The sequence below is a fragment of the Eleutherodactylus coqui genome, chromosome 7 (genome assembly GCF_035609145.1).
Source record: "Eleutherodactylus coqui strain aEleCoq1 chromosome 7, aEleCoq1.hap1, whole genome shotgun sequence".
NCBI classification, from domain to species: domain Eukaryota; kingdom Metazoa; phylum Chordata; class Amphibia; order Anura; family Eleutherodactylidae; genus Eleutherodactylus; species Eleutherodactylus coqui.
In genome coordinates, this window is record NC_089843.1 from 218,291,877 (window position 1) to 218,347,516 (window position 55,640).

Consider the following 55,640-nt stretch of genomic DNA (forward strand, 5'->3'; position numbering starts at 1 on the left):
GCCGAAAAATGTTCTTTCCGGTAATTATACACTGCGGACGTGCGAACGTAAAAACGCCGACGCTCGTGTGACCGCGCCCTGAGATAGATAGATAGATAGATATGAGAGACAGATATGAGATATATATGAAATAGATAGATATGAGATAGACAGATATGAGATAGATATGAAATAGATAGATAGATAGATATGAGATAGATAGATAGATAGATAGGAGATAGATAGATAGATAGATAGATAGATAGATAGATAGATAGATAGATAGATAGATAGATAGATAGATAGATAGATAGATAGATAGATAGATAGATAAATATGAGATAGATCGATATGGAATAGACAGACAGATATGAGATAGATAGATAGATAGATAGATAGAAATGAAATAGATATGAGATAGACAGATAGATATGAGATAGATAGATAGATAGATAGATATGATATTAGAAGGATATGAGAGATAGATAGATAGATATGAAATAGATTGATATGGAATAGACAGACAGATATGAGATAGATAGATATGAAATAGATCGATATGGAATAGACAGACAGATATGAGATAGATAGATAGACAGATATGAGATATAGGTAGACAGATTTGAGATAGATAGATAGATTAATAGATATGAGATAGATAGATAGATAGATGGATATGACATAGATAGATATGAGATAGATATGAGATAGATAGATATGAAATAGATAAATATGAGATATATAGGTAGACAGATTTGAGATAGATAGATAGATAGATAGATAGATAGATAGATAGATAGATAGATATGAGATAGGTAGAGAGATAGATATGAGACAGATATGAGATAGATAGATAGATAGATAGATAGATAGATAGATAGATAGATAGATAGATAGATAGATATGAGATAGATGAGAAGTTTCGTTACTTACATGAAATACCTGCTTTCGTTAATGCGAGAGGAAAATCTGCAGTTTGAGTTTCAGACACCTGTGATATCCCCATTATATATCCCCACTGTTGTGAATGGATTATTGCACAATAGGTTTTACAGTTCTGATAGGACAGAATATTTAACACCTTATATTTAGTGAGTTACATTAAGCCATAGTGATGGATGCAATTACCAGTATATATTTCATCTTCTTTGCTTTAGAGCTTAGGCGGGGCTCACACAAGCGCAGCATTTTACCGCTGTTTGAGCCGGCACATCAACGGGTATGGCAGCAATTTTTGACTGCGCATGACAGCGTATCTCACACACCGTCATGCGCAGTCTTCCTTGTTTCATTTTTTTCTAACATTTCCCGCTCTGTCGCTTAGCGACGTTGCGTAAAAACACAGAACATACGTAATGCACGAGGCCTTAGGAAGACTGGTTCGCTAACGGATATTGAGGACACAGAGCCAGCCAACCCTTCTAGTTTACACCCCTGTCTGCAAACTTCATAACTTACTTATGTGGAGGTCCTCTTGCTATACTGCTCATCATGGGGGGCCCTGATCGTAATTATGTCATCATTGTTTTTTGATGGAAAACCCCTTTAATTTCCGTGTGATTTTGGAACATACCTTTATAAGGACTGGAGCCCTGTTAGTCACATACTGAGCTTCAAATCCTGTCCTTTCCTTCACAAATCTAATATAAATGGGCCGCCATGCTTTTTCTTGCACCACACTTTGCCCCCTTTGCTGTAAGTTTGGCGTATGATGTTGGTGTCATTAGATGACACACACGCTCACTGCTGCCGTAAAATCATCAAATGTGAGTTTAATACATTCAGGGACCTGTCAGGCGGGGTGAAAGTTACAATGTTAAGTCCATGAGTGGCGCTGCTGTGCTTTAGGCATGCGCTGGAATGAGTGAAGCGTTGCTAAGCAACACAGCATACACTGCTAAACTGCACCATACACTGCCTAACCAAGAGTGATAGAGAGACAGAGAGAGACAGCGATAGAGAGACAGACTGAGAGAGCGATAGAGACAGAGACAGTGATAGAGAGAGACAGCGATAGAGAGAGCAATAGAGACAGAGAGAGAGACAGTGAGAGAAAGAGCGATAAAGAGACAGAGTGAGAGAGTGATAGAGAGAGAGAGAGACAGAAAGAGAATGAAAGAGACAGACAGAGAGACAGAGCGATACCGAGACAGAAAGAGACAGAGAGAGAGAGAGATAGACAGAAACAGACAAAGAGGGAGACAGACAATGAAAGAGACAGATAGAGAGACAGATAGAGAAAGAGAGGCAGACAGAGAGACAGATAATGAGAGAGAAAGACAAACAGAGAGAGAGAGCCAGACAGAGTGAGAGACAGACAGGCAGAGAGAGACAGACAGGCATAGAGAAAGACAGACAAACAGAGAGACCTGTAGGTTTTTTTTATATTAGATATCTGCTCCAAATACAAAGTGAGACTCTAAATAATCACCTAACCAAGTAGATTTAGAAGTTCACAACCACCACTTTTGAAACATTTTATGCTTGTGTATCGAACACCGGATCAATCTAGTAGATTTAAATGAGGAAACCCTTGCTGCCTGCAGCCGCCACTAGAAGGCGCTCAATTCATATGGTTTTTACACAGTTTTACACTCATTGTCAAAATTGAATGAAACTTTCTCTGTGTGATTGTAACGTTGATATAAGTAACTGATTACAATATCAGAGCAAAAGGAGAATTTATTTCGGAAAACTGATCCCTTGAAGGGAGGCTCTAGTACCCTGTTGTACTGCCTCTATCTTGGATACAAGATGTGAGAAGGGCGGGCATGGAGGCTCTAGTACCCTGTTGTACCTCCTCTAGCTTGGATACAAGATATGATATGGGGGCATGGAGGCTCTAGTACCCTGCTGTACTGCCTCTAGCTTGGATACAAGATGTGATATGGGCAGGCATGGAGGCTCTAGTACCTTGTCGTACCACCTCTATCTTGGATACAAGATGTGAGAAGGGCGGGCATGGAGGCTCTAGTACCCTGTTGTACCACCTCTTGCTTGAAAACAAGATATGATACAGGCAGGCATGGAGGCTATACTATCCTGTTTGGCCACCTGTAGTTTGATTACAAGATGTGATACGGGCAGGCATGGAGGTATACAGGTTCCATATGGTATACTGCAGCATGTCGCTCCACATTTGCTGTTACTGAGCCTCTAGATCGTGCAAACTCGTAGGTTGTTGAAGTTGGTGTCCAAGATGGTCCCATACATGTTCTATTGGTGATAAATCTGGCAACCATGGGGAGCCATGGAACTGTGACAATGTTGTGGAGGCATTCCTGTGACCCCCTTGAGTGTGCGGCTGAGCATTATCCTGCTGCCTCTTGGAAGACGCCATGAGAGGAACACATGGGGCTGCAGGATGTCCTGAACATATCGCTGAGCGGTCATTGTCCCTCATACTACTACTGGGGAGTGTGCCACTCCACAGCAAAGGCAGGACTGAGGCGCTCATCCTTAGGCCTCCAGACCCAAACACGACCAACGTCGGTACTAAAACTAAACCTGCATTCCATTCTGTAGCAGTACAGCTTTGTCGTTCATGACGCCACTGCAAGCAGAGGCAACGATGGGTGTCAAAAGCAGTACATGTAATAAGCACCATGAGACTAAATGTCCTTCAGCCAAGTGCCTGTAAATTGTTCCAATAGACACAGGTTCCTGTTTCTGGATGATGGACAACAAAACAGTTGGAGCTGCTCATGCTTGTCAGATCATCAGATGATCCTCTCTACTGTTGGTCTGTCGAGGGCGTCCTGGGCCTTGTCACCTTGTGTGCCCTCACACATCCACTGGTCCCAACATCTCCCTAACAGTCTGGTCAGATGCTACTCTCTACTAGTGGTCTGTAGGGTGCGTCCTGAGCCCCGTCACCTTGTGTGCCCTCACACATCCACTGGTCCCAACACCTTCTAACAGTCTGATCAGACTCTCCTCTCTACTGGTGGTCTGTAGGGTGCGTCCTGAGCCCCGTCACTTTGTGTGCCCTCATGCACCCACTGGACCCAACACCTTCCAACAGTCTGGTCAATTCAATCCACGTGGTGGCCAATTCACCGATATGACCATCTAGCTTCTTGCATGGGCAGATGTCTCTGAATAGTAGATGAGTGTACTTGGGTTCCTCTGGTTTCTGCCAGTATGGAGCTGCTGGACATCTTCTAATTTCGAAGGGAACTAAGCATGATGTGTTTTCTTGGCCAATGTGTTTACGGTCCTCAACATTGCTTGTTTTTTTGTGCTTCCTCAAAAAAAATTGGAGCATCACACCTTGAAATCCCAGTCTGCTTTAAAATTTTTGCCTGGTGAGACCATGCTGACACAATAAAACTACCTTGTGTGTAGTTGCTGTACTCAGTCTTGCCATGATGTATGACCTGTGACGCAGTGGCATAGCAAGGTCAGGTGGTATCCGGTGCGGAAATTTTTTTGTCACCCCAGCCCCCCCAATTTTGAAATTACTAAAAGAAGGAAAGACAAGATACTTACATTTGCAAGTGTAATTTTCTGGTTCACATACTTACCATTGTAAATCATAAACACTTAAATCCTTTGTCTCCTAACTTTGTTCTCTAAAAATTTTAAAATCGCATCATCAAAATCAATCCCTTTCACTACTTTGTTTTCAGTTGACAAGATGGCTAAGCCAGAGAGCCGAGCCGGACTCACGGTGGACCTAAGAGCTCTTCTTTATTTTTATTTTTGCAAAACTCCTCCCACACGATACTACTTTAACACATAACATTAACAAGAATCTTAAGGCTAAAGTGATAGTCACAGCTCACCTCCTCCCCCTCCCTGCACAGGTCACAGTGCATGCTGGAAAAGTCTCCCATAGAAATTATTAGGTCAGCTTCTGTCTACTGTGTAAAAGGCCCATGAGTTCTGCAGTAAAGCATCTCTCTAAGTGCTGTGAACTGCAGTAAAGACAAGATGGCCGCCCCGTAGTCGTGTACAGACCATAGAATAAAATGAAAATCTATAATGAGAAAATAAAAATATTAAAATTGAATATGTTTCACTATCTGGTTTTCCTTAGTGAAAAGAATACAGATGATACATTTCATTTAGGGCTTCCCTGAGCCATTAAGGTTTGGGTTATTCCCCCCCAACCCCCAAAAAATGTATTTAAAAATGTTAACTCTTTTCTAACCAGCGTAAGAGTTTTTCACGGGTGTTTTTTGGTGGTGATTATTTGTTTACTTTTGTTTAGTATCCATTTTTTACTGCCATTATTCACGGAGAAGTCTAAGCAAAAACATTAAAAAAAAGACAAAAAATTGGCACTGACCCAAAAAACGCAAGTGAAAAATGCGCTATTTGTATCGTGTTAATCGTTTCCCTGATGACTTGCAGTTAACCTCTCGATCCTCTGCCGCGCCTGTGACAGCTGCGGTGGGGATTCCCTTCATTCCCGCAGTGATGCGAGGCTCAAAACTCCTCGCATCCACGGGGCTTTCACATGGTAGGGAGCTAAATATCTGCCCGTGTTTCACAAACCGATATTGCGCTCGCGCGTGTGAAGGAGCTCTAATCTGGGTATCTCCTGTATATTATTATGTATGTACAACTGCTATATAAAGTGATATACCAGGTTATACCAGCATGCTCCATATCACTATATATAGCAGGTATACATCCCCTGCATAGAGTGATGCTCATGTAACCTGGATATGTCCTGTACATAATTATATGTACAGCTGGTATGACGTATACCACCTAAACATACAAGATTACATGCAGTACATGGTACATACCTCGTTGTACCGCATTTACTGCTCCTCTACTCTCATCCTCGGGTCCCCACACTGTCACTGCAGGGCCGGCTGGACATCCATCCTGACCCCCACACATCATCCACAGCTCTGCTACATCCATCTTGATCCCCAGACATCACACACACATCTCTGCTACATCCATCCTGATCCACAGACATCACACACACAGCTCTACTACATCCATCCCGATCCCCAGACATCACACACATAGCTCTGCTGCATCCTTACTGATGCCCAGATATCACACACACAGCTCTGCTACATCTATCCTGATCCCCAGACATCACAGACATAGCTCCGCTACATCCATCCTGATCCCCAGACATCACACACAGCTCCACTCCATCCATCCTGACCCCCACAGCTCTGCTCCATCCATCCATCTTGACCCCCACAGCCCTGCTCCATCCATCCATCCTGACCCCACAGCTCCACTCCATCCATCCAGACCCACACAGCTCTACTACACACAACACACACACAGCAAAGTCCTACATCCACTGATCTCCCCCATGGTCATGTGATCCCTGACTCCTCCCACATGGGGGATCACATGACAGTGACATCACCACAGGTCCTGGAAGCTGCTGGTTCTGTAGGTCTGTGTGTCCCCCTCATGTCAGGATCGGGGGAGGTTTAATCAGCAATAGGGGGACAGTGCAGGCTTTGTGAGGGGCTTCTGGCAGCCCGGGCTCTACGGGTAAGCTCCTCTGTGGTCAGGCAGTCACACATGACCCTGGTTAGAGCACACACAGGGTGGCTGGCAGGCACTGGATCTCCTGCAGCAGCTCCATAGCGCAAAGCTCCAGTATTAGCTCCTTCACCCACTGTTGCTCTCTGCAGTGCTGCTGCCAAGTTGTCACCCCCCTCACTGATAGCACCTGGGGCGTCCCGCACCTCCTGCACCCGGCTTTCTACGCCACTGCTGTTACGTCTTCCACAACCTCACCTTTGTAGCAGAGTTTGGCTATTCTTCGCCAAGTTTTAAGCCTCCTTCACAGCTGTTTCAGTTTCAGCTAATGACTGTTTCAACCTACATATAAAAAGGATACAACTTGATGATTATTATGTTATAATTGCTTCGCCATACCCCTGACTATAATCCTACAAATTCCCTGACTTTGTGCAAGTGTACCTAGAGCTGATGCTGTTTTGAAGACAAAGGGCGGTCACACCAAATATTGATGTGATTTAGATTTCTCTTTTGTTCATTCACCTTGCATTTTATTTTTTGACAAAAATAAAGTATTAAAGGGGTTGTCTCGCGGCACCAAGTGGGGTTAAGCACTTCTGTATGGCCATATTAATGCACTTTGTAATATACATCGTGCATTAAATATTGGCCATACAGAAGTTATACACTTACCCCCTCCGGTGTTGGCGTCCCCGTCTCCATGGCGCCAACCAAAGCCGCCTTCTGCCTGGATTAGACGCGCTTGCGCAGTCTGCCCTCTTCTGTCCGGCTCCGGCGTGCTCAGGCCGCAGAGGTCTTCTGTGCATGCGCAGAAGACCTGTGCGGCGCGAGCACGCCAGAGCAACCCCTTCAGCGCAAGCGCATCTAATCCAGGGAGAAGGCAGCTTTGGTCGGCGCCATGGAGACAGGGACGCCAACACCGGAGGGGGTAAGTGTATAACTTCTGTATGGCTCATAATTAATGCACGATGTATATTACAAAGTGCATTAATATGGCCATACAGAAGTGCTGAACCCCACTTGCTGCCGCGGGACAACCCCTTTAACACTTCTCAAAATATCAGGAAAAAAAGGAAAAAGATGTAGCTCACCACAACTGAACATTATCCTCAGCACAATCCCAGACATCCAGAGCCGATAAGTGAAGGGCACGGCGGCCACCAAGCGGGGCAAATATGATAAAAAGAGGTATATGCTCCAGCACTTCGCTTCTTAGATCACGCCGTTAAAACCTAGGTTTCCCCATCGACTCAATCTTTGTACCAATCTTATGTTCGTGTATTAACGTGCAGTTCTGAAGCTCTCAGTACAGCCAAGGAGGTTAGTACGTGGCAACCAGTGGTTGAATGGGGCAAGGTTAAACATGCAAGGGAGCTCACCAGCTTGGAATGGTGCAACTTTGTGTAATGGCACAGTCGTTAGATTCAGGGTCTTGTTGGAATGAGCACATTTTTGCCGTGACGGTGATGTCTGTGGCGTGATTCAAAGTTATAACCCACAATTGAGATTTTAGTAGACTTGTGATTACCTGGTGTAGGAATACAGGTATCCTCGAATTATAACAAAAGACACACTCTAACATACTAGGAATAAGAACTCTGTTCGAAACATGTAAGCACAAAAAGAAAACAATTGTTTGGAAGATCTTTTTGTCCATGAAGTCAAAATAAATACTGTTCTTTATCCTGGTATCCACGGAAGTGACAGAAGTGTTCGTCTTCTAAAAGACACGCCTGCCTTTTCCTAACAAATTCAGTTTTTGATATTCTCATGTGTTTTTGATGGAAACCCTGTACTACGCTAAGAAGGTAATCGCCCATCATTGACTGGCTAATTGCCTATCCATTCTCTGAATAGGTAACGGCAGTGAATAAGCCGCCACATAAAAACGGTTGTATCAGCATAGGAAATGTCCCAGCAAATATGCTAAAATTTGGGATAGATTTCCCTATGATGGAAGGACCTCCTCAAAATCAGTTGTTTGGCTTCCCGCCATCCACCTGAATGCTGCATTGCTTTGACGTAGACCTGGCCTTAGTACAGGACATATTCCCTGGCTTTCATTACTCATACTTTCAGTGTTTTATCTCTGCCTGTGGATCCTAGTCTTGCTTAGGATTCTTTTACAATGTATATGCCGGCAGCGACTGTTCATCATTCAGTTTCTGCAGGCATGAAAATCAAATGATGATCGGCCGTGTGAGCAGGCAGTCATTCTACAGCTATGAACAACTGCCTGTTTACTGTGAATGGAGGCTGGTGGAAGCGATCTCTGTCCCGCTCGTCTTCTATTCACAGGAGCAGTTGTGTAGTGTAAAAGGGCACTTGAGCCGGGCTCACACGAACAAATTCTGGCAGCGTACAGTCTGCAAAATATACGCACATGGCGCACAGCCACTACACAATGATATTATATACTAGCTCCATGCTGCTCATAGCCATGTGCTATTTTGCATAATATGCATCAAGATAGAACATGCTGTAATTTTTCATATGCGTTTTTGCGCAAGTCAAGTGAGCGGTGTCAGAGCTGCCTATGGCAGATTGGTTCAGCGTATTACTCGTACAAGACCTGCGTGTGGAATATGCTGTACCGACACGGTTGCGAGACCCAGGCCTTATTCTATATAATGGTTTAGGGCTTATTCACACTAGTGTATATCGGCCGGCGTTTTCACGTGCTTTAATGCCGGGCAGGAAGGATAGTCCTGGAACTATCTTACTGGCCCGACTACAGCCGCTGCCATAGACTCCTATAGGAGCCAATGACAGCAGCTGGAGAAGGGAGATGGGAGGGAGTTTAGCAGCTGTTTGCAATGGGAGGGTGCAGGAGGGGTGGAGCTAAGCCCCGCCCTTTCCCATCTCCCATTGCTGGCTGCGGACAAGCTTAGTTCCGCCCCATCCCACCCCCTCGCATAGCAAACAACCGGAGGGGAAGAGCGAGGAGGTTAGCTGCCGAGGAAGGGGGGGAGCAGGAGACAGCCTGCTTGCCAAATGAGGGAGCCAATTACACCTGTGGAGGACACCGATGAGACAGACACTCACACAACCTCCCATGACAGTACATTGATTGTCATTTATCTATTCACATTGGCGTGTAAACATTGCATGTAGAAACATGCATGAAAAAAATCGCAGCATGCTCTATTTCACCGTGTATCACGCAGTAACAGGCATGTTCTTCTCTATGGGTAGCGTATGGAACACTGTTCATGCACAATACATTGCGTATGTGTGGCGTTGCATACACAACACCGCTATGAGAGCGGGGAATAAAAAAAAAAATGATACAAGTCACATTGCGTTTGACTGTGTGCATGAGATACAATGTCATGCACAGTGATAGCCAGCTGATCGCCGGCTCCGCAGGCCGGTGAAATGCTGTGTGAGCATTGCAAAAACATTGAAAGTTTCAAAATCAAAATAATTTGTAGTCAACGCGTACAATGGCAGTGTTAACCCCTTAGTGACCAAGCTTTTTTCCGTTTTTTCCTCCGCCCTTTTACAAAAACGTAACACCTTTATTTATCCATCGACGTCGCTGTATGAGGGCTTGTTTTTTTGCGGAACGAGTTGTATTTTTGAATGGTGCTATTTAATGTACCTTATGGTGTACTGAAAACGTAAAAAATGGAGAGAAATGGAAAAAAAAATGAAATTCCGCCATCTTCTGGTGCGCCCTGTTTCTACGGGGCACAAACTGCAACAAAAATGACATGATAACTTTATTCTATGGGTCGGTACGATTACTACAAAACCAAACGTATACAGTTTTTTTTTCTTGCTCTACTACTTATATATTTTTTTGAAGATATTTGATTTTTTTAAATTATTTTCTGCCGCCATCTTCTGCGCGCAATAGCTTTTTTATTTTTCCGTCGACATAGTTGTGCGAGGGCTCCATTTTTTACGGGACGTCCTGTAGTTTACGTTGGTTTCATTTTGGGATACATATGACTTTTTGATCGCTTTTTATAGCATTTTTTGTTGGAGACAGAGTGACCAAAAAAGTGCATTTCTGGCGTTCTGCATTTATTTTTTTCTGAAGAAGATCATCGTGCGGGGTAAATAATGTGTTACTTTGAAAGATTGGACTTTTGCGGACGCAGTGATACCAGATATGTATTTTTGTTTTATTATTTTATTATAAATATGCCAAAAGGGTTTTTTTATGAACTTTTATTACTTTTTTTACTTATTAGTAAAACTTTATTCATCTTATTTTTACTTTTTTTTTAGACAACTTGCGATGCTTTGATTGCTCCTGCAGTATGATGTAATGCCATAGCATCAGGAAGGCAGTCTATCAAGCCACCCTATGGGCATTAAAACACAATAGGCTGCTCACTAAGGGGCTAAATATCTCATTGTAAAGTGGAAAGACCATTGTGCATAGTCTGACCTTGGTATAAAATTATTGGGTGGTGCAATAGCGCCACCAACTTGAGATACAAAAAATTGCCATTGCGTGGGGCTAAAAATTGTGTAGCTCTGGACTCTGGTGTGCTATCATGTGGTGTGAGCTGTTGTTTGATTTGTCTCAAATGACTTCTACAAGTATATGGTGAAAAAAAGCAAAAGGTGAACATTTGGGAAAATTGTGCGAAGAAGTGCAAAAAATTTATTTCGTAAAATGTTCCGACAAATGGCTAATAAATGGCTTCGAAATTGTCGAAACACATTCGAGAAAATAGAGCGGCTCAAGAGCTTTACAAAAAGTCTAAAATCACTAGAACTGATCATCAAAAGGCGTAGCGGGAGTGTCTCAAAGTAAAGGTGGCCGAACGTTGTGAGGTATTTGGAAATGTTGCTGTTCTGAGAAATGATGGCTTCCACTGAGACTACTAAGATGACACAGTGAAAACGTGATAGTCGATAGACAAGTGCCCATCGTAATGCCGTGTTTCACAGAAAATAAGACACTGTCTTGTATTAATTTTTGCCCCAAAAGAGGCAGAGTGTCTTATTTTCAGGCGGTGTCTTATACTCACCTAGCCGGTGGCGTCTGGGTCCCTCGTGCTGGTCTCTGGTGCTGCAGCAGGCTACGGTATAATCCTCAGCGTTGACATAGCACTCTCTTCCTCGTAATGGGACTCTAAATACCCCGCCTCCAGCAAGCGAGTGCTGTAATTGGATCGCGAGCGCTGTTGCTCGGCCAATCAGAGCCAGCGCTCGATAAACCAATCACAGCCATTCAATGTCATTCTATATCGAATACAGTCTGCCTACGATATTCTCATTTGCATATCCGTATACAGTTGTCTACAGCTCTCATCTGTTTGACGGATTTTTTTCTTCTTACAACGAAATGAATATATTTTATTTTAACGAGGGAAACTTGAAGTGTGCGAACACAACCCCTACATGACTTCCATGATATAAAAACATATACAATGGTTAGTTCTGTCACTGTGTCTTTAATATAAACGGGATTATGTTATTGTATCTATGTAATAAGCTCAGTTCATTTACATATTTATGTAGTCATCTTGCTTCTGGTATTGTATCTATGCAGTAAGCTTGGTTCTGGTATTGTATCTATGCAGTAAGCTACATATAAACCCTTCACAGAAAAGATTTATATTAAAATATTAAACTTTATTAAATATCTCTTAAAAAAACATTCACACAACGGGCACAGCAGCCACAGTAACAGATATCGTGTGATTAATCCTAAACTGGGCTAGGACCAATATGACATACCACACGCGTACCAGACCATACCGAATTATCGGACAAAAGAATAGTGTGTCAACGATGAATATCTTGACTATATCTTAGATAAATCTCTGGTATATGAAGAGAAGGTAGTGTCTCATGGCATGTGGTATGGGGTCATTAATAGTGTATATTAGCCTATATGCTCTGATAAATTCACCATTCAGAGGCTCATCTATAGTCGGGTTTGCGTATTGATGCGATCAGAGAGAAACTAATGCTCTTCCTGCTTATTCTGGGGGATAATGGGTATTTTCCATCTTGGCTTATCGGCAGGTTATAACTTTGTCTGATTGTAGGAGGTATGAACTACTCAGATAGTGCGTAACTCATAGACCTGCAGCAGCTCAAGATTGTTCTCCCCGCTAGTACGTGCTCATGTACACCAAACCACAGCTCCGTTGTGTATTATACTGTCTGCAATGTACTGGTTGGCTAGAAAGTAAGTGTACGCTAACCCAAATGGTGTAAGACTATGCACATATGCGCACCACAAAAAAGCTCAAGCTCGCATACAACATACTGAAGCCCAAAGTGAAATTACTTCTACGCGCTTCACCGCTTTAATTTAGCGGATCATCAGGGAGGGAGTTGAGCTTGATTAGAGCGTAATTCTTATAGATACGCGCAAGTCATATAGATAGAGGTTTTATGCACTAATATGCCGTGCCGCTCGTCGGAACTGTTAACACTTTAAATACCGCTCTGACAGCGGTAAGAACAGCCGGCACCTGACATTGTATGGAGCGGGATCCACCCGCAATCCCCTCCATACAAACATTAGTTCGGACTTACGAACAAATGTACCTGTGAACAGGCTCCTGGAACGGAACCTGTTTGGTTTAGTGCTAGAGAGCACCAGGTGTGGCGGAAAATAATGAGATGCGTCCGGCCTTGATGGTAGGTCAGGGCCTTTGTTGAGCTACTGACAAAGCCCAGTCTATATAGGCAAGTATTAGTCCGCCTCCGGGGTGTGGACCAAAATCACATGTACCACACTGGCCAATAACAAGATCCAGATATATGTAAACATCTATAGCCACAGTCATCTATTGTGGTTTATAACGATCTAACTATGATATAAACAAATACTCATCCTACATGGCGACATTGGGAGTTCCTATCAATACAGAGACTGATAGATGGCAGAACTGGGCATCAGCCGATGGATCCAGAGCCTAATTACCCATATAAAGTTTGTCCCCGTTGCCATGGAGAGTACACACCTCTCCTACACCCCCTATCGCAGCTGTGATGACAAGCCACCTTCTAAACCAATCAGAAAGCCAATGCGTCATAGGGGGCGGTTGCATCACCCGACACATGTGCAGTACATAGCAGAGCATGTCGGTGCCATCTTGGAAAAGGGCATAGTTGTAAATTAGCTTAAAAGGGGTTCTGTCAGTAAAATTAAAAAAAAATGCATGCTCACCCACATCCTGCCCTTTATCCCTTAAGAGTTAAACCTGTAAAAAGAAAAGACTTGAAAAAAATAACTCACCTAATCCTATTGTTGTTCTCCCTTCGCTGTTTACCTGCCGCGTGCAGAGTCAGCTCCAGCAGGTCCTGTGCGCTCTCACCGTCCTGGCCGCGTTTCACCTCTGCAATCCACGGAGAGTTGATGGCGAGTTCGCATGCACGCCGGGAAGGGGGACGCATGTGCAGTCGCTGTTGACTCTCCGCGGATGGCAGAAGTTAAATGCGGCCAGGCCAATCAGTGAGTGACGCGCCAACCACTGACCCGGGCGGCAGTACTTGATCAAGACCTGAGAAGGTTGAAACGCGTCCTCAGGACGTCTGTATTTTTCTTGTTATGATGGGCACATACTGAATAAATGGAAGAAAGCTTTTATTTCTATGCATCCAAGCTCCTATCATTTAAATGCACATGTGTCTTGGTCAACAGATGATTTAACATGGCTTTTTACCAAGTGGTCCCTTATATTATGGCCACGCCTATAGGTGATACGAGGACAATCTTAAGAGTGTAGTTGCCAAGTCTTTATCGTTTGGCAGAATGTCCCAATATTTGGTCAAAATCTCCTTGACTTGTTTATGTCCTATGATTCTTAAATCTCTGGATTGTTCACTTTGTCTCAGGACTAACACTTCACCTCTCTCTTTACTCTGGGCAAAATCCTAAGCCTCTTTCAGTACCTCAGATGGATAGTGTCTCTGCTCAAACCTCTTAGTTAGTTTTACGCATTCTACCTCAAAAGAGGAGTCATCCGAGCAGTTATGTCATGTACGTAAGTATTGGCCTTTTGGGATTCCCTTTTTAAGGGCATATGGATGAAAGCTAACTCAGGTGAGCAGATTGTTTGTTGCCATGGGCTTACAAAAAAGGTCAGAGGAGATTGTCCCATCTGATCGTAGAGTTAGTGTAATGTCCAGAAATTCCACGAACTCCGTACTTACCGACGAGGTGAACTTCAAATTGAGGTCCTTATGGTTAAGTGTGTCAGCAAACTCCATGAATTCTGATTTGGTTCCCATCCACAGTATAAGGATATCATCAATATATCTGATCCACTGAAGGATCTTGGTGGACCAGACCTCATTAGCCTCAGAACACACGTACTTTTCCTCCCACCAGCCCAGGTAGAGGTTGGCATATGATGGAGCACATGGTGTCCCCATCGCAGTACCCCATAGCTGGTGGAAGTACTTAGTGTCAAAGAGAAAGAAATTGTATGTTAATACAAAGTGTAGGAAATTGACTACGAAGGTATTATGTTCTCTATAATGTGCCCCTTTTTGAGATAGAAAATATTCAACTGCCTTCAGGCCACCCTGGTGTGGAATGGAATTATAAAGTGCCTCCACATCCAGGGTGGCCAAAAGGTTCTCCTGGAAGACACTAATGCCCTCTACTTGCCTCAGGTGGTCCATGGTATCGCTGGCGTAACTCAGAAGAGCTGATACAAAAGTCTTAGGATTTTATCGATGTATATACTCGAGTTTTGTGTTAAGTTATTCACACCAGAGATAATGGGTCTGCCTTTCAGGGGGTTTAGGGCTTTATGGACCTTGGGCAGCGCATAAAAGGTTGCCACACGAGGAACACTACTGCTCATATATCGGTGTTCTGTTTCGTCAATTAGACCTCTATCCTTGGCCGTGGAGAGTAAGTCTCTCAATTCAGATTAGTCTTTTTTCAGTTTAGTATAAGTATCGGAGTCACTCAAAATCTGATCACACATTTGGACATATAAACTCTTATCAAGGACCACAATATTTCCGCCCTTATCTGAGGGTTTAATAATCAAAGCCTCATTTTTTTTCGAGTCTCTTTAGGGCTGATAACTCTGCTTCGATCATATGGGAGGAACCTTTCCGAAGGCGCAGCATTTTAAGATCACGAGTCACCAATTTTTTACCAACTCTGGACAGTGGACTGCTGGTGGAGTAAATCTATTGGGCAATTTCAGATTAGTGCATGGGCCCTGTAAGGAGAATTTATGTGTTTATCAAAGAGAAGATGATCCCAGATCCCGTGCAGAAGTCTGGGCCCAGGAGAAATACACATCACACCAGCCTGTGCTGTATCAGATGATTTCTAATTTATTCTAAGGTGGTCAAAGATTATATACTATAAATGACATCACAGCAAAAGTATATACCTCCAAGGTGAATAAGGATACAAAATAGGCTAAAATAAAAGTGATTAACATAAGTTACACCTCCTTAAGTGTATCTATTACATACAATAAGACCATCATAAATTCAGGAGAAAGGAAGGCCTGGGAAGGCGCCATACAGTCTATTCTGCTTCTCCCTGTATATGTTATTCTATAAACATACATGAGTGATTTAGTAGACTGTCTTATCTTCTAATCTTTCTTCCTCAGAAGACATGCAGGCCTATAGAAGGGTTTGGTTTAACTCCTTCACTACTCATACCAGTATCATGCTCTACAATGCAATATAGAGTAATTAACTGATACATTGATCTACAATTTTCTTAACAGGCCCAAACCTGGTTCTTCATTTTCTAAAGCCGGAAGCATTCTCTTCCCCGGAATATCCTCTGGTGATAGACCTAATTCCTGGGTCAGGTTTTTGTCTTTTAAGGCAAAATATTTTCTCCATCGCGGTGAAACACGAACTGACACTTTAGATATCAGTGTAAAATCTGTATCTATAAGAATTACGCTCTAATCAAGCTCAACTCCCTCCCTGATGATCAGCTAAATTAAAGCGGTGAAACGCGTAGAAGTAATATCACCTTTGGGCTTCAGTACGATGTATGCGAGCGTGTGAAGAAACAACCTTGAGCTTTTTTGTGGTGCACATATGTGCATAGTCTTACACCATTTGGGTTAGCGTACACTTATTTACTAGCCATCCAGTACATGGCAGACAGTATAATACACAACGGAGCTGTGGTTTGGTGTACATGAGCACGTACTAGCGGGGAGAACAATCTTGAGCTGCTGCAGGTCTATGAGTTACGCACTATCTGAGTAGTTCATACCTCCTACAATCAGACAAAGTTATAACCTGGCGATTAGCCAAGATAGGAAATACCCATTATCCCCCAGAATAAGCAGGAAGAGCATTAGTTTCTGTCTGATCGCATCAATACGCAAACCCGACTATAGATGAGCCTCTGAATGGTGAATTTATCAGAGCATATAGGCTAATATACACTATTAATGACCCCATACCACATGCCATGAGACGCTACCTTCTCTTCATATACCAGAGATTTATCTAAGATATAATCAAGATGTTCATCGTTGACACACTATTGTCCGATAATTCGGTATGGTCTGGTACGCGTGTAATATACAGACTGTGTCCCAGCCTTATGGCAATAGGAGTGCTGCTTCTGTGCATATACTTGTCCTAATATACAGCCCAATGATGTGCCAAGTTTCATTTGTTTAAACTGTGTTAAAGTTGAGTGTATATGTGTTTCTGTGATTCTGGTCAGCAGCCCCTGCAATGGGAATGTGATGCTGGAGGGACACACCCCTATGAGGTCAGCCTGACAGTATGAGAAGGAAGCAGGATGTGACGACACACAGAGAGCAGCAGCCATCTTTGCAGAGAGAGAACCAAGTGTCTGTGCTGCATTGAGAGTGTGTGGAGATCTTAGAGGACTTTCCTGTGCAGCTAACCTGTGTGTAATTCAGTCCAGAGGCAGACAGAGTGTAAAGAGACAGTATGTTCAGTGGAGCCATGCTGAAAGGACTGTGCCCAGTGGCTAACCAGTAATACTGACATTGTGGCTGTGGACATTGCCACCAAAGCTAAAGACTGGCAGTGCTGTTGAGTACCGGACGGTAACTGCACAACCCCTGGCTTATATCACACCGCGGTGTATGGATTCTGCAGGACTGTCAGTGTGCTGAGCTACTGGCTGTTGGATCCCATTTCATCCATTTTGTTTTCCTGCCTGCTGAGAAGAATCTTATTGCCTCGGATATTGTGATAACCGTGAGGAGAGGACACTTCGCTATACAAGAAAGGGACGACATTGGGCCCCAACGCGCGCTTCTACAAACTGTAAGCAGTCCACCCGGACCACTGGTAAGAGGGGTGCGCACCCAAATGTGAAGTTAGGGTCAGTTAGGGATAGTTTTGGGACTATTGTTCTTTCAGTGTCTGTGCTGTGGAGGTGGACATAGTAAACGTGGAATAGATTGTGAAATCTAACTTGAATTGTTCCAACTATACTGTGTATTGTGCTTGTCCTTATTCCTGTTCTTTTACCATTAACTTGCCTTTATTAACCTGTAGTAAATACATTTTTCTTAACTTGACCACCCCGTGTGCGTCCTTTCTGGTTGCGGAGACCAAACCACCTGCCTTGCTCTCGGTTCACACGCGTGTGGTATGTCGTATTGGTCCTAGCCCAGTTTAGGATTAATCACACGATATCCGTTACTGTGGCTGCTGTGCCCGTTGTGTGAATGTATTTAAGAGATATTTAATAAAATTTAAAGGGGTTGTCCCGCGCCGAAACGGGTTTTTTTTTTTCAACAGCCCCCCCGTTCGGCGCGAGACAAACCCGATGCAGGGGTTAAAAAAGAAAACCGGATAGTACTTACCTGAATCCCCGCGCTCCGGTGACTTCTTACTTACCTGGTGAAGATGGCCGCCGGGATCTTCACCCTCGGTGGACTGCAGGTCTTCTGTGCGGTCCATTGCCGATTCCAGCCTCCTGATTGGCTGGAATTGGCACGTGACGGGGCGGAGCTACGAGGAGCCGCTCTCCGGCACGAGCGGCCCCATTCAGAAAAGAAGAAGACCGGACTGCGCAAGCGCGTCTAATCCGGCGATTAGACGCTGAAAATTAGACAGCACCATGGAGACGGGGACGCTAGCAACGGAACAGGTAAGTGAATATCTTCTGTATGGCTTATAATTAATGCACAATGTACATTACAAAGTGCATTAATATGGCCATACAGAAGTGTATACCCCCACTTGCTTTCGCGGGACAACCCCTTTAATATAAGTCTTTTCTGTGAAGGGCTTTTATATATATATAAGGACTTTTTATGCCACTGCGATTTTCCTTGTTATCATATACTGTATATGCAGTAAGCTAGTGTGGATTTCATATTATATCTATGTAGTAACCTTGGTTGTGGTATAATTTCTATGTAGTAGACTGGGTTCTAGTATGTTATGTATGTAATAAACTTGGCTATGATTCTGTATACATGAAGTAAGCATGGTTCTGGTATTGTATCTATGTAGTAAGTTGGTGCAGAAACTCTATCTATGCAGTAAAGTTGGTTCTCTATACTGCATATATCTATAGAAACATGCTATTATTGTGCAAAAGCAGAAAAACATACAAACTATGCATATTTACTGCCACATATGACAATAAAGGGGCCCGAATAGTCTCTGTCACCCAAAGGCCCACATGAAGCGTGACCCGGCTCTGCAATAATTTGACAAAGTATTTTGGGAGAGGGGACATGGGGGTTCATTGTACATAGGAGAAATGGACACAGAGGGTTATAGTATATAAGAGGAGGGGCACAGGAGTTCACAATACATAAAAGGAGGGAGACATAGGTTCATATTATATAGGAGTGGGGGTACAGGGAGCTCATAGTACTGTGTATAAATAGAAGAGGGGACATAGGAGTTCACAATACTTAGGAATGGGGACACAAGGGGAGGGTCATAGTATATAGGAGAAAATGCAGGGAGTGTATATGTAGGGTATATGAGCTGTAAATATGGCCATATCTGATTGGAGAGGATCTTTCTTATCTGTAGCTACACAAGATGAGAGACGTTGGAAATATGTGGTTTATTTAGGCATTAACTAGTTAATTTTTAGTTTTGTTTTTTCTTTTAAAATCTGGTTACAGGGTCCAGTGACGAGATACCATGTGTTCTTTTCCCTTATTCCCTCCCTTTACCCCCTAACAGGGCGCAGTACAATCTGACTTAAAGGGGTTGTCCCGAGAAAGCAAGTGGGGGGTAAGCACTTCTGTATGGCCATATTAATGCACTTTGTAATGTACATTGTGCATTAATTATGAGCCATACAGAAGTTATTCACTTACCTGTTCCGTTGCTGGCGTCCCCGTCTCCATAGTGCCGTCTAATTTCAGCGTCTAATCGCCCGATTAGACGCGCTTGCGCAGAAGGGTCTTCTCCCTTCTCTTGGGTCTCGGCACGAGCGGCGTTCTGGCTCCGCCCCCTTCTACGTGTCATCGCGTGGCTCCGCCCCGTCACGTGTGCCGATTCCAGCCAATCAGGAGGCTGGAATCGGCAATGGACCGCACAGAGCCCATGGTGCACCATGGGAGAAGACCCGCGGTGCATCGTGGGTGAAGATCCCGGCGGCCATCTTGGTAAGGTAAGTAAGAAGTCGCCGCAGAGCGGGGATTCGGGTAAGTTTTAAACTTTTTTTTTTTTTTTTTAACCCATCCCTTGTGTTTGTCTCGCGCCGAACGGGGGGCCTATTGAAAAAAAAAAAAAGCCGTTTCGGCGCGGGACAACCCCTTTAACTATTGGTGGGTTGGGGGCTCTAAGGCTGGTCCACAGTGGAAAATCAGCCTCAAAACTCACACCATTCGGTGCAGATTTTGACGTGGGTTTTAACAAGGATTTTGATGTGGAATTCTCGGCCTCACTGAGAAGAGTTAAATTCTACAAGCATAAACGCCAATACAATTGACATGCTACGGATTTGAATTCTGCACCCCATGTCAATTTCCGCACGGGTTTTGTGCATATTTTTTCAGCAGCATGTGGACAAATTTTTCAAAAACTCGGTCACTATGCTGCTACCGGGATTCTCGATGCAGAGGGTCAACATGGCAAATCCACCCTGTGTGAACGAAACCTAATTTGAAACCCATTTGACAGGCTGTTTCATCCACTTTTCAGTATTGCTTTATCCAACGAATTAAAGCTTTTTGTCTGATCCTCATGACTCTCTGCCAACCAATTACTTTCCAAGGGCTTATTCTCACACGGCGTATTTGCACAGCCGCAATGTGGTTACGCCAACATATTTCACCTGCTCCAAACACGAATAAATATGCACAAAATTACATATTCTGCGTATTTACATTTTAATTGCTCCCAGCAGCAGACAGGGCCATATTTATAACAGAGACCCCATCTACGAAAGCAAGTGGGGGGGCAACATGCACTTAATTATTCACTGACTAATAGAATCCTAGAATGGTGGAGTTGGAAGGGACCTCCAGGGTCATCGGATCCAACCCTGCTCAGTGCAGGATTCACTAAATCATCCCAGACAGATGTCTGTCCAGTCTCTTTTTGAAGACTTCCATTGAAGGAGAATACACCACCTCCCGTGGCAACCTGTTCCACTCTTTCATCAGCATATACTAGAGATTCCACTGATACTGTTCCACAAGTCATGGAATCATCGCATACCATGTTTCCCCAAAAATAAGACCTACGTTTAGAGGAAAGAAGGTTTCATTACCAACACAGAAGGGGGTTCTTTACTGTAAGAGCAGTGAGACTGAGGATATAGTGATGGCAAAATCCATAGAGGAGTTTAAGAGGGGACTAGACATCTTTTTAGAGTGCTACAATATTACAGGATATAGACATTAGGTGACCAGCAAGTTGTTGATCCAGGAATATTCTGACTGCCATATGGAGTCGGAAAGGAATTTGTTTCTTCCAAATGACCACAAATTGGCTTGTTGTTTTTTTTTTTGCCTTCTATAGACCAACAAGGTTAGGGTTCAAACAGGCTGAACTAGATGGACATTGTCTTCATTTAGTCTAACTAACATACTTTGTTACTATAATACCCCAGAAATAAGCCCTACCCTGATTTTTCTCGATTTTCGGGGACTTGAATCATAAGCCCCACCCCAAAAATCAGCCCTAGCTACACTACATTAAAAAAGAAATACATTATCTAGCAGGCACGGTCCAGCTTCCTCACACCGCTCTCCGGAGTTCTGTGCTGTTCCCGCAGTCCTTGATGCTTGTACATCATCACTTCCTGGTAACAGAATTCAATCCTTCCTCCAGGAAGCGATGGCTGTGATTGGTTCACGAGCGCCGCACTCAGCCAATCATTGCAGTGCTCGATGAACCAATCACAGCCATCACGTTGGTTCATCCAGTGCTGCATTGATTGGCTGAGCAGTGGCGCTCAAAAAACCAATTAACAGCCATCGCATTGTGGAGGCGGGATTTATGAATTTAATGATCTTCTGAGGTGTGCTGAAAGTTTGCGCAGCAGAGAATATTCTAATAAATGGCCCTTCTGTTGACCGAACCAACGGCTCCTTTTCTGGTTACTCACAAGCAACTAAGGTGTAGAGATTCAAGAATAAATGGGCACAGCAGGTCTTCAGGTGTGACTTACAGTGACTTCAGGTGTGGCTGCTGGTATTTGGCAGGCATGATAGTGTAAACCCATATTTAAACTAATGTGACCAGCCATTGAACATTGAAAATCTACGTTGTAACTTGCATTTATCACGCCGGGTTAAGGACGGAGAGTTTAAAGACTTACTGCAATTCTTTATAAAACCTGAAATGGAAAGGGTGTAGCTAAGCATCAATGCGTATTCAGAATGGCCAAGCTGACATTATATGCAATTAATTGGTTGTGACGCTTGTGACAGAGGTGGGAGTGTGTTCAAGCACTAGTTTACAAGTAAGGGAAAAAAGGTGATATATAAAATTTCTAACTGGCAACTAGGGGGTGGGGGTGGGGTTGTGAGTACGTCATTTATATAATAAATTAGTTATACATTTTTACAGAATCATCTGCGTATTCGCTGTGTATTTGTGTACCATTTCAATGGGCCCGTCCGCGTTCTTTTTGTGTGTGCAAATACGCAGTATATTTGCACACATAAAAACACAGCATCCTTGCATGACTAAAATGCACCTACACAACTGTGAACAATGCCCAATAATGACCCCCCATAGTGACTGCAATAGTAACAGCGACCCCCATAGTAGTTACAGTAGTTCCAGTAGTAATAGAACCCCCCAATTAGCCTCTGGCTGGCCAACAGACTTTCCACTCATTCCACCTACAGCTCAGGTTCGGTGGCGATTGTCACTGCTGAGTGTTGTGATTGCTGACCTCTCCTCTCAGAACGATGCATGCAGATATGGGGGGGATAGGTCAGCAGTCGCAGACTCTGCACTGCTGCCACCGAACTGGAGCTGCAGGTGGGGTGAGTGGAATGCCTATTAAAGGGGTTGTCTCGAGGAAGCACTGAATTTTTTTTTTTGCCCAGTCCCCCTTATTAAGCATACATTACTAAGCCCCCCTGTAAATGACTTTTCTAGCTGGTTTGTACTTACCGTTCCAGCGTTTCAGCAACTTATAAAAATTTTCCCAAGATGGCCACCGACTCTTTTCCCGTCGCTTGCTGTAGCCCGACGTGCGCGCTCCCGAGACGCTACCAGCTGTGTCTCCCTGACAACCAGACGCCCCGCAGCCGCCGACCGGACCCCTGGATTGAACGCGGCCGACCAGTCACCCACCGCCAGGCAGCAGGTAACCGGCGCAGCCCCCCCCGGCACAGCGACAGCCCCCCCATCACAGCGACAGCCCCCCCATCACAGCGGCAGCCCCCCCCCATCACAGCGACAGCCCCCCCCCCGGAACAGCGACAGCCCCCCCATCACAGCGACAGCCCCCCCATCACAGCGACAGCCCCCCCATCACAGCGACAGCCCCCCCCGGCACAGCGACAGCCCCCCCATCACAGCGGCAGCCCCCCCCCGGCGCAGCCCCCCCCCCCGGCACAGCGGCAGCCCCCCCGGCCCATCACTTACCTGGGCGGCAGGACGGCGGGACAGCTGGGCGGCTTCTCGGGACAGCTGGGCGGCTCTGCACCTTCCTCTAACAGAGGATGGTACAGAATGGCCGCTCCAGCGCGCTCCCGAGCAGTGACAGCTCGTCTGCGCATGCGCAGAAGAGCTGTGGCGGGGAGCACACTGAAGCGGCTCGTGCTGAAAGGAGAAGACCGGACTGCGCAAGCGCGTCTAAAAAAGCAAGCTGCCAGCGAATTTAGACGGAACCATGGAGACGAGGACGCCAGCAACGGAGCAGGTAAGTGAATAACTTCTGTATGGCTCATAATTAATGCACAATGTATATTACAAAGTGCATTAATATGGCCATACAGAAGTGTATAACCCCACTTGGTTTCGCGAGACAACCCCTTTAAGTTTGATGCACAGCCAGCAGGCCACATGAAATGAGGTGGTGGGCCTCATTCGACCCACGGACCTTGTGTTTGACATGCATGATATACAGTATGAAGACTAATGTACGAAGTCTATAATAGACCAATATGGTGAGAAAGTGTAGTTTATTTCACACAAAAAAATATGCCAAATGTAGCAATGTGGATCCAAAAAAAAAAAAAAAGAAAGTATGATTGCAAAAGAAAAAGGAGGAAAAAACAATCTTTGAAAACTAGCCAAGTCCCGAAAGAACAAATTAAAACTAATTAACATATCATGGTAAGATTCCCATCCGTAAAGAATGTAGCTGCAGCCAGGCATGGAATGAGTTAAGTATAAATGGGCAAGCCTCAAAACTGTGACGACAGAGTGCTGTGACAGTCCTCTCCTCGGTGTAGTACAGTGACCGGCTTCATCTACATTGGGGGAAAATGAATATTGTCTTAGAGATCCTGCTGCTGCTGCTTACTACCATCTTCTCATACTTGGAGGCTCTGGTGAACTTATTCCTCCCCGTGAAAAGGAAATCCGTGAGTGGAGAGATCGTCCTGATCACAGGTGCCGGGCACGGCATAGGGAGGGCCACAGCGGCAGAGTTTGCCAAACTTCAAAGTGTCCTGGTCCTATGGGATATTAATAAGGTGAGCTGCAAAGCTGAGGTTTGATTTACTTAACTGTCATATATATATATATATATATATATCTATATCTATCTATATATATCTATATCTATCTATATATATATATATATATATATATATATATATATATATATATACACTATATATAATAAAATGCACTAGGAAGACTGTTGTTGCTCTCAGTAAGAGAAACAAAATAATCTTGCAGATTTGATACTTTTTAATAACTTTGTCAGCCATTCCTTTCCACTGGGTAGCAGGCAGCAAACTTCTTTCTTCTAACCATATATGCACTATAACAGGAAATTAAAGTAGGTGTTAAATGTAGCTTGTACGGAAATAGTTTCAGAGGTTCTAGTATGAACTTTGAACTTACAGTTTCTTATTTGCACTCATATATTCCGTGTTCGTTTGCACATTGATGTTTATATTGACATACAATTACAATCAACTACAATGTTACAATATAAAGAAAAAGTTGCAGCTCCCGAGATTACTATCTACATAGCAAGTGGATGAAACAGTAAAAACAAGGGTATGGCCCTGTATGGGCCCTGATCCAAATGAAGGCTTGGTAACAAAGGGCCTGTACAAACAGGTGTAAGTGCATCTTGGCCACGCAAATACACCACGTGTTTGCACAACCAAAATGTGCTTACATCAGCATATTTCACCCACTCCATGTATTTGTGTGCACAAGCGCACTGCATGTTTGCACACACAAAACAAGTATGCGCAAAGTCACATTGACTTTGTGTGCATATGTGTAGCGAACACGCCGGCTTTCTGCGTATGTCATGCAGTGTACCGCAGTGTCTTCATCTGTAATGCGGATGTGCCATCTGCAGTGACAGATATGGACAGGCCACGGAGCGGACAGCTTCCATTGACTTCAAATCATGCTAAAATAGGACATGCTGCGATTTTCCCTCCGTGAGTGAAAAATCTTGGACACGGAAAATCGCGGACATGGAAAAGCGTTTCTGCATAGCATGTTTGTGGGCAGTACTCGCTGTGGAATTCAGAGGCGGACGTTTCCTAATGCAAAGCATCTCAAAGGAGGAAGCTCAAGTTTTGCTGATGTTCAAACGTCCCAGTTGTTGACTGCAAAGTATTTGCGAAACCGTATCCCAACGCTTGCATCTCAACCAACAAAGACAGCGCTCCTAAGATCAAGAAGTGGGGGACAGATATGCACCAAAGGAGTAATGGAAGGTGACTTACCTGGCGTGATTGGGCCGCCCAGATGGAGGGCAGTCCACCACGCCTGGTGTCCCAGTAAGCAGTGTTATTATTTATGGTTTTTCCGCCAACCCTAGTCATACCGACATCCAACAGGGTGAGGAGAGCGTCAACGGGGACTCCGAACGAGAATATCGTATAACAAGAGAGCAAGTAGACAATATGTCAGAAACAACTCCAGGGCAGCTGCCTAGTACTGTCTGCATATGTCTGTATTTATTCCTTGTTTATACATGGCTAATTAAGCCCAGGCCAGGGGCGTAACTATAGGAGGTGCAGGGGGTGCGGTTGCACCCGGGCCCAGGAGCCTTAGGGGGCCCATAAGGCCTCTCTTCTCCATATTGGGATCCCAGTACTATGAAAAAAGCATTATAGTTGGGGCCCTGTTACAGATTTTGCATCGGGGCCAAGAAGCTTTAAGTTACGCCTCTGGCCCTGGCACTTTAACTAAATAAAGTTCTGAAAATCCCACCTTGCTGGATCTCCTTCTTAAAGTCCATGGAACCATCCCTGTGATTGACTGCCTACCAGGACTAAGGGGTGTTCTCATCTGAGACACCCCTGTGAAGCAAGTGACCTACCTATTTCTTACCAGCCTATGGGGTTATTTACTGACATATTGTCCACTTCCTCTAAAGTTTGCATCTCTTTGTTTCAATTTAGCCAAAACATCACAGTTTATACTTTCTGGGAATTTAATAAAATTGGAACAAAGAGATGATGACCGTGGAATAGTTCACTGCTTGTATGTGATAACCGGGAAAGGAAGGATCGTTCTGACAGAGACGTCTGGGGCATTCCTTGGAAACATGCTGCTTTGAGGTTCACTGTAAAAGACTGACAGAGAAGGGAACTATGTCAGAAGATGACCAAAGTGGTCTCCATCTCAAAAATTCCCCCCTATGATTCTCTCTAGGTTCAGTCGTGACTTCTGTCCCCATGCATTTTCCTGCATGGAGGCTGGACCCAGGACAGAACTAACACTGGTTTCACAAGATACAGTGTCAAACCAGCCTTACTGCTTTCATTTATTGCAGTGATCACTTTCATATTATCCTTAATATTTTTGGTTGGGTGTACTGTACACCCATTTATAGTACTGGTGCCAAGATGACAAATGAGTTTAGCAATACTTAATGAGTAAGGCACCCGCCCAAAATAATATTTTCCATTTGTATAGCAAATAACTAATTGCCAATGTACTCTTTTTACACTTTGTCTCATCATTCTCATTTTGTCCATATTTTCAGCACCTTTGTTCTATATGCAGGTAAATTAGGACAGTTTATGTTAAACTGGCTATACAAATTAGCCTTTATTCACATAACATTTGAGTTCTACGCTTGCTGTGTATGCTGAAGGTATTCTTCAAATGGACCAATAGTGTACATTCACACAGAAGAGTTTCTCTTGGCCTCCATTGTCTTATTGTGTATCAGTATCCTTTGTTTAATGTAGAGAAGGACATAATCAACTATGCTTTTCTACGCATAGTCATCTGGCAAAAAAAGCATATACTGGCTGTATATATCATTTTTTTTACAATGGGAGTCAATGGGCAACCTGTGCCACCTATAGAGCGAAGTATGTTGGAGCTTCTGTCAGACCATACTCCCAATGTAATAATCTGATGAAGGTCTCACACATGATGTGAATAGATGCTCAGATCAAAAACAACCTAATTACCCAATTTCAGCAGAAAAAACAATGATCTAATGTTTACATGGGCAACCCAACAATCCATCAATGGCAGATATTTGGAGAAAGGATAGGTCATGTTGCAGGTCAATAAGCCTAATCCTTGGGGTTTATTCCCCTCTATCCACAGACAGAAACATTGGCACTCAGCTGAGTCAATCATGTATCCTTATGTTCCATATGGTGCTATATCATGGAGTTATTCTCCCTAATGCTCGGCGCATGCACATTATTCTTTGTTGTTCCATGACTCCTTATTAAACTTGACAAGGTACAGTAGGGCCCAGTAGAAGTCTATGAGTTCCAAACAACCTGGAGGTTTTCTGGCACCCTAATACACCCTTGTGCTTAAAACTCATGACTGATCTAGTATAGATCTTCATTATTTTGGGGGAAATGTGATAACATTTCTTAATGTAGAGAAGGTGGCTCAGCATACGTTCAAGCTTTCATATGTCCTTCCATCAGGTATACCTCACTGTATAGAAAAACACAGCTTATTGCTCAGTATACTGTTTATACATGACAACTTTGGGGCTTTTTCCATGACTTAAAACCACTCTGTTCTTCCTGATTGCTGCTGATCAGGAAATGTGACTGCTGCAGCCAATCATTTTCCGCAGCAGTCTCCTTCTATAGCCACTGATTGGCTGCAGCAGTCACATGTCCTGATCAGCAGCAATCAAGAAGAACAGAGTGGTTGTGGAGCAATTTTAAGTCATGGGAAAAGCCACGGTCACACGATTCCCGATGGAAATGTCGCGGTTTGGCTGCAGCGGAAAACCGTAACATTTCCGCCGCTTTAAAGCGGCCCGGCCGCTCGCTCTTTCGCTGCGCCCGGCGCTCCCATAGAGGGGAGCGCAGCCGCAGCGGGAAAAAAAATAGACATGCTGCGGTCGGCAAATCCGCGCCGCAGCAGCGGCTTCTGCCGGCTAAGCTGCAGTGGATTTGCCGTCCCGTGTGGACGAGATTTCTGCGAAATTCCGCCCTGTGTGAACCCAGCCTAAAGAATCCTGGGTGAGGTTGGTGTTTATGGCAGCTTATGGATGCTGAGTGAACGTTAGACTTCAGGCTATTATAAAACAACCGATTTCTGTGACACCATAGCAGATGCAGAGGAGAGGTTAATCACTGGGGATCTAAACGCCCAAAAGCTTCCTTGCTATATTCCTGAAGCACACCCACTTGTAAAGTTGGAGGTGTGGAGAATAAAATTATATAAGGCAACTGCTGTTTTACTGCTTTATAATGTATGAGAGTTGGCGATCCTGAATGGGCAGGTGCACAGTAATACACTGAAATACACTGCTACTGCAAATATGAGTGTGTTACATTTATTTGGAGTTTTAGCGGTGTACAAACATGATTGTTTCCATTTGGTGCAAGAGGACATGTATGAGTTAAAGGGGTTGTCCCGCGAAAGCAAGTGGGGGTATACACTTCTGTATGGCCATATTAATGCACTTTGTAATATACATCGTGCATTAATTATGAGCCATACAGAAGTTATTCACTTACCTGCTCCGTTGCTAGCGTCCTCGTCGCCATGGTGCCGTCTAATTTCAGCGTCTAATCGCCTGATTAGACGCGCTTGCGCAGTCCGGTCTTCTCCCTTCTGAATGGGGCCGCTCGTGCCGGAGAGCTGCTCCTCGTAGCTCCGCCCCGTCAATCAGGAGGCTGGAATCGGCAATGGAACGCACAGAGCCCACGGTGCACCATGGGAGAAGACCTGCGGGCCACCGTGGGTGAAGATCCCGGCGGCCATCTTCACAAGGTAAGTAAGAAGTCACCGGAGCGCGGGGATTCGGGTAAGTACTATCCGGTTTTTTTTTAAACCCCTGCATCGGGTTTGTCTCGCGCCGAACGGGGGGGCTATTGAAAAAAAACAAAAACGTTTTGGCGCGGGACAACCCCTTTAAGAACTTTTACATTGTGCGTTTTTATTTTTAGTTATCATTATAATGTTAATAGAGGATTCATAGAGCAACGGTACAGATAACCTGTTCACATAGTTTAGTACATAACACTGTACTTCACCCCATTACACGATCTTCCTAGAAGTTCCCGGACTACGACTACATTGTATATGCTGAAACAAACAAAAAATATATATATAAACTCATATATAAGATACGGGGTCTAAACTCTCTGTCATAATGGAAGTTTTCTCTTCAACGTTAGGTGACTGAATACACTTAGGCCTCATGTCCGCGGGGAAAATCAGGCCCGCTCTGGATTCTCCATGGAGAATCCGTAGTGGGTCCCTCCTGCCCCGCGGACATGAGCGCTGAAAATTAGAATAAATAAGAATATACTTACCTCCCGCCCGCTCCGGATCTCCTTTTCGCCGCGGCGCCATCTTCTCTCCGTTGCGGCCGGATCTTCTTTCTTCGGCTCGGTGGATGCGCAGGATGACGTCGGTGACGTGCCCTGCGCATGCGCCGGCCCGAAGAAAAAAGATCCGGCCGCGACAGAGAGAAGATGGCGCCGCGGCAAAGGGAAGAACCGGAGCGGGTGAGTAAATTCCGATTTTTGTCTCCCGCGGATCCGGACGGCTTCCATAGGCTTCAATAGAAGCCCGCGGGAGCCGTCCCCACGGGAGACCCGCACGAAAATGGAGCATGGTCCAGAGTTTTTCATGCTCCATTTTTAAAAAAATCACTTTTATTGACCATCCGCGGGTATTTATCTACCCCGCGGGTGGTCAATGCATCCCTATGGGGTGCGGATCCGCGGGCAGGAGAAGAGTTAAAATCCGCTGCGGATTTTAATTCTTCTTTTCCCCGTGGACATGAGGCCTTAGGGCTTCATCTCACGGGCGTATGTGCATTTCTCAGCACTACATTTTTGCGGAAGGAGTGATGCTTTTTTCGTAAGTCTCGGCATATTTTACTGTACTTTTTCCACCCAGAGTGCATGTTCTTTTGCGCACGGCAAACAGGAAGCACGGCTTGAAATGTTTAATTAGTTCCAGATGTGTTCTTTTTCTAGCGGAATTATGCAGCCTTTTAAGTATCTCTTTGCATATTACATGTGTATTTGCGCACCCCCATTAAGGGCTCCTTCGAAGGGGCGTATTTGCACACAAAAAATGAGCTTGTGCAATATGCAGAAAATAGAAGCCATTAACCCTTTGCAATCCAATTTTGGATTCAGGGTTTCCTAGGGGGCTTTCTATTTCTACCATTTTACAATAGCGCCATCTGCTGTCTAGAGCCAGTACTGCAGTATGGTACATGCCGGAGAGGCCCCCGACAATAGAGCGGCTAGTCATATACAGTAAGAATACCCTGCCAGACATCTTCCAACATAGGAGCTGTACAGGCTTCAACCAGAATGTTGGAAGACGTCAGACAGTGTATTGGAAAGGGTTAACATTTCTGTGCTTGCATTTTGGTTGTGCAAAAAAAAAACCCAGCAGACTCTACTTTTCTGCGCATTGGTGCACCAAGTTCACATGCAGCAGATTTACTGCAGTCATTTCTACAACTGAAAGCCTCTTCTGTGCATGTGAATGGGCTTATTTCTTGCAGCATGTGCATGGGGTTTTTAAAACCTCCTACTTCTATGTATAGGAAAGTGCAGAAATGATGATAAAAAATCTGCCTTGTGAAAACATATTCCTCGGGATGATTGCCCACTAAAAATGAAGCATGGTGGTCTTCCATCGCCAAAGTCCAGGGTTCACATCTGACCAAGGGCAGCATGTTCTCCCTGCATTTGCATGGGGTGGAAGGTTTCCAGTTTCATCCCATACTTCATTCTCCATTCTCCTGATACAGAGGACCGGGTTCGATTGTCCCCGAAATGCGTTGAGATGGTATTCACTATTAAACCTTGGAACTCGAACTGACGTGGTTCTCCTTTACTGAAGGCTTGATGCACCTACTGTATTGGGGGTTGAGAGGTACTGGGCAACCTCTCCCCCTGTAGATGTAAGTGCCCATTTAGATACCCCCTTACAGGATTTTGATGGTTCCATAATACTTAGCCCCTCTCTTGTACTTTTACTCTCATAAATATTGTCATGATCTGGTAAAAGGCCAAGTACTTTAGTGCGGCTATCTGCTAATATGTAATGACAATTATTTTATTTTTTTTGACAGAATGGTGTTGAAGAAACTGCTGCACAATGCAGAAAGATTGGAGCCAAAGTCTATACTTATGTGGTGGACTGCAGCAAACGTGAGGACATCAGTAAGGCTGCTGACCAGGTACAAAACGTACTGTAGCTAAACACTAGCTGCAAATTCTAGACATTGAGTCACATGGGGTCATCCCTCTATCTATTCCCTATATCTGAACAGTTATTCTAACACTCAATTGCAATTCAATATGCTAGCATCCATATAATAAGGTTAAAAAGTGTATCTCATGGCTTGAGCTTGGTCAGAATGTCTATAAATACAGATAGGGGCTGTAAACAGTGCTGGATTGCGGCAACCATGGGCCATTGGCTGTTCACAAAACCTGAGTCCCCTCACACATATCATACCCATCCGCTGGGTAAGATATTCTCTGGTAGCACATTAAATAAGCAGCCACAAAAAGAAACATTGATTACAGCCCCCCCCCCCCCCCATCTTCAGGATAGACCCCAGGCTATCCCTGTCCTCAGGTCAGACCCCATGTTGTCCCTGTCCTCAGGTCAGACCCCATGTTGTCCCTGTCCTCAGGTCAGACCCCAGGATGCCAGGATGTCCCCTTCCTCAGGTCAGACCCCAGGCTGTCCCCATCCTGAGGACAGACCCCAGGTTATCCCCATCCTTAGGACAGACCCCAGGCTATCCCCATTTTTAGGACAGACCCCAGGCTATTCCTATCCTCAGTACAGACCCCAGGCTGTTCCTATCCTCAGTACAGACCTTGGAATCCCCATCCTCATTACACACTTAAGGCTACCCCTATCCTCCGTACAGACCCCAGACTACCCCTATCCTCAGTGCAGACCCACAACCTCAGTACAGACCCTGGAATCCTCCCATCCTCAGTATAGACACCAGAACCCCTCATCCTCAGTGCAGACCCTGGAATCCCCCCATCCTCAGTACAGACCCCTGGCTACCCCTATCCTCAGTACAGACCCCTGGCTACCCCTATCCCAAGTACAGATGCCTGGCTACAACCATCCTCAGCACAGACTCCCGGCTACCCCTATACCCCTATCCTTAGTACAGACCCCCGACTACCCCTATTCTCAGTACAGACTTCTTAAATTTTACCCATTTGTATGGTACTTTAAAATAAAGGCTTTGGATTATATGACATGACCAGCAGTCATCTTGTGGATTCTTCACTTTTTCTCAGTACAGATCCCCTGGCTACCTTTATCCTGGGTACAGACCCCTGGCTACCCCTATCCTCGGTACAAACCCCTGGCTACCCCTATCCTCAGTACAGGCCCCCCAGCTTCCCCCATCCTCAGTACAGACCCTAGGCTATCCCCATCTTCAGTACAGACCTCGGAATCCTCTCATGCTCAGTACAGACCCAGAATACGCCCAAATGAATCTGGCCTAAGTCTGAGTTTTGGCACTAATTCCTAATTTGTACTACAATGAGAGCTGCTGTTGCAAGTGCCGGCCACTACACAGGGGTTGGAGCAGTAGCTTCTGCACACAAGTTCACAAACTTTGCACTGATCTCTATGAAGAGTGCAGGGCATAAAGACGTTGACTGTTCAACTTACCATATTTTTTGCTTTATAAGACGCACCGGATGATAAGACGCACCCCCGTTTTAGAGGGGGAAAATAGGGCAAAAATATTTTTAACTCACCCAGGGACAGTGCAGGGGATAGTACCGGGCGACGGAGCAGAAGGAGTGGCAGAGGTCCGGAACACCAGAGCTCCGTGTCCCAGTAGCGCTTGTTCAGTAGGAGGAAGGAAAGAAACTGATTGGTGGAGGTAGGGAAGCCGCAGCAGTTCCCGCCAATGCGCACGACCAATCAGCGGAACGTGTGGACGGCAGTGGGGAGGAGAGGAAACTGGTAACTGACCGCACATTTGTTTGTGCAATCGCGAGTCTGTTAGCGCGGCCGCACGTTTAAACGCGCAATTGCGCGAACAAATGCTGATGCAACGAATTTCGGCACATTCGCTTTATAAGACGCAGCGACTTCCCTCCCGCTTTGGGAGGAAAAAAAGTGCGTCTTATAAAGCGAAAAACACGGTACTGTCTTACTTGCAGATACAGGAAACGAATGTTTGGTAGAGGGGACGCGGCAAAAGGGGGATCTACAGGATTCTAACTTCAAACATTCACTTACTACTACTCCTTGCATCGTAGATGTTTACTCAATGTGCTCAATAACAGAAATGAACAGTACAACATAACCGCTTGTGTCCTGTTAGTTTAGCTAAGACTTATTTAAAAGGGCGTAATTCTTGTATATGCGTGCGACTGACTGCAGAAGGACCGCATACAGACCCATCACAATCAATAGGGCTACTCAGACAAGCATTGCTTTATATGGACTGATGGTATGAAAAATCACAATACATCCATTCTGGTCTGATTTCTTGGAAAACAGTGGCCCATTCAAGTCAATAAGTGTGCAAAAAAAACACAAAACATTGCTGCTAAGCAACTCTCCAGAAAAAACGGAACTTCCATCTGTTATTTTGCTCGCAAAAATTGTAAGACATACAGATTTATTTCCACCCTTAGGGCTTATTCAGACGACCGTATATCGGCCTGATTTTCACGCCCGGCTGATGTACGCTGTCCCTCTCTGCAGGGGGAGGAGGCGGGATGGGAGCAGTGCACAGAGCTGCCACCCCCTTTCTGCCCTGTTTCCGGCCCTCGCCACTATTTTCAATGGGAGGGTCAGGACAGGGGCGGAGCTAAATGCAGTCCGCCCCGTCCCACCTCCTCCCATTGCAAATAGTGGTGAGGGGTGAACTGGATATGGTTTTCTCCAGCAGGTTTCGGGGTATTTTGTAGCTTCCAAATTGTATAGTGTGCACACATCATCGAGCAGATCAGACACAAGCTATCAATCTCATATCCAAAATGGCTCTCTGGTCAGAGACACCCAGACGGCCCCTTTTATTGTAAAGCATAACACCTGCCCTTTAATGGGCGTGCAACAGATTACATCAGTAACATATAGGATTCTCATTTGTCAGATCATATAGAATCCCCCCTCCTTCCTGCCCACCTTCTCTCAACTCCAATGTATAAGCAAGTCTTTGTCTTACAAACATGTGCTCAAATCTGAAACTGAAAGTAGATAGCTCTTTGTTGAAGAAGATTCTGTGTGGGGGATGGGGAGGACTGGGAAAACACTCAAGATGGACACGAGCAATGACATATAACACTGTGATTTAACTCTTTCCTTATGCAGCAGAGTTCCACATTAGGCTGAAGTCACAAAACACACATAATACGTCTAGTTTAGTACAAATCGATAGACATTTTACACTGACTAATCATCATGTCTATCACAGGGGCAGGGAGGGGGCAGAGATAGGGCGAAGAGGGGGCAGGAGCTTAATGCAGTGCTCCCATCCCGTCCCGCCTCCTTCTCTTGCAGAGAGGGACAGCGTATATCGGCCAGGCGTGAAAACCCGGCCGATATATGGACGTCTGTATAAGCTCAGTGTGTCCCGTTATCTGTGCAATTCCACTGAAAAACAAACTGAAATCTTTTAGGGTGGAAAATTAAAAAAAAAAACTTATGTAATGTAGTTGCATAAATATGCACACCCTAAAACTATTAGGCTGGGTTCACATGGGGCGGAATTGCCGTGGAATTTCCATGCGGAAAGTCCACATGGCAATTCTGCCTGAGGCTCCTAATCCTGGGATTGGCCAGCAAAGTGGCCAAGATTTTTCACACACAGCGGCCAAGCCACACAAAAACCGACATGTGGCACAGAATTCAATTCCCCGGCACGTCAATTATTTCCCCGTTTCTGCAGCGGCCTCGCTCCTCTCTATGGGGAGAGAAAGCAGCAGCGGAATGTCGACAACGAATCTGCTTCAAAACCCTCGGCTAAAGGCCCACAGGTTTTGAAGCTGCGCTTTTCCCGCGGACATCTCACATTTTTTTTGGTGGCCATTCCATGAGAATTCCGCTGAAATTCCGTCCCGTGTGAAATTCCAGCCTTATGTTGTGGATGTGCCCTTTGACTTTATGACAGCATTCTGTCTTTTAGGTAGATCTTCAATGGGATTCAGGTCTGGGCTCTGGGTGGGCCTAAACTTCCTGAACCCCCCTATGGTTTGCTATAGGAATTCTCTGTGAGAATCCCTCTAGTCATGCCCACTCTTTAAAGCCCCGCCCACTCACTCTCTGCTATAGGGATGTCCCTTGGGATCTCCCCAAAGGAGGGAGAGTGAGCGGACCTATGGGGGATTTCCCCATAGCAAGGAACAGAGAGCGGAGCAATGGGAGATTACCCCCCCCCCCCCCATAGCGCCGCTCACTCTCCCTGCTTTGGGGAAATCCCGAAGCCCTGCGGGGCTTCTTCACTCTCTCCTCCTGGAGCAGCTCCAGTGAATGGGCAATATTTAATGCGATGCACATATGAAACATTGCCCGTGAATGCGTTTTCAGCACATGCAAATAGCGCGCAAAAAACACGCTTGTCTAACCGAGGCCTGAAAGTGGAAATAAATCTGAAATGATTCATCTCTGTTGAATTTTGTAACATCACAAAAACATGGCATTTTACCAGAGGTGCGTAGACTTTTTATATCCACTGTATGTATGCAAAATCGAAATACACATCAAATTGAGCGATCACCTTGCGCTTAAAGCACACAACGATTATCGCTCAAGAGTATTTCAAGATAATCGTTGTGTCTAAATGGGCCTTAACACTCACAACTTCATTCCATACAGTAAAGCCTCACTTGCAGTCTCCATAGCTTGTAGTTCAGAAATACATAATGTGTGCACTCTGGGGTAACCGGACCTACTTCCATATGTGGTGACCAGGGATGGGGCTGCACTATTGCAAGATTTTTTGTCATGGCCCTGGAGTCTTTCCAACCTCTAAGGAAGCTTTTCCATCAGTGTCTTGGAGCTTTCTGTATCCTTAGGGTGCTTTAACATGGAACAACCTGCTGGGTGCAGATGCCCGACAGGCCGTCCGAGCAATGATCATTCCAGTGCTTTTACACAGGAACAATCAACACAGAGCGAGCCGGGAATCTTCCAGGCTGCCCGCCTCTTTAACCCCTTAAGGACACGGCCTATTTTGGCGTTGAGGACCAAGCGATTTTTGGTATTTTTCCATCTCCATTTTTCAAAAGTCATAACTTTTTTTTTTTCCGTCGACGCGGACGTATAAGGGCTTGTTTTTTGCGTGACAAGCTGTAGTTTTTATCGGTGCCACTTTTGGGTACATAGACTATATGGTAAAACTTTTATTTTTTTTTATGATAGCAGGCAGAGAAAACGCATCAATTCTGACATAGATTTAATTTTATTTCTTTACAGCGTTAATCATGCAGCATAAATGACACACTAAATTTTTTCTGCGGGTCGGTACGGTTACAACGATACCAAAATTGTTATATTTTTTTAGGTTTTTACATTTTTTTGCAATAAAAAGCCTTTTTTTGGAAATCTTTTTTTTTTCTCTATAGCTGCATTCAAAGTCCTGTAACTTTTTTATATTTCCATGTACGGAGCTCTATGAGGGCTTATTTTTTGCGAGACGAGCTGTAGTTTTTATTGGTACCATTTTGGGGAATGTACGGCTTTTTTGATCACTTTTATTGCCTTTTTTGTGAGGCAAAATGCTAAAAATTAGCATTTGGCCTCAGTTTTTTAGCGTTTTTTTAAAACGCTTTTTGTCAAACAAAATAAAAAGCATGTTCAACTTTTTGTACACGTCGTTGTGGACGCATCAACACCCAATATGTGGGGTTTTAATTTTTTTTTACCTTTTTTTTTCTAATATTAGAAAAAGCATAAAAAAGGGGTTTTTTTACATTTTTATTTTTTTTACATTTTTATTTTCTTTTTTTTACACTATTTGAGTTCCTCTGAGGGACTTACAGCACTGTGCCTATGATCACTGTGATAAAGCATGGCAGAGCTACTGCTCTGCCATGCCTTATCGCTTATACAGCGATTATAGGCAATACAGGACGCCAGTGTCTGGCGTCCTGTTGCCATGGTGACAGCCCGGGCTCTCGCAATGACATTGCGAGAGCCGTCCGGAGACTCAGAGGGAACGCTCCCTCTGTGAACTCTTTCCCTGCCGCGATCTACTTAGATCGCGGCAGGGAAGGGGTTAACAGCGGGGGGCGCATCTCCGATGCCCCCGCGCTCTTGCAGCGGGACGCCGGCTGTGACTGACAGCTGGCTCCCGCTGCGGGATGGCGCGAGGTCAGTCATGATCTCGCGCTATCCCGATGACGTACCGGTACGTCCTGGGGAGGAAAGGGGTTAACACTAAACCGGCAGTCGTTCATAGATGAACGACTGCCTGTTTACGCGGGCCGATCTGTCATTCATTTTCTGCATGCAGAAACTGAGCGACAAATGAATTTATCATTCACCATTCAGTTGGGCATTCATTTAGGCTGAATGATAATTGCTCAGATTATTGCTGATCGGGGGAATCGTGTAAAAGGGCTCTTAGGATAATGTTCACTAACTATGCTAACTTCCCTCACAAAGGTTCTTTTGACACTGCCATACATATAATATAGCCATATTGAATCTAATTTATGGTCAATGACTTGATATTACATGAATGTGCTGCTTGTTTGAGCTTGGAACACAACATTGTTTTAAAACTATGGTCAATATTTAGAGTCATTCAGCTGTATATATTTGATCATGTATTGATGGGCTGCAATGGCACTCCGTAAGGATCTTGAGTAAACTATGATGTCTTGACTGGCAGCTGAAAGTCTTATTCTCTCTTCCAGGTGAAACAAGAAGTAGGAGATGTTAATATCCTCATAAATAATGCTGGCGTTGTGTCCTGTGCCGACCTGCTGTCACTGCAGGATAGTCAGATTCAGAGGATATTTGAAGTCAATGTGCTTGCTCACTTCTGGGTAAGTAGAACTGTCCCACAGACACAATAATTGTTTCTAACTGGACTATATAAAATGTGAGGGTCAAAATATAATGTATAGTTAGTCGATTCATAGAGAGTGCAGTATTAACATTTTATGCTGTTAGATGATAGATTACAGCTAGAGATGAGCCAGCACCCAAATGCTCGGGTCCACGTTATTCTTCCTAAAATTTGAGAGCTCTACTCGAGTAATGAACCCCATTGACTACAATGGGAGACTCGAGCATTTTTGTATGTGGGACGCCGGGTGCTGTGTCTCTCTCTCCCTCCCCTCTCTCTCTCTCTCCCCCGCTCTCTCTTCCCCCCCTCTCTCTCTCCCCCCCTCTCTCTCCCCCCTCTCTCTCTCCCCCCCTCTCTCCCCCCCCCCTCTCTCTCTCGCCCCTCTCTCTCCCCTCTCTCTCTCCCCTCTCTCTCTCCCCCCTCTCTCTCCCCCCTCTCTCTACCCCCCTCTCTCTACCCCCCTCTCTCTACCCCCCTCTCTCTACCCCCTCTCTCTCTACCCCCTCTCTCTCTACCCCCCTCTCTCTACCCCCTCTCTCTCTACCCCCTCTCTCTCTACCCCCCTCTCTCTACCCCCTCTCTCTCTTCCCCCCCTCTCTCCCCTCTCTCTCTCCCCCCTCTCTCTCCCCTCTCTCTCTCCCCCCTCTCTCTCTCTATTCCCCCTCTCCCCCCTCTCTTTCCCCCCTCTCTCTCTCTATTCCCCCTCTCCCCCCTCTCTTTCCCCCCCTCTCTCTCCCCCCCCCCCTCTTTCTCCCCCCTCTCTCCCCCCCCCCCTCCCCCAAAAATTTGCCAATGCTGCACGCTGCGTCGCAGCAGGGAGGTTCCAAAACAAGCACGTCACAGAGGGAAGGAGCCAAAAACTGGGGTGGGGTCGAATTCGGCTTCATGTTCGTTCGAGTAACGAGCACCATCGAGTACATTAATACTCGAACGAGCTTCAAGCTCGGCAGAGTATATTTGCTCAACTCTAATTACAGCCCAATCAGTCATTTAACCTTGTCATTCTGGGTGACTTCGGTGGTCACAGCCCGTCCCTCTGCTCCTGTCCCTTGCCTTAGATTCTGCATCCTTCTGTGACACAGATCCTCTATCTCTGCTGCCCATATGGTGTTGGTACTTAACCCACCTCTTAAAGGGCCAGCGCATGCTCCCAGCTTTTCCATCACCAGCCAATCCGGACAATTCTTAGTCTGTTTAAGGTTTCTTTTACCTCTAGAGGGTGTCTGAACAATTAGTCTGTCTAATGTGCAAAAGGGTTATATTGTCCCATTTCCTGGTGTGATCCATGCTCATTCCAATCATCTTTCCCATCTTCTCCACTCCTGACCACAGCTTTTCTATTGACAGTTCTTACTCTGTCTGCTAAATGCCCTGACCCTTTGCCTTATTCACCATTACACAAAACACTGCCTGCCCTGACCTCAGCTCTCCTCTATGACCAATTCTCTGCCTGTCTCTCCCTCTGGTACCATGTTATGGTTTCCCTGACCAATTTGCATCAGCTGCCATATTGGCAAAAAACAAATCCTGATTGGTGGGTTAAAGGTTGAATACCGGGAGACCCCAGGTGCTGCCCCAGGATTAGCCCTACACCAAAATAGTTTATGACACAATGAGTCCACATGACAATGACTGGCCGTATCCATTATTCCAGTAGATAACACAACACTGCAAATATTTTTGTGAAAAGGCGAATTGGTAAAGACCAAACAACAGAACCAAGATATGACTTGGCTTTATTCTGAACCGAACAATGACCAAAGTGAAGTGCCGTTTGATTTAGGCGTATGATGCCATTTACATACAGTCTGAAATGTGCTAAGTATGCTACTACACATACTTATGCAAATGATACGTCACAAAGCCATTGCATCTATAAGGCCGGTTTCTCATCTGCTTCAGAACCTTCGCTTGGAATTTCCATTGCAGATCCGGCTTAAAATACCGGAAGAAAAAGCGCTGCATGTAGTGCTTTTTATTTTGTCCAAAAGTCGGGCTGCTGGGCGGACCCCATTATAGTCATTGGGGTCCGTCCAGTCCTGTTCGATTACGTCCAGAGATGAACCATTCAGCTGCGGGGATTCCCCTTTCCTGATCCCTGAATGGAATCCCTACCATACATGTGAATCTACCTGTGGGTGCCTACCCACTAGCGTTTTTTTTCTCCTGCGAATTCGCTGCCTTTTTGTTTTCCAATTGTCAATGGGACTTTCTAATGTTAAAAACGCAACAAACCAAAAACGGAAGTTGCGTTGCGTTGCTATGCGTTTTTAACATTAGAAAGTCCCATTGACAATTGGACAAAAATTCGCAGTGGAAAAAAAACTCTAGTGGGTAGGCACCCTTAGACTAAATGCACACAGGTGGAAATTCCACGTCGTGATTTCCCGCACAATTTCTGCCCGTGCCCACTGCCATAGGATTGCATTAGATAATGCAATCCTATGCAGACAGCCACGATTTGATCGTGTGAAAACTCACGTGGTAAACAAATCGTGGCATGTCTTATTTCTGTTCGAGCCTCGCAGAGGTCCGCACAAAAACGTCACTGGTGACGCGCCGGCTCTGCACTGGGCATGTGCCGGCTGGCTGGCAGCTGGCACATAGCAAAGCAGGGAGACACCGTGAGTGGTGCGCCACAGGTGTCACTGCAGGGGCACGGCCCGCACCCACTGCAGGGGCACGGCTTGCATCCCACTGCAGGGGCACGGCTTGCATCCCACTGCAGGGGCACGGCCCGCATCCCACTGCAGGGGCACGGCCCGCATCCCACTGCAGGGGCACGGCTTGCATCCCGCTACGAGAATGCTCGCAGCGGGACCCGACCCGGCCGTCTGCAGGAGGCCCTAAGCAATTCATCTCGCAGTTGGTGTATCTATTGTCGTAAAACAAGGCTTGGTATTATAAATATGTTTGCTATAGTTTTGTATTTGTCAATGTTCTCCTTGTAACACTAGACCACGCGAGCCTTCCTGCCATCAATGATGAAGAAAAATCACGGGCACATTGTGACTATCGCTTCATTAGCTGGATCTATTGGGGTTCCATTTTTGGTGGACTATTGGTATGATTTTATAATGCAACTAAAATATTCAGTAGTTTGGCAGTTCAAAGCAACCAAATCACAAAACACTGATAACCAAAGAACAATCAGACAATTGTATGAATTCATCTGCGTTGGAATCTCCAGTCGGAAGTTCCATCACAGATCCGGCTCACAATACCAGAAGAAAAAGCTGGGCAGCTAATCGTAAAGCGAACAGACCCTATTATAGTCAATGGGGTCTGTTCTGCATTGTTCGGCTCCGTCATAAGACAGATCCGTTCAGCCATGGGGATTCCCCTTTCCTTCTCCCCGAATGAAGCAGGAAAGCAGAACCCCTCGAAGCAGATGTGAAGCCATCCTTAGAATAAGTCAAATTACTAGGCCAATGCTTAACTAAAACCCAAGGAGTGAATCTGCTGATCTATTACTGTAGCATTTCCGAGGAGGCGTAAAGACTTCCTTCATGCAGACTGTTTTTGTCACATTTCTTCTGGCTTTAAAAACATGCATTGAATTTCATGCATTTTTTTCACAATTTTTTTTTTCCTTTTGTCGTGTTTTTTGTCACACATTTTTGACACATGGATTTTTTTCAGGTTTTTCTTTTACCTTACTGAGAAGCCTATTGGAAAATGTCTGAAAAAATAAAGCCAAACCTAGAGAATGCGGCGTTTTGAAAAAGAAAAAACACCATGGATCCCGAAAACCCTCTTTAATAACACCCTATTTAGTTACAGCTTACATTTGGCCATAGGGTTGTATGCCACATGACAAGAGTCCATAGGCTGTGACGCTGTTTCTAGAAAAAACAGGACAACCCCCGTAAGGACTTTGCCAACATCCGCCTATGTAAGGAGCAGATTCGCCGTAGATTTCATCCCATTATTTGAAGGCGGTGAATTCCGGTTTTCTAGAAATCTAATCCCCATTGCTCATACTACACGTTGTATACAATGCTACCGACATTACCGTGGTAAAAGGAAATGCTCTCCAACTCACAGAATAGGGGATAACAATATGATCGGTGGGATCTGACTGCTGGGATCCCCACAGTCTTGACAGAGGAGGTCCCGTGTACATCCAAAAGCATGGAGAGATGGTGCCACCACTCCTTTCATCTCAATAGAACTGATGGAGATAGCCAAATTCAGGCACTTAGCAATCTCGGGCAGTCCCACTGAAAGAATGGAGCAGCAGTGCATTTGGGGGTACATGGGACCTCTGTGCTCGGGATCGGTGTAGGTTCCAGCACTTGGACCTCCACCGATCAGATAGTTATTCCCTATCCTGTGGGTAGAGGATAGCGTCCTATAAACTGGAATCCCCCTTTAAGGTAAATTTGAGAAAGAAAAGACAAATTTTTTATCGTTCAAAGGAGAGAAAATGAAGATAATCGTTCAGTGTAAACGCAGCCAACGATCTAACGCCAACGATAAGTTGCTCCCTTTTCGTTCATCGTTAGGGATGAGCGAGTATACTCGCTAAGGCACTACTCGCTCGAGTAATGTGCCTTAGCCGAGTATCTTCCCGCTCGTCCCTGAAGATTCGGGAGCCGGTGCCGGTGCGGTTGAGCGGTGAGTTGCGGTGAGTTGCAGTGGCGAGCAGGGGAGAGCAGGCGGGAGAGAGAGATCTCCCCTCCGTTCCTTCCTGCTCTCCCCCGCAGCTCCCCGCCCCGCGGCGGCACCCAAATCTTTCGGGACGAGCAGGGAGATACTCGGCTAAAGTACATTACTCGAGCGAGTAGTGCCTTAGCGAGTATACTCGCTCATCCCTATTCATCGTTTATTTTATGCAGGCATAAGGGTCCGTTTACCCCCAACGATCCCGGCAGATACATCGCCGGCTCGTTCAAGCGAGAAATCATTCAGCCCTTCACATTTGCTGTATAAGGCCTCATGTCCACGGGGAAAATCAGGCCTGCCGCGGATTCTTCATGTAGAATCCGTAGCGGGTCCCTCCTGCCCCGCGGACATGAGGCCTAAAAATCAGAATAAACTCACCTGCTCCGTACGATGCGTATCTTCCTTCCTTCGCGGCCGGATCTTCTTTCTTTGGCCCGGCAGATGTGCTCGGTACGCCGGCAGCGTGCTGCACGCATGCGCCGGGCACATCCGCCGGGCCGAAGAAAGAAGATACGGCCACAGAGTAAAGAAGATCTGCATCGTCCGGAGCAGGTGAGTTTAATTCTGGTACGGGTCTCCCGCGGATCCGGACGGCTTCCATAGGCTTCAATAGAAGACCCGCACGAAAATGGAGCATGTCCATTTTTTTTCCCGCACGCGGATCCGCGCCTGACGGGAAAAATGACATCCGCAGGTATTTAACTACCTGCGGGTGTCCAATGCATCCCTATGGGGCGCAGATCCGCGTGCGGGAAAAACGCTGTGGATTTAAAATAAAAATTATCCCGTGACATGATTGACTTAGAGCGACTGAGTGATTTCTCGCTTGAACGAGCCAACGATATATCTGCCGGTATAAACAGGCTGCCCGAGCGAACTCTGACATCCGTCACTCTTTTATCGTTTGGTGTAAGCGGACCGCTAGTTTGCTGCAGGTTACATTTGCATGGGGCATATTGTCAGCTGCCCTCTATATAGTACATGCGCACAAGCACTTCATACGTTTACTAACATGGTGTGAATTCTATTACAGCTCTACTAAGTTTGCTGCAGTCGGATTCCATAAAGCTCTGACCGCTGAGCTCGCAGCACTGAAGATCTCCGGCATAAAGATGACCTGTCTTTGTCCTACTTTTGTGGATACTGGTTTTGTAAAAAATCCATCCTCAAGGTAAAAACCTGAACATTATCCTTCATGGTCATGTGCTGTGATGTTGGGGAGACAGTGATCAGGGCAAATATCTACAATGCAATGTCCCGGCATGTTTTATTTTAAATGTTTCTATTAAACAATCGAGATACATATCCCACTTTACATCAATTAATCGGCCATTTTTGATATTTTTTCGGAATCTGGATCAATTTGCACTTCTGGAACACATTGTGATTGTCTATCAGCAGATTAGATATATTCTCGACACACATGAAAACAAACTTAGACCTGTTATGACCCCCAAATTATGTGCCACCTCCCTCTTGTCACTTATTATTCTGTATCTAGTTTCAGGGTCTGTTCTCAGTGTATCCATGCACCCGAGCCAAATCCCTAATTAACAAAATGGAGAAGTGGCCTAGAATCCTGGGTCCCGGCCTTTTAAATGAGGTCATACATGAGCGATGTTTTCCCTCACAGCGATGAAAAAAAGTCACGGAATGTCCCATTTTTTCGCACGCGTTGCCCATTGATTTCAGTTGATTGATGGCTCTCGCATGCCGTGCGATGTGCGTGTGAGCGCAATGTGAGGTTTTCCATTGAAATCAATGACAAACACTACTGATCTTTTGCAGCATGCCAAACTTGCGTCAGAGGATCAGAATTTCACAGAAGCGATGCGAGGCGGTTTTGCCTGAAAATTGCATCGCATCCCCATAAAAATGCACGTTGCCAAGTACAATATCGGGTCACTATTGTTCTTGCCCATGTGAAACTAGCCTTGGAGTTCTTTGTCCTCTAAGGCCTCAGTCAGACGGGCGTTTTTTCGCACGTTTTGCGCATGCGCATGCGTTTCGCGCATATATAGAACCAATAGTTCGCTATGATATTGGTCACATGTCCGCTTTTGCGAAAAATTATAGGACACGACGATTCGCAAATCGCGCCTATCTGCGTTCGCCGTTTTATGTGCGCACCAAAATCATTTTTTTCGCCGGTCAGACGAAGTTTAATGCGCATTTTGATGCGCACGGTGATTTTTCTCCGGTCAGACGGGCGTTTTGCAGCGACGATAAACGCGGGTAGGTGCAGATTTTTCCCGCGATTTTTCGCCTCCGGTCACGCGATTTGCGCATGCGCATCCGACATGCGATGCGCAAAACGCGCAAAAAAACGCCCGTCTGACTGAGGCCTAAGAGTGCTTTCACATGGGATGGAATATACCAGAACAGCGTGGTGGTATGCCATCCCGGAATTCCGCACCAAAATCCACATGTCTAAGGGTACAGGCACACGGGCGAGAAGAAAGCTGCATCCGAAATTCTCAAGCACAACTTGCATTAGGCAGCACCCAGAAATCCTGTCCGTGTGCGCAGAGGCGTAACTTGAAGCTCCCGGGCCCCGATGCAAAACTTGTAACAGGGCCCCCAACTATAATGCTTTATTCATAGTACTGGGCTCCCTATATGGAGAAGAGAGGCCTTATGGGCCCCCTAAGGCTCCTGGGCCCGGGTGCAACCGCATCCCCTGCATCCTCTATAGTTACGCCCCTGCGTGTGCGGAACTATGTGCCAAACACACCACTTCCACACGTGCTGTTCTCATCCGAAATTGACAAGAGTAGGACATGTTGCGATTCTTTTTTTTACTCGGACTGACTGTATGAGTAAAAACAAGGCTCATGTGTATATACACCCATTGAAATTAATGGGTACTATTTCTGTCCGATTTTCGGGCCAAAACCACATCCGTACGCGCATATTATACACAATGAATTTCATTGGCTCCATTCACCGTGTATTATGCGTACGTCTGCGTAATAACAGCATTTATTATCTGGGTGGGGCTTGTTTTATCAGCAGTCCTTTGCTTTCAAAATTCAACATTTAACCTTTTTTTCAGCTTTTCCCCCGTGTTAGTTACTGAGGATGTAGCCAAGACATTGGTGGATGGTATTTTAATTAATAAGAAGATGATTTGTATCCCGTCATTTGCGTCACTGTCTGCAGTATTAGAAGTGTAAGTATACCATATTATTGCATGTCGCTATGTTCAAAGCTGAAACTATTTTACTGATTTTCACATTCACTAAATAAAAGGCTTTAATATGGCGTCTATGACCCAATAGGGGCCAGATGTCTTTTGAGCGACTTTTGAGCGATAATCGTTGTGTCATTACAGCGCAAGATGATCGCTCAAACGTTGAGCGATCACCTTGCGCTCCGAGCGGAGGATGCAGAAGACAAGTGGAGCCGCTTGTCTTCTGCATCCAGCTGTTCCCCTCTCAAAGCGCCCGGCTGTTATACAGCTGAGCGCTCCGTGCGGGTTATGGAGAACAGAGCTGGACCGCTCTGTTCTTCATACCCCGCCTGTCATCAGGGAGCGGGATACAGCTGAAAAATACTATCAGCTGTTTCCCGCTGTGAGTTCCCGATAAGGCTCATCGTTTTCTTTCAGCATGCTGAAAGACAACGATAAGCAACGATAATCATTGTGTCTAAATGGGCCTTTACACAGGCGTATTTGCATGTGTAATATGCAGAGAATAAACCTATTGATTTCAATGCGCAGGAAAAGGCAGTAGGTCCAGCGTAGGATAAAAACTCTTTCTCTTTATTGAAAAATCCAGACCGACGTAGAGGAACAAGAAGCATGTGCCGTGTTTGCATTTCCATTAATATCAATGGGATGGTTCTCATTTTCCAATTTTGGGTGCATTTGCGCACTAAAGATCCGCAATGCACAAAGGAATATGCAATACGCTGCACAAGTCTGTGCAGATCTGGAACTCATTAGGCTAAATCGCTATTTAAATTGGGACATGTTTATCTGCCATTCGCAAATGACCATGCGTGCGTAAATAGTGCAGTAAAATATGCCGATCTGCGCGCAAAAAAGACATGTTTATGGGGCAAATATGCCAAATACAAAAGGCATATGCCCATGTGAAGCTGGCCTAAAATGTTTGACTATTAGTTTTTTTGTCATCTTCCTATAAGACACATGCCTCTATTTCCCTAATTGGTGTGGCCTCTTCTTTCAGGTTGTTACCGGAACGCGCTCAGAGGGCTCTCAATGCATTCCAAGGAGTGAAGTTTGATGCTAAAGTACGGTGTTTGGACAAGGACAAGCAGACTTAAAGAATCGGAATGTTCATTGTAGCCTAATCAGGGATCAGAATGTATCATTTACCTTTGTGCTAGAATTGAAATGAATTGTGATTAGAGATGAGCGAACGTACTCAATAATGGCGATTTTGCAATCGAGCACCGCGATTTTCGAGTATTTCACTACTCGGGCGAAAAGTACTCGGGTGCGCCGGGGGGCGGGGGGAGGCGTGGCGGTGCGGGGGGTAGCAGCGGGGAACAGGGGGGAGCCCTCTCTCTCTCCCTCTCCCCCCCAGTCCCCGCTGCAACCCCCCGCGGCGCCGCGGCGACCCCCGAATTTTTTCGCCCGAGTACGGAAGTACTCGAAAATCGCGGTATTCGGGCGAAAAAGGGGCGTGGCCGAGCACGTTCGCTCATCTCTAATTGTGATGCAACTCTTTGGGATGGATTCTTAGCACTGACCTATTGTTTAAATCTGGTCTCTTTAACAGATGGGCGTGCTTTAACCCTGTTATGTAAATCACGACCGCGTAACGGGACGAAACGAGACCATTGGTTTCATGCTCTGATACGCTCCCTAGCGGCAGGCATATTAGCACATGCGCCCATCTGTTTAAGCGCTTAAGGATATTTTAAAATTAGTTTTTTAATTTTCTGTTTCACTATTTGCATTAAAAAAGTTTCCCAAAATTGTGCAGTTTTTACACTGTCCATTTAGAGGGGTTTGCCAAGTTATAAAGCTATTCCCTATACAGGACCACTGGGATCTCAAGAACGGGGGCCCTAAAGGTCCCTGCATGAATGATTGTCGGTCTCGCCCACGCTGCGGCTCCATAAATTTCAATTACAGCACCGGTTACAGGCAGTTTCCGATGCTCCCACTGAAATCAATAGGGCCATGGCGTGCATGCACAACCTCTGTTTCATTCATGCAGGGACCTTGGGGACTCCAGTTCTCAAGATTGGTAAACCCCTTTAAGATCCTTTTAGACTGGCTGAATTCCCAGCCCAATCTTATAGGCACCGATCATTGCTGATTTTTTTTTTTATGTGAGCCCAGAATTAGCTTATGAGGAAGAATAACTGCTAGTAGGAGCATTTTTACCCATGGGAACCCTGTTGAAATGGAGAGATGTGCAGCTGATAAGTGAATATTTTTATGCTTACTGATACTGAATGATCAGCTGATGAACAAGCGTTTTTCTCTTTTATTGGCTGAATGGTCTGATTGTCAGGTGAGCAAGCAATCGGAAGAACATTCGGAACGCATAATTGGCCAGTGTAAAAGGACCTTAAAGGAGTTGTCCTACTTCTAGCCTTCAGGAAGCAGACTGCTCTGTACATTGGACAGTGGTCTGCCTTGGTACTGCAGACAGGACCCTATTGAAGTATATGGGACTCAACTTGCAATACCAACTCAGTCCACTGCACAATGTACGGAGCTGTCTGCTTACTGCAGCTAGATGTGAGACAACCCAGTTAAGCCTCATAGCAGGCTGACACTTCCTGTTCTGTAAAGAACACTTTTCATTAGTCATCTTATTATCATCACAGGGAGGATAACAGTGATTTTATGCACATAGCTTTTTGTAGAAATACCACTGCAGATTTGGAGGCAGTTTTCATGCAGTTTTTGAGCGAAGCCAGACGCAGATTCAAAAGGAATGATCAATATAAAGGAAGGACTTACATGTCTCATTCCTTCTATAGTCACTTCTGGCTTTGGCTCATAAAACTTCGTAAACTGCGGAAGCATTTTTGAAAAGAAGCTGTGCATGCAACCACCAATGAAATGTAACACCCATATAAGATACCAGTAATGGGGAAGATTTATTTAGGCCTTCTGCACACAGGCGGGTCGGACCCCACATGCGGCATTCCTGCAGAGGAGTTTGACCCGGTGCCCTGCGTGCTGCGGATGTGCCGGCCAGCGCTCCATCGCGCATGCACAGCAGCCGCCGGCACTAGTAGATGAAGCGGATCCTGCAATACTTCTGCAGTGCTCACTGCAGAAGTGTCGTGGGATGGACGGCTTCCATTGACTTCAATAGAAGCCGTACGTGCGTAGCCCACACAGAATTGCAGCATCGATTTCCGCTCGTGGAGATGAAATCGGGATTTGCTGTAGCATGCTATTGGGTGGTATTTTCTGCGGAGTCCGGAGGTGGACGCCCACAGTGGAATGCAAATCGGCCAGTGTGCAGGCAGCCTAAGAAGTCTAAGAATCAACTGAAGATCCATTGGAGTAAAATGCATTAAATTTAGTTAGAGGCACACTCCTCTTAATAAGTGTGCTGCTTCTTGGGTTGTCTTTAAGCCTTAAAATCAAATATATGCCTGCTGGGAGCAGATGTAGTGGTGCTTTTTGTACCATATTTTCGCTTAAAATATAGTGAATTTATCAAACTATTGTTGACCATGCCCCATCTGCTACAGAACATCCCTTTTCTCACTGCCTTAAACCTGCCAAGGAAAGGGACGGGGTTAAGAGAAGGACGTGGCAAACGGCAGCACCAAAATGTCATGCGCCAAAATACTGGCACAAAACCTTTTTTACATTTTCCACTGTCCATCTGGCTATTCTAAAGCACATCTGTGAACTGCAGCGGGGAACAGGGGGGAGCCCTCTCTCTCTTCCCCCCCCCCCCCCCCCCCACTCACCCACGGCGCCCCCCGAATCTTTTCGCCCGAGTACAGAAGTACTCGAAAATCGCAGCGCTCGGGCGAAAAAGGGGCGTGGCTGAGTACGCTCGCTCATCTCTAGTCCCGACGCATATACGCCGAGACTACCATACCGTTGCCCCTTTCTCCTCCCTCCCCATTGCAGGCTCACCTCTGCTCTCCTTCTCACTGGCTCTTTGCAATGGGAGGGAGCCAGCGGGGAGGAGAGCAGAGGTGAGCCTGCATGGGGAAGGGAGGGGGGGAGGGGAAGAGAGCAGAGGGAGGGAGTTTAGCAGCCACGCTGCTAAACTCTCTCCCACCTCCGGCTGCTGCCATGGGCTCTCATAGGCCACGTGATCTGATGCATTGGAGTCCAATGCATCAGATCACAGCGTATATCAGTCGGCTGTGAAAACGGCCAGCTGATATACGCTCGTGGGAAAGAGCCCTTAAAATGTACCTGCTAATACAGCATATCTATAGTGAAAAATAAACACTTACCACTGTGGTACGAGGACTTATAAGCTATTGTCTCTCTGTTATCAGCCCGCAGGCTCAAGCATATTATATATTGCTCTGTTTATTACAGATGTATCTACCATACAGCTACCGTATACTAACTTTAGCTTTATTAACTTCCCTTCTTTGTAGAAACCTAGTTGACTAAAGATGTTTTTCTCTAACAAAAGTACATATAGTCTGCTGAGCTATGTATCTAATCTTCTCCTGTGTGATACAGTCTGCCGAGCTGTAGCTGTTATACCCTGTGTCAGAGGCGTAACTAGGAGTCCTTGGGCCCCGATGCTCTCCCCCTCCCCCTCCTCCTCATCCCCTCCCCGTCATCCTGTCCCTCTCCCCTCATCGTACCTCACCAGTACATTTAGGTCTTATGTGCAGTTACTTGGTGGACCTTTTCCCTTCCAAGATCAGCCGTATGAGCTTCAGATACCTTCTTCTTCACTTACAGCAAGTTGTTGTCATTGTCTGCTATGTTAGGCTTCATTCACATTTGCATTGTGGTATTCGTTTTCCTGCTTTGTTGTAAGAACAGGAAAACAGAAAGTCAACTGGGGATGAATCTGTCATGTGACACAAACTAAATATGCCTGATAGACCGTATTGAACATAGTACAGTTTAAACAAAGGCAGCGCTCCAACGTCCAAAAAGTGTAAAGAACAAATCTCCCTGCAAGAGGTGACTCACCTGGTGTGATCAGTTTTCCGATAGTAGGCAGACCATCACGGTACTAGTGTATCTTGACGCCACCAGGAATTCCTGGTGGAGTCCAGATTGACAGGGGGTAACGCCCCCTGATGCTGATTGGCTAGACAGCGTCCTCGGCTCCAGGTCCTGAAAGGGCTGTTCAGATCTGTACAGAAACCACCGGCGGTGCTAGCGCACAACTCCAGCAGCAAGTCGGTTCCACGGCGGCGGAGCAGGAGCGCAGCGCGACTTAATGGAAGTTCTTTTGCCGGGAGCGGCATTGCGGGACCACTGAAGCGGCCACCGGAGAGCTGGTGGCCGGCCGTACTCACAGTGATTTGTCGGCAGCGGCACAGAGGGAGCAGTGATGCAGTCGGTGACACCGAGCGGAGAGCCGTCAGCCACCTATGAGGCCATTCATCACATGGCAGACAGGACCAAGCACACACGCTGTAGCGTCTGGATTTCATTGTGCCAGCGCTGAAGCGATGCGCTGAGGGTTACTATTTTAATTTGCGTTACATTATCACATGTTAATGCTGGCATGTTACCGCTGTAACATGCCACCATTACCATTTCAGCATGTAAGCCTAAGCAGAATAGTTACCCTTTGCGTAAGGCTGCAGTGCTGCCACTAATAAGCACACACTATGCTGCTGCTAGCACCTTCGTCCCTTCACCCTATCAGAAGCTAGGGGTGTGACAGGGGCGTTGCTCCTGTCAAACTCCTAGCTTCCTGGTGGTGTCAAGGTACACTAATACCGACCATCACACCTCAAGCCAGGATGGCCTTAAAAATAAATTAACTTTGTCAGATGGGAACCCCTGATCTTCTCAGGACATCCACCAGGGAAGAACATCTACAGGAACTCCGAAGGGTGGAGAACACCTTGGTCATATATGAGTGAAACTAAAATAAAAAATAAGTCCCATTGTTCCAGGGGTTAGAGGATGGTAAAGGCAGTATATATTTAGTAGGATAAAATGTGATAAGATTACACCTACTTCGTAGGGGGGTCCCAGGATAGAGAACTCCCCACCACCACCACCTAAAATCCAAGAGCGCCTTGAACACACTGTTGAGATTGAGTTTCAAATCTAGATTTACAATGGAGGACTAACGCCATTTTATTTTACATAAGTAGGGTACAGGAAACTATAACACAACGCATTTCAGAGGTTAAAACCTCCTTAATTGAGGGAGTTGTCCCGCGGCAGCAAGTTGGGGTATACACTTCTGTATGGCCATATTAATGCACTTTGTAATACACATCGTGCATTAAATATGAGCCATACAGAAGTTATTCACTTACCTGCTCCGTTGCTGGCGTCCCCGTCTCCATGGCTCCGTCTAATTTCAGCGTCTAATCGCCCGATTAGACGCGCTTGCGCAGAAGGGTCTTCTCCCTTCTGGTCGGTCTGGGCACGAGTGGCGTTCTGGCTCCGCGCCTTCTACGCATCATCACGTAGCTCCGCCCCGTCACGTGTGCCGATTCCAGCCAATCAGGAGGCTGGAATCGGCAATGGACCGCACAGAGCCCATGGTGCACCATGGGAGAAGACCCGCAGTGCACCATGGGAGAAAACCGCAGTGCATCCCTGGGAAAGGACCGGCGGCCATCTTTAAAAGAAGAAAAGAAGATGCTGCGCGAACTGGGAAGAAGGTAAGCGATTTAAAAAAAAAAAAATTACAAACAGTATTGATTTTAACAGGGGAGAAAGCGGGGGTAGGTTGAAAAAAAAAATTGCATTTCGCCGCGGGACAACCCCTTTAAGCATAGATCGGCCAAATACAAGAGCAGTATTTACGTATAACTCTTTACGTCCCTCCCATCTGCGTTAGTGGCAATGGAGGGGTAGTGGTTTAGTTTTCCCACCAAGTGTTCAGGGTGGCGCATGTTCCACTGTAGAACTAAGTCAATATTTCCGGCAGCCGCGTACGCCTATTTTCTGCAGTGAAACACACACCAAGCCAAAGCACTGGGACTTAATTCTTTTGATTTGAATCTATTAAATATAATGGGATCCATCGGCTTCCATCATTACCAAGACAAAATAATGGAACATGCCGGGTTATTCCATCTGGACTTTTTTCCAGATCTGCACAGGGAGCCCCGAATAGAGCTGCGGACGCAGATGTGGACACAGCCTTCCAGATACAGTGGAGTGGCGGCTCGGTCACTGTGTCTGCAAGTTTGGTAGCTTACATTCCAACTACCGCTCTTTCCTTTCAGCTGCTATACTCTGCTTGAAGGTGCAATCACAGAAACTCGTTTAAGGGGAAGTCTGGGACTTTTACTGTTGATGACCCATCATCAGGACAGGTCATCCACGCTGATCAACTGATTGTCCTTCCTGCTTCCAGAGCAGCTGGCCGGACATCGCCATCGTCATGTGCAAATTGGCAGGAAAAATTGACCATGCTGCGTTTTTTTTTGTGCGACCGAAAGGGGAATCCTCGTGTCCAGCCGTTTTCTCGGTCGGCCGATATACGCTACCATCAGTGGCGTTAAAGCTCCTGAACGGGCGCACAAATCTAACGTTTGTGCACCCGTTCACAATGCATGGGCCCCGACACATATACACCGAGGCTGCCGTTGCTCCTTTCCCTTCCAGGATCACCTGTACTCTTCTCCCTGCTCGCTCTTTGCAATTGGAGGGCGTGGAGCTAAGTGCAGTCTCATCCTGCCTCCTCCAATTGCTTGCTGCAGACAAGGGGTGGAGCCTAGCTCTGCCCCGTCCCTTGTCCAGAGCCAGCAATGGGAGGAGGCGGAACAGGGCTTAGCTCCACCCCCTGCCATAGCAAAGAGCGAGTGGGGAGGAGAGCAGAGGGAGGAAGTTTAGCAGCCATGCAGCTAAACTCCCTCCCACCTACGGCCGCTGTCATTGGCTCCCATAGGAGCCCATGCAGCAGCCGACGTATTCCAGTCCAAAAGATAGTTCCAAGACTATTTTTTGGGCCTGTTGTAAAAACACCCAGTGCTATATGGGCCGGCCAGGCGCATTTATGTCTGAGGAAAATGGCCATGTGATCTGATGCACTGGAATCCAATGCACCAGATCACAGCGTATATCAGCCGGCCGTGAAAACGGCAGGCCGATATACCCTTGTGGGAGAGAAGCCTTAGGATCGGGCCCTGTTGACTATAATGGGATGTTTGGTTTCCGCTCAGCTGCATGGATGTGGGAAAAAAAAAAGAGGATTTTTTTTATTGCAAAGGTGGAAAAAAAAACAAAAACTAAACTTGGTATCACTGTGATCATAGAAGTTAGCATGTTAGCCATACTACATGGTGAATGCTGTTAAAACAAAACACAATGATGGAATTCCTGTTTTTGGGACCTTTCACACGCGATGAAACTTCTCAGTAAATCCTACATGAAAACGCTGTGTAAATGTAAAGAGAGAGAATGCAATGACTTGGAAATCTCATAGAACCATATTCTATTCACCAAAGAAGGTGAAAGTCAGACATTTTTGCATTTCCTGTTTAAAAAAAATTAACTCATTAAGAAATTGATGGCAGCAACACATCCCGAAAAAGTTGGAACAGGGTTAACAAAAGACTGGAAAGTGGTACTAATTAAAAACCGCTGAAGGGTCAATTTTCTTTCAAAAGAGCTTGTTAGAGAGGCAGAGTCTCTCAGAAGCATAGATGGTCAGAGGTTCACCAATCTGTGAAAAACTGTGTCTACAAATTGTGGAACAATTTCAGAAAAATGTCCCTCGATGTAACATTGTGAAGACTATGACAATCCCCCAACCCCCCATCTACAGTACATAATATCAAAACATTTAGAGAATCTAGAGAAATTCATGTGAACAAGGGACAAGGCCGGCGGTCAATATTGGTTTTCACGCCGAGCCGATATACGTCGTCCTCATGTGCGGGGGGGGGGGGGGGCTGGAAGAGCCCAGGAGCAGGAACTGAGCTCCCGCCCCCTCTCTGCCCCTCTGCACTATTTGCAATGGGGAGAGGCGGGGCGGGGCTAACTCACGGCACTTAGCCCCGCCCCCGTCTCGCCTCCTCTCATTGCAAATAGTGCAGAGGGGCGGAGAGGGGGTGGGGAGGAGGCAGAGAGGGGGCGGGAGCTCAGTTCCTGCTCCTGGGCTCTTCCAGCCTCCCCCTCCTGCACATGAGGACAACGTATATCGGCTCGGCGTGAAAACCGAGCCGATATACGTTCGTGTGAATGCACCCTACCGCTGTGGTTGTTAAGCAACTTCTAATCATGCGGCCATAGTAATCTCAAGATTTCTATAGAATTTAAAAGATAGCAATGATAGCAAAAACACAAAAGCCAAGGATTGTCTGAAATGTTACGCTTGTCCCAAGTCATCAGAGATTATTA

General features: G+C 45.7%; 1 protein-coding gene across 2 annotated transcripts; it reads left to right on the forward strand.

Annotated features, from left to right (window-relative positions):
- Window positions 1-24,205: 24,205 nt before the first annotated feature.
- On the forward strand, window positions 24,206-48,112 carry LOC136573162 (17-beta-hydroxysteroid dehydrogenase 13-like). 2 transcript variants are annotated; one of them, XR_010785860.1, is made up of 8 exons: window positions 24,206-24,503; window positions 31,550-31,657; window positions 38,340-38,471; window positions 41,452-41,558; window positions 44,196-44,333; window positions 46,218-46,334; window positions 47,359-47,528; window positions 47,844-48,112. XR_010785860.1 is itself a non-coding variant. In XM_066574395.1 (7 exons), the coding sequence occupies exons 1-7, from the start codon at window positions 24,294-24,296 to the stop codon at window positions 47,453-47,455; spliced, it is 909 nt and encodes a 302-aa protein (XP_066430492.1). In that variant the 5' UTR covers window positions 24,206-24,293; the 3' UTR covers window positions 47,456-48,112. The 2 variants fall into 2 exon arrangements, 1 of the variants encoding a protein (XP_066430492.1); XM_066574395.1 differs by having other exon boundaries at window positions 47,359-48,112.
- Window positions 48,113-55,640: the final 7,528 nt, after the last annotated feature.

What these genes read in the sequence shown, in the direction of transcription:
- LOC136573162 (XM_066574395.1), top strand. Translation starts at nt 24,294, where the DNA reads ATGAATATTGTCTTAGAGATCCTGCTGCTGCTGCTTACTACCATCTTC. An exon ending in GTAAAAAATCCATCCTCAAG is followed by an intron (nt 44,334 to 46,217) that starts GTAAAAACCTGA and finishes CCTTTTTTTCAG; the next exon opens with CTTTTCCCCCGTGTTAGTTA. An exon ending in CTGTCTGCAGTATTAGAAGT is followed by an intron (nt 46,335 to 47,358) that starts GTAAGTATACCA and finishes CTCTTCTTTCAG; the next exon opens with GTTGTTACCGGAACGCGCTC.